Source organism: Lygodium microphyllum, chromosome 18 (genome assembly GCF_053477565.2).
Source record: "Lygodium microphyllum isolate KBCC chromosome 18, Lygodium_microphyllum_v1.1.10, whole genome shotgun sequence".
In the NCBI taxonomy this organism is placed as follows: domain Eukaryota; kingdom Viridiplantae; phylum Streptophyta; class Polypodiopsida; order Schizaeales; family Lygodiaceae; genus Lygodium; species Lygodium microphyllum.
The window spans coordinates 15,956,281-16,028,369 of NC_141152.1; positions in this window are offsets into that span (position 1 = coordinate 15,956,281).

The following is a 72,089-nucleotide window of genomic DNA, read 5'->3' on the forward strand; positions in this document are numbered from 1 at the left end:
TTTCGTTTCAATTTCTATGTCTTTGGGGCCTTCTGATCTTCCTATATTTTTGGCTTCTAAACATTAGCCATACTCTGCTCCAATCCTGAAGAATAAGGATAAAGAATTGGATCACTCCTCCTAGTCACCCTCTTCGATCCTTTAGGCTGATCATTATCTCTTTTCTGCTTCTCCTCAACAAGCACTTCAAATCCTTGAGATTTCTCCATATAAGCATAGATGAAAAAGACATCAACTCGATCATCCCATCCAGTCCCTTTCCTGATCGCATCTCCTTCAGCAATAACTGCTCCAACAACTGAAGGCCATAAGTAGCAGCTTCTCTTGCCACCTCTTGCATCACATAACAAGAGCACAAAAGAGACTCCTCCAATCATTTCTTCATACTATCCTTACTGAAATTTGGTTTAATCAAACGCTCTATATCTCCAAAACATACCATCTTGTCCTTCCAGACTACCAACTTCAGCCTTTTCGCCTCTTCAAAATCTTGAATCATAACACATGCAACGAACATGATCATTCCTAGAAGAATTTGCAGGAGTAGAAGTTGGGGCTGAAATTGGAGCTGGACTAAGTGGCTACTACTCCATTTTGGTCATCTTGATTTGTAGGTCTTTTAAGTTCTTTGAAATTTCCTTCACCATATCTTCAACAGTCGGTTTTACAGATGGTTTGGTAATCACAACAGGAATAGGCATAGGCATAGGCATAGACATAATATGATAAATAGGAGAAGTAGTGGATGCACCCAACAGGAGAAGTAAGAGAGGTTGTGGCAGGAGAAGACATGACTAATGGTGATTGCATGTTGTTCTGCAAGCGAGCCTTCCATCTGTGCCTCTTTGTCAGTGTAGAAATCGCATTGGCAATATCCTGCCAATCTGTCTTCAATCCCATAGGTTGTGTACAGTCTTCAAGAAGCTCTCCCAACTCATCTTGAAGTGCAGGATCAACCGCTTGCAAGAATAACTCCACTTTCTTTGAGTTTAGAGCTCTTTGCTCAAGTGCATCCAACTGGTTATATCGCTCTTCAAACTTTGCAACAACTCAGAAGCAACAAGAACTTTGTTGGGCTAATATACCCACTCTCTGAATGTCTTCCGCATAGCAATACCATAATCCTCTAGAAAATATTCATCTTTAAGCGCTTTCTTGAAAACATTCTAATTAGAGTCTTGCACAAACAAATTTGTCACTCTAACCCGCAAAGCAGATGTGATAAGCCATAAGAAATAATTGCTCCAATTGGATGGACTCCAAAAAAGTGCATTTGGCTTTCAACGGCCTTAATGTAGGCTAAAACATTCCGTCCATCAAATAAATTTCTCTCACTAACCATAGCCTCAATCACCTTGGTCGCACCATGTGTACTCTCTTAGAGTCTTGATGCAACATTTGTTGTTGATCCAACTATTGTTGATGTAACTACTACTCATGCTGCATAGATAACTGCATCTGTTGATTCAACATCATAATGGCTGAAGAAAGAGTTTGTAATAACGTCTTCATCTCATCAGTCAAAAGGGAAGAAGCAGTCGATGAAGAGGGTGGATTATTCAAAGAGTCTCCCATCTTGATGATCAGAAACGACACATTTACGTCGGGTTCACCAGATGTCTCATGGAATAATACGTGCGGAAGTTCATGAAGTCACTCACCGAAGGGACGCTTTGCAAGATGGGAGCAAGAATGATGAAAAGTACTTAACTCAACCAAGGAAAAAGAACCTAGAACAATACATATGTGAAAGCAAGCTCATTGATTTAAGTTATGATGCTTGTCTCTCCACTTAGTAGAAATATCAATGTAACATGAGAAGAGATGCATATACTTGGATAAAGGGAAACAAATAGCAAGAAGAAGCACTAAGGGAAGGCTTAAGGTTTCTTCAACTTAACCATAAGCTGCAGTTTTCTCCTTTTGCGTTTTGGGTAGAACTCAATTCTTGAACACCATAGTCGTGTAAGTTACTCTGATTTGGCGTGGAATTAATTGCAGCCCACTTTGGATTCTTTCAATATCACACAGAATCATGAGAATAACTAGTAATATCCACAAAAGTAGGAAACGCCTTCTTGGAGAAGTGAATGCATAGAATCACTTAGTGTAATAGTTCACTAAGCTTTAGAAGCACTTCTTCACTTCTTAGCTCAGAGCTGCCCTCGCCTACAATATATATTTGATGCCTAAAATTGGCCTAATCACTAATGTTGTGAAAGACCTTCCAGAATCTGTCGACTCCCATGTCATTCATGCCGTAGGACCAAATCACACACATTCAATAAATTAAAAAAATCTCTCTGTTCTGGGAGGATATACGTAAGTAATGCAGCAGTCCATCCTGATGAGCATGTTGGCTAAAAGCACCAATCTTCTTATTGTACATCACTTTCAATATGAGTACAATATCATGATTGCAATTCTGACGGCCGCCCAGACTTGACGTGATAAATCCACACAAGCGCAGACGTGCCGGGAGTCATTTCCGGAGAAGGTGGTATGCCAATAACCATAGCTGTATCACTACAACACGACATTGGCAAAGGTGCAAGCTCCTCGGCCACGAGTGCTCACGGGCCGGGCAACACCACAAATAAGCCAAATTAGAACTCCCCTTGTTACCTTAGTACCTTAGTCGTAGGCCTTGACTCCATCGTAAAGCATAAGCTTCAATTTCCGATGACACCTCCTCCCGACATTGCATGCAGTGAACTTCAAAAAACTGGATTGTCGCTACTTGGTGGCAGTCCAGGATGCAGGCAATCATGGCCGCCACAACAACTATACAGAATTAGACTGGCCGGTCTTCTTCTTCATCGTCGTCGTCACCATCTTCATGATTGTCGGCTAGCAGGTAGGCAGGAAGGTGTCCATTGTGTCATCCCTCCCTCCATACCTCAATCCTTTCAACTCATAGCGCCACCCTCAATTTAGCACGCGGTTGCGCGCGCCAGAAAGCCCTCGGATTTTTCCAAACATGCTTTCGTTATTTTCTCAGTTTACTGCCCTAACATCAAAGCTTCTATGTTGTTCATGATGCTGCAAATATTGATACCAATCCTAGTATGTATAGTGAAGACGTGAAATCTTGTAGAAGATCATCATTGAATTTGCAATAGTTACTCTCACAAGTGACAAAATACAGCCAGACAATTAATGGAATTTGCATTGTATGCATCATTTTCTTTACTTCTTTTCGACCTATCAAAACACCACTTGGACTTTCTGTTATGCAAGCACTTTGGAAAGTTGATTGACCACAGAAGACATTAGCTCCAAGATTCACATGAATGTAGCATATGTGAGAAGACTTTTTAACTATAGAAACACGGAGTTTGTACTAAATATTGCTCAATGACATATTTGAATGTAGCTCCTTCTAGCCATGATCTTTCAACTGTCTCAAAATATTCTTAAAGGTACATCAAAATGTTGGTCTATTTTAGTAAGTTGGTCAAATTGAGCATCATGAGTGTCTTAAAGGCTTGTGAAGAAGTGTAGTCCTTGGAAATGTCATGAGATTCAGTTTATAAATCCTTCCTAATATTGTCCTTGAATGAGTGACCACAATTTACATCTCTTTCTTTCTCCTGTAGTCCAATCTTTTCCCCGACATGAGAATAGATGATGCCCATTCTATGATTCCTTGTCATTGATACTTCCTTCAACTGTTGCCCTTCATAAGCTCCATTATGGTGCGCTAACCCTTGGAGTCTTAGAAATGAACATTCTCTTCATATGAACCTGTTCTTCCATGCAATGTGCCCTAGCAAAATTATGCTTTGGAATAGAACTTCATGCTCATCCACTTATGATTCAAGATCAAATGCAATGTCAAATCCGTGATATGCAACCAATCAAATGATGTCCACACAAAAATTATGAATGCATTGAAGAGAATGTGCCTAGCCTAACTACATGTGCTCGTATGTCATGTAGAATGCAAACTAAAAGATACACACAATGGAAAAAAAAATCCTAATGATGTTGACTAATGTGTTTAAATTCTTGGCAAAAAACTCTACTCTCAGGTTTGCAGTGGTGGATGTGCAATGTCATGACATCGAGTAGTTGCTTCGTAACGCCAAACCTTGTGGCTATTAAATGGGACATTAAAGAGACTTTGATCAATAAACTGACACTCGTGTTGTATTCGTTGGCATCGAAATCCACCTAGATAAGCTCTAGCTTCTTGATCCATGATCAATATATTTTTCACCAAAAATGCATATTTTGTGGATTTGGGGTCACTTTTGTACCAAGGCATGAAGTTCATGAGGGACAGGCCAAGCATAGGTTGACAGAGATTCGGAGCTAGTTGCTAACTAAGTGCTCCAACACAAACCTGCTAAAAGAGCTATCAAATGAGTCATTCTAAATGATGGTATGACAACTTAGGATAACTAGACTAGGAACTCCCACTAGGTGAGGACTCCTATATCCTAGTCTATAAAAAGTAATGTACTTTTTCAATTTACCACTTGTTTTTCTTCAATATAACCCCTTTTTACACACCTCTATACCTTATATATTTCAATTGTATCCATTATTTTTCTCTTTTATTTGGTAGGCCTTTCTATCTACCTCACAACTAATAAGGATTCCTAAAAATAGCTACCTAACATACTAAAAGGATAGGTTCACTAGGCCTATTCTAAAAAATACTCTTAGAGTACCTAAAAATGTCTTTACAGGAGGCAAACAATTACTCAAACCTCCCCTGAAGCACCTAACATAATCTTAGGACTTCATGCATGGAATGCTAGTCCCCGACAAAGGAAAAATACCCCATATACATATGCACATAAAGCATAAGGAGAAAGGAATCATAAAGGAAGGATATCACCTGGACTTGGCTAGAATAAGCTTTTGCATGGAAAGAGGCTCCCTTCAGGTGCTCCGTTGAGTCTATTTAGTGCATCAAATTGTCAAAGATGCTGGATCTAGAGCATGGCAAAGGCGGAAGCTATGGAGGATGGAAGATAAAGACACAACTCATGTTGACATGACAATCTAGACAACTATTACACAAGTGAATTAGGTTTTAAGATTGAGACTTGAACTCATAAACACAATCTTGTGTATGGACAACAATGACACAAACACTTGATAGAAAGAGACAAGTATTATTGCATTATCATATATGAAAGTGATAGTTCAAGTACATCATTATATAGAGTTCTTTGGTAGCACTTAACATCCACTGTGCATATGGGATTTGCCTCTCTTCCTAGAATGGACTGCATCTTCCTAGCCTAGCTGTTCCATACAAAGGGACTAAAGTAGGTGTGATTGCAAATATCTCAACACAAATAAACAAATGACCATCAGGCTTATTGAGATAAACCATTTCACTGCAAAATGAATAACCTCTTCACCTAACAAAATATAACCATGAAGCACACCATTCAGCAACCTACTGCTACTGAAAGAAAACCCTTAGTCCCCACATAAACCATACTGAAGTACAAAACTAGACCAAGGTGATGGCCGTTTAGACCCTACACTGAATGCATAAAATTATTAGCTAACCCCTACATAAATAGCAAGGGGTGTCCGACAAATATGTCATTGAATGTTTCAATGTATCCATAATAGGATAGGAACATGGTCAATTGTTACATGGCTCATAACCCATACTAACCATCAATGTCCAAAATAGGACATGTCAATAGGCAATCCCCACAATATCCCAGGAGTAACATCGGGAGGCAATTGTAAAAGCCCTTAGGACCATAGTTAAGAAAGACATCTTCAACAAAGTCATAATTAGCTAGGGAGTCTGCAAAGCAATTTTACTATCGAGGAATTAGCTAGCAAGTCATTGCCTTAAAGATCTCAAGGGTGTCCAAGGTTGCACGATGGTACATCCTTAAAATGGAATTCATTACACTATATGTTCCATTTAAATGGTTGATCACTAACTGTGAGTCACCTTTCACTAATAACCAACAAATACCACCACGTCTGGCTAGATTTAACCCTATAAGCAAGGCCTTATATTTTGCTATGTTATTCTTAAAAGCAATGCCTAAATACACTCTCATTTTTTAAACCACTTGACAATGGGGGACTTTTATGACAACCCCTACACTCACATGCTTAGCAGGCCCTGGGGAGCTCCATCAAAATATAATGTATAGACCAAGGCTTCATTGATGTAATGTGCCATGGCAATTAACCTATTCATACTTATGATAATCAAAGTCTAAATGAGAGATGGGGTGTAAGACATGTATGATTCCTCCTTCATTGAACTCGATAGGAATGTCAGTAAGAACTTGATGATAATGATGGCAATAGACTCAAATATTCCATGTAAAAGAGTCATCTTGCCACCACTGAGTGATGTGATAACCCTTACTCCACCAGATCACTTATTCTTGGTAGCAACACTGCTCTAAATATAGATGCTCAAGATAAGGAATGAAATTTTCAATCCAATAGTCTTAGTGACCTCTGTAAGTTTAAGCTGAATCTTGAAGGACCTACAAAGGTATCAAGTCCAACTAATAGAGCTTTAGTTTATTGAATTTTACTTTAGTTTTGAACTCTACCCCCCTTGCAAATCCATTAAAAGGGCTATAGAGCCATTCTTTCCTATATAGAAAATATTATGAGGACCATCCCATTTGGGTCCCAACTTGCCTAAGAAGAGCTCATAATGGGCATCATAATATTGGACCAATTGACCCTTATCAAATATATACTTCTTAGCTCAAAGATCGTAAAGCATTTTCAATCACTTCTTTCCTACTTCCCGATGTAACAAGACTTGTAGTCGAATCTCATCAAGGTGTGCAAGGAAAGTGAGCCTTTCTTGGAATTATTCCTCTTTATCCAAATAATTGTTTAGAGAAAACCTTACTATAGGAAGCTTGATCTCTAAAGGTAAAATACTCTCTTCTCCATAAACTAATTTAAAATGGATGTGGTTTGTAGTTCTTTCAAATGATGTATTATAAGCTGAGATAGCCACATACAACTTTTTATCCCAATCATGCTTACCTTTGGGATATCGTGTCTTAGATAAAATCCCCACAAGTTGTTTATTAGTACTCTCTACTTGCCCATTAGCTTGGGGGTTGTTAGGCATGGTCTTATTATGTTTAATCTTTAGAGCTTCCATCAAAGCCTCAATCACTTTATTTAAAAAATGTGTCTCAATGTCAGACATAAGCTCCTTAGGTGGACCAAAATAGCAAACAATCTGTTCCACAATAAAACTAGTCATTTCCTTGGCATTATCCTTCATCCAGCCTTCATCATAGCATGGGCTTCAGACCACTTCGTAAAATAATATACCACCACAATTATATATTGATTTCGTGTAGTTGATGGAGGACGTATAGATCTAGTGAAATCAATGCCCCACTTCTCAAATGGTAGTGTAGCCATGATAGGAGTTGGTGGATGCTTCCTATTCTCCCTATTTTCATGTTTCTTACATGTACCACATCTCTTGACATAGGTAAATGTATCCTAAAAAATGGACAGCCACCAATATCCAGCTCTTAAAGCTTTCTGTGCAGTCAACTGTCCAGCAAAGTGCCCTCCACAAGCAGAGTCATGACATTCTTTCAAGATAAATGGAATCTCATTAGGCATGACACATTGATGATAAACATCATTGATTCCTTGCTAATATAGTGCTCCTATATTCAAGGAAAATTTCAAGGCTTATATCTAATTTTCCCTTTTTAGCCTTCAATAAAGTGGCTCCAACATCTCCTATGGATTTTGAAAAGACCCTCGAGGTCATCATCTTCAACCAAGAGTCCTTTTGGCTCCTCGAAATCCACAAGAAATGATGCCCTCCAACTTTGACAACTTACTCCTAATTTCATGGTCAAACTTCTATAGAGTGATTAGTCACTTCACTAAGCAGTCAGGCGGCTGCAACTTATTCATCGATAGCCTCAACCCCTCTTCCTTCATATAAAATACTACATTTTCATACATGATATAGTGTTGGATTTCTTCATTGAAAAGACCATTCCAAGGTACAATTTCTCCATGTAGGTATAATTAATCTTGGACACTCCCAATTTGCATTACTGACAAACACAATCAAATGGTACAATTTATTCTCCCAAATCTGGGCTAAACAACAAATAATTGATACTATACATTGTAGTCACTGAAAATGCATAAAATATCTCACCTCTTTTAGGTACTTTTAGGACTAGTTCTTTTGCCAATTCTAGCTTCACATCCTTGAAGGATACAAATCACTCCAAACAAACAAATAGTTAAAGGACAATAGATTTGTCAATGGCAATGTTCTCTCAACCAATGTAATCAATCATCAATGATATCCAATTGATGACAAAAAGCTATGCATTTTTTTAGGAGTATGGACTTATAGGGATGATAATCTTTATCTTTTTAAGATCGATTGTAATACTAGCCGAACTAACCACATGGCCTAACAACAATCCATAAGGCGCTCCAAAGATGCACTTTCTTGGATTAAGAGCAATACATAAATGTCAGCATTGCTTGAAACATTTTCTCAAAATAATCAACTATCTCTCCCTTGTGGTGGTTGCCCCTAAATCATCAATGAAGACCTTCATCTCCTTTAGGAAAATATCACCGAAAGATTTATCAGCCATATGTTGCCAAGACCGAGATGCATTGCATAATCCAAAAGCCATAACATGATATGAAAATGTACTAAATACAGTTATAAATGTCAATTTTTAACTTATCTTCCTCTATGATATTCATTTGGTTATAACCAACAAAGCAGTCCATAAATGAATAGATATCCCTACTCACTAACTGATCTAGAATCTGATCAATGAATGATAGTGGTTGGATAGTAATCTTTGATTTTCTATTTATTAAGTTTCCTAAAATCTGCGCAAAGCCAAATTCGATTCTTTTTTTTTAATTTAATAACTACTGGTGAATACCACTCAATGTGTTATATAGGAAATAATAGGCTAGCCTTATGTAATTTTTGTAGTTTTTTAAATAGTTTGTCCCTTAGCCTCCCCTTAGCTTAAAAGGCATATGCCTCACAAATTTTTGTTAAATAGGACGAATACCCTCCTTTTGAGGGGGATAGTATGCACAACCAAAGAAATACCCCTCAGCTCATCATAGCTCTAGGAAAAAATATCACAAAGTTCTTGGGATCAAGGACATGTAGTCCTTCCTTTCTTCTAGACCAAGCATAGTGTTGAGTGCTGAAATGATATGTTTTTTGGGCTGATTTTTTGTTGTTTTTGTTGCTAAATGGTTGTTTTTCGTGATGGATTTTTTGAATTTGAAGATGTTTTGAAGTGTTTGGAATGGTTTGAGTATGTTTGAAGGGTTTATGATGGTTTTTGATGAGGATATGTTGTTCTATAGGGTATTGTAAATTTTCATGTTTGGTTCTGTAAGGTCTAGTTTTCTTTTGTTTTGTTTCTGTTTTGGTAGTTGAGATGGTTGAATGAATATTTTGAGAGATGGTTGAGGTTTTGTTAAAAGGTTTATGAAATATTGAATTGGTTTTGGTTTGGTTTTTCTGGTTTTTATGGTCTCTGTTGATTTTCTGTAAGGTTCTATGGTTCTGTTGTTCTGTATTTTTGTTGCTTTGTGGTCTATTTTGTTCATTTCTGTTGAGTGTTATGTTGGATATATGGATGTTTTGGGAAGTTTTTTTTAAAAGAAAGGATGAATGGAAGCTCTATTCAAGCTAATTTAAGTGAAGAAGTAGCTGATGAAGATTCACAGAAGGTTACAGAAGAATAGTGACAGAAGCCAGATCTCATAGGACATTATGATGTCTCTGGTGCCTCTTTGCATCTGACATACCTTTTGGGAGGTGTATCCACGACCAAGAGAGGAGAATTGAGTGCCATTCTTGAGTATTTTAGTGAGGCTATGATGTATTATTGAGAGAGCAAGAGTATGTGAGAGATAGAAGTGAGAGAAACTCAGTTCTATGCCTATAAACAATGTATCTACTATAAGAGATAGAGAAAGAACTAAGAAGACAATGAAGATGAATACTATGTGATTATTGTTGAGATATTGAGCTCCACTCGTGATACGCCAGGGTGACTGTTGTGTATTTATGTCACCGACTTGTCAGTTGCAGACGCGGTTGGTACATCGCCCATGAATAATAGCTACATGATAGCTATCCTTATCTACTCTAGTTCGTGGCTCAGTTAGTATGCCACCTTAGTTAGTTGAGTTTGGTTTGAGACCCATATAGAGGGTTTTTCTATTTCTTTTTACTTGAGTTCTTTTGGCTTACACAACTAAGAAGAGGAAAACTGTTTTCAGCCTCCACCCTTGTGTGTCTTCCCCCATTGTGCAAGCAAGAAAGCTTCAAGCGAGACTTCTTCCTTCTCTCCCACAATCTTGACATGGTATCAGAGCCTTGTTCGTGGTAAGGAGCTCAAGAAAGCAAGCCAAGCTCGCGGTGTTCTGGTAAGAGGAGCAGTGTTGCTTTCATTTTCTATTTTGGGAGCAGATCTCTGCAGGTAGCACAGCCGGAAATTGCAGGAGTGCATTGTCTCAGGTTGAGACGCCCTTCGCGGTGAAGCAAGAGGGCAGTATATGCTGCGGGTGTGGACTTTAGCCCTCGGCGACCTTGTTTTTTTGATTTGAGGCCATTTCGGGGCCTGTTTCGCAGACGGAAGTTTTCTGCACGCACTCAGGAAAAGGCTCAGTTTTATGCTGTGCAGCCACTGTTCTACAGGTCGGTGAAAAGTTACTGTGAAAATTGCATCGTATGCTTGTGCGCAGAGACATTGGGAGTTTCAGAATCATCCTTGGTTCTTGTTTATGCAAAATCGTCACTAGGAAGTGATTGTGTGGTCAAATACCACTTTCGCCAGTTTTGCAGATTTGCCCTTGTGAGGGTGAAGCTGTGTTTTTTTGCAGTGACAGAATTTCTTGCAGTATTCTGTAATGGCGTCTGATTCTCTTTCACAGATTGTCACTGAAAAGCTTGACAAGAACAACTTCCAGGCATGGAAGTTTAGAATGACGAATTTCCTTATGGGAAAAGGATATTGGGAATTTGTTGCAGGAAATGAAGAAGAACCAGTTCTTCCTGATGTTCCCAATCAACAGCAAATGCAGGCATTCAAAGCATAGCATGAGAGAGCCAGGAAAGTTATGTACTGGCTGTCTATCAGCATTTCAGACTCTATGATTGTGCATATTCAGGATGCAAGTACGCCAAAGGAGGCATGGGATACTCTGTCAAAGATGTATAGCACAAATATGCAAGCCAGGAAAATGCAGCTCAAGCAAGAGTTGCACGATGTGCAAAGAGAAAATATGAGCATCAATGACTACCACATGAAGGTGAAGAAGATTGCAGATGCACTTGCTTCCATTGGGTCGCCAGTGGAAGATGATGATTTAGTTTCTGTGACCTTGAATGGTCTAGGAAAGGATTATGCACAGTTTCGGACATCCATTTCAGTTCGTGAAAGATTTCCTGATTTTGAGGAGTTGATTGGTCTTCTAATTTCTGAGAATAGAGAAATGGTGGTGCATCTTCTTCAGGAGGAACTTCAAAAGAAGCTGTCTTCTACTCAAATGCTGGAAGAGGTAGAGGCAGAGGTAGAGGAGGCCGATTTGGAGGCCGTGGCAGAAATCAGAATATGCAGCAGACTCAAGAAAACCAGTCCTATGGAGGAGGATGTGGTAACTCTAGAGGCAGGGGGAGCCAAAGAGGTCGTGGTGGATGGCAAAGAGGCCAAAATGCAAACAGTAATGTTGAATGCTACTACTGTGGTAAAATGGGTCATACGGCTAAAGACTGCTATAAAAAGCAGAATGACATCATGAATGGAAAACTGCAACAAGGGAATTATGCATCTTCTAGTAGACAGGGTGATGACAGAAATGAGCACTTGTTTATGGTGCAGCACATGAACAATTCTGTGACAAGTGCAGAAGAAAGCAATGATGTATGGTATGTTGACTCAGGTGTATCAAACCACATGACAGGTCATGCAGAATGGATGGAGGATGCAAGGAAAATGGAAAAACCAGGATTTGTGGAGACTGGTGATGATACTACACATCCTATTGCGCAGATTGGAAAAATTCCCTTGTCTATGCAGGATGGGAAAAAGAAATACCTGTCCGATGTATTTCATGTCCTGAATATCACCAAGAATCTGGTTTCTGTTGGTCAAATGGTTGAACAGGGCTTGCAGGTCAGATTTAATTGTCATGGATGCTTTGTTGAGGATATGAAAAATAAAGGTCGCTTGATAGCAAAAGGAAAGAAGAAGGGCAGAATGTTTACATTGGATGCAGAAATGTCTGAATTGAGTGCAGCAATGTTTGCACATGGGACCGGTGTAGTTGCAGATATTGATATCTGGCATAAACGCATTGGTCATGTTAATGTACAGCGACTTAAATCAATGCAGGCCCAAAATATTGTTGCAGGTTTGCCAAAATTCAAGGTTGCAGAAATGCATAAGGTATGTGAAGCCTGTCAATTTGGAAAACAGGCAAGGAAACCATTTCTTAGACATGTTCAAGAGAGTAAGAAGCCATTGGAATTAATCCACTCTGATGTGTGGACAACTAAAGCTGCATCTCTTGGAGGCTGTCATTATTTTGTCAGTTTTATTGATGACTATAGCAGAAAAGTTTGGGTGTATTTTATGAAAAAGAAAAGTGAAGTTTTTGGGCATTTCAAAACTCTTAAAGCGATGGTTGAAAAAGAAACAGGCCTGCAGATAAAATGCCTAAGGTCAGATGGAGGGGGAGAGTACCTCTCAAATGAGTTTGCAAGGTTTCTGCAAGAGCATGGCATAAAGCAGCAATATTCATGCAGTCATACCCCACAACAAAATGGAATTGCAGAAAGGAAAAACAGGCATATTGGAGAGGTATCTCGTGCCATGCTCAATGAAAAAGACTTGCCAGATTTTTATTGGGCTGAAGCAGTTGCTACAGCAGTCTACATAATGAACAGGACTCCCACTGCAGCAATACATGGAATGACTCCAGAGGAGAGGTATACTGGTAGGAAACCAGATATTTCTCATTTGAAAATTTTTGGTTGCATTGCCTATGTACATGTGCCAGATGAGTTGAGATCCAAGTTGGATCCAAAAGCTGAGAAGTGCATCTTTATTGGTTACTCTCTGCAGCAAAAAGGGTATAGATGCTATAACCCTTCTACTCGTAAGTTTACAGTGAGCAGAGATGTTGTTTTTGATGAGATGAGTAACTGGTATAAACCAGTAAATGTGATTGATGATGTAGATGCACAAAATGGTAATGCTGCACAGAATTCACAGCAGCAGTCACAAAATATTAGTGGACCTGGAGCGTTCTCTAGCAGTGGTTCACATTCTTCGCCATGGACAGGCAGATTGAGATCAGGAGAATCTTCTCAAAGTAATGTAGATAGTGGTATGCATGTATCACGAAAAGGAAAAGAGAAGGTTGATCAGCCCATGTTTGATGTGAATGTAGGTCACTCTTATGTGGATGGTGAATCCAGTGGCTCAGAACAGAGCATTGATGATGAGTTGGGTATTCCTTCTATTGTTACACCTGGAGTAAGGAAGACCAGGGATGTTTTGAGAGCACCTGAGAGTGAACCTACTTTGCGCAGGTCTACGAGAGTTAGGTATCCTGTGGATAGGCTGAAATATGATGGATTTACAGCCATTCACTATGCATATATGGTCAAAGTGATACAGGAACCAGAACCCACTTCTTTTGAGGAAGCCATGGGAAAAGAAAAATGGGAGAAAGCCATGGATGAAGAAATGGATGCCTTGGAAGCTAATGCTACATGGGAATTGGTACCTTTGCCTAAAGGTAAAAATGCAATTGGCTGTAAGTGGGTTTATAAGGTGAAGCACAATGCAGATGGTTCTGTGAGCAGATACAAGGCAAGATTAGTAGTCAAGGGGTATGCACAAACATATGGTATTGACTATGAAGAAACATTCAGTCCGGTTGCAAGGATGGCAACCGTAAGAGCGGTCATTGCTATGGCTGCATCAAAGGGATGGTCTTTACATCAGATGGATGTAAAGAATGCCTTCTTGCATGGTGATTTGCAAGAAGAGGTCTATATGGAGCAGCCACCAGGTTATGTGCATGCTGTTCATCCTGAGTTTGTTTGCAGGTTGAAGAAAGCCTTGTATGGCTTGAAGCAAGCACCTAGAGCATGGTCTGACATGATAGGACAGTATCTTATCACTATTGGCTTTCAGATTTCCAAGGCAGATTTCTCACTTTATGTGAGAAAAACAGAGAAAGGTATTATGCTACTTGTCATTTATGTTGATGATTTGATTATGACAGGTGACAGTGATGAAGATATCCTTCATGAGAAAATGCTATTGAAGCAGAAGTTTGAGATGAAGGATTTGGGAGAGCTGCGTTATTTCTTGGGCATTGAGGTGATTAGATCACCAAGTGGGATACAGCTCTTGCAGAGGCAGTATGGATTGGACATGCTGTCCAAATATGGGATGACAGGTTGTAAGCCTATTTCAGTTCCTTTGGAGCAAAATGTGAAGCTGAGCACAGATGCAGGTGAGCTTCTAGAAGACCCTACTATGTACAGACGCATAGTAGGAAGTTTGATTTATATGACTATTACCAGGCCAGATTTGAGCTATGCTGTTGGATTGGTAAGTCAGTTTATGCAGGCTCCAAGGAAACCACATTTGGATGCGGCTAGACGCATACTCAGGTATGTGAAGTCCACATTGTAGTATGGACTATTTTATGAGACTGGGGTTCAGATACAGTTGCATGGATACACTGATGCTGATTGGGCTGGTAGTATTTCTGATAGACGATCTACCAGTGGATATGTGTTCTCTTTTGGGAGTGCTGCAGTCACTTGGAGCAGCAAGAAACAGCCTACAGTTGCCTTGTCGAGCACAGAGGCTGAGTACAGGGGTGCAGCAATGGCTGCATGTGAGGTAGCTTGGTTGCATAAGCTACTTTATGATATGCATCAGTCTACAGATGGGCCAGTTGTCATTTATTGTGACAACATGAGTAGTATACACTTGGCAAATAACCCAGTCTATCATGCTAGAACAAAGCACATTGAGGTGCACTATCACTATGTGCGAGAGAGGGTTTTACTAGGTCTTATTGATCTAGTTTATGTCAGCACAGAGGATCAGGTAGCTGACATATTCACGAAGGCATTGGGCGCAGAGAAGCTGCGCAAGTTCAGAGACCTGCTTGGTGTGCAGGAATTGGGATTGAGCTCGAGAGGGAGTGTTGAGATATCGAGCTCCACTCGTGATACGCCAGGGTGACCGTTGTGTATTTATGTCACCGACTTGTCAGTTGCAGATGCGGTTGGTACACCGCCCATGAATAATAGCTACATGATAGCTATCCTTATCTACTCTAGTTCGTGGCTCAGTTAGTATGCCACCTTAGTTAGTTGAGTTTGGTTTGAGACCCATATAGAGGGTTCTTCTATTTCTTTGTACTTGAGTTCTTTTGGCTTACACAACTAAGAAGAGGAAAACTGTTTTCAGCCTCCACCCTTGTGTGTCTTTCCCCATTGTGCAAGCAAGAAAGCTTCAAGCGAGACTTCTTCCTTCTCTCCCACAATCTTGACAATTATTTCCATTAAAAAATGGTGTATTCTTTTGTGTTTCTTGTTCTATTGATGGATTCTGTGAAGATGCTGAAGATTATGGTTGATTCTATCAAATCCGTGGGAGATATCTACTATGTTAATGCGTGAAGATTTGCTATTTTCTTTGTTTTGATCACATAAAGAAGATAAAACAAGCTTGTTGATGATACAAGATAGATTTTCTTGCAGTAGAATCCCCTTTTCCTTGGTGTCTCTCTTGAGGCTCCATGTTTTTGGTGTGTAGCCAGGGAAAACTTGCCATCAACGAGCATCAGAAGAGGCTGAAAATGAAAGAAATGGCATTACCAAGAAGAGGAGAATTCAATGGATGCTTGTAAAGTTCCTTCTTCCACTGAAGAGTTGGAGATTCTTATTTCCAAAGCCACTTTCAACAATAAGTTCATCCCACAATGGAGGAAACATATTACCATCATGATGCAAGCTTTGTGTAGTGGACTATTTCCTCTTTCTGTTAAAGTAACAGAGACATGCATCTTGGTGGCAAATTGTTTGGAAAGAAACTGAGGAGCAGAAATAGAGAAAATGACCATCCATGGAAGATTTGGCATTCATTGAGAAGTTTCCAAACATCATCAAGTGGGAGATCATGAAGAAGTTTCAGGAGTCGTGGTCAGTGGAGGTTCACGAAAATAAGAAGGAAAAAAGTTGGGACCTATTTGTAGATGCTCAATAGCAAGATACGTGGGATGTTTGGTGTTCTGACAATCTTCTCTTTGTTCAATTAGAAACCCATTGGAAGTTGGTAGACAAAGTGTTTTTCACAACATACACTGTTGAAACCCTCAAAAGCTGGCATTATTATGATGATGGCACAACAACGATCCTAAGAAGAATGAGTTTTGATACTTTCAGAATGGAATATCTCCTCCTCTTTAGTGGTTTGAAAGCTGAATCTAGAGATGTTGAAAAGAAGGAATTAGAAGAGATGTTGGCCAAAGAATCCTCCAGAGACTGAAGCCACTCTCTGATTCTATTCTCTTGAGTACACACTAACTGGTTGGAGCCAACCCCTGATGAATGACGCAATCAAGAGGCAAGCGCTAGAACGAGTACAGAGTTACGTGAGAAGAGAGAAGGCAAGAATCAAGGCTGAGAACGAGCTTGCAGCACAACAGAAGCCTCCTTTGACGCCCTAAAAGCACTCTTTACAGAAGTCCCCATGGCGACTCAAGGTCCCCTTCCTAGTCAGATTCATCCTGAAAATATTGATAAAAGGCTAGTAAATGTAGTCCCATTGCCAATTTTTAAGGGAGAGTACAATGAAGACTATGATCTTCATGAAGCAGAGTTTATGGTAGCATGTGTGGTTAACAATGCCAGAACCCCTAAGCATTGATTTGCGATATTCCCCTCCACTTTCAAGGGCGTGGCATTTCAATGGTATGAGAGACAGGCGGTAGGAACTTTTTGCACATGGGGACGACCTGAAGTTGGCTTTCCTCACTAAATTCAGGCGTGAAGGTTTTGACGAGTGGATGCGAGAGGAGTTCATGAACCTAAGTCAGTCCTCTGGAGAAAGAGTAGAACTTTCAGATTTTTCAATGTTTGGTCATTAACAGTGAATTTAATCATAGAGTCAACCCTTTTTGAGTTAATGACTAATCTGGGAACCTTATCTCAAAGGTTATTTTACTTGGAAGGTCATCATCAAGCTCATCAAGACTGACATCTACCATCTCTAGCAACATGAGTTATAGATGAATGCTTGTAAATACTAAGGCACAGTGCTCAATCGTTATTGCTTCTAGTACTTACAAAATCTGAATATTTTTTATTAGAAAATTAAAAAATTTGAGTACTTTACTTCATATTGTAAGGCTATGTGTATAATTATAAACACATAGACCATCATACCCTAAACTTGTATTGCATATCTTGTACCTTGATCAATGAAATAAAAGGGATGAGTGTCATTATACTCTCCTCGGAATCATCAACAACAAGCATTGAAATCATAGACCATCCTTGTCCAACACAAGGTTCATCCACTAAGCCATACCACAAGGAGGAGCTCAAAGTCCAGTCTAGGTTCACATAATTGAAACCTGAAAAGACCATTAAACCTCGAAATAAGATTGCACATAAGAAAGGACCACCCACATCATATTTTGAAATATTACATATGTATGACTTTTAGCCTTTTTCCTCATTACAACTTTGATATCAATCATTTGATTTGCTTCCGCATTCAATGGCAAGGTTGTGAGGGACTAGACACTGCCCTTGTTCTAACAAGTAGTAAGACCTTCCAAATGGCCACAACATATGTTGATGTCCATCCTCAAATTCGGAAATTTAATGGAAAAAATTTCCATCCTTGGCAAGTTTTGATCAAATAAAAAATGATGGAAAGAGGATATTGGCCCTTCATCAAAGGAACCAAAGTAATTGACCCATCTAATCTCCTTGACGTAGAAGATGATGAACGGGCTCAGGCCATCATCATGCTTCATTTAGATGAATCCGTAATTCATCACATTGACCAACTCTTAACTACAAAAGAAAAATGGGATGAGCTCGAAAGGCTCTATGATGCTATAGGGAATAACTCCGAGATATTTCTTAAGATTGAGTTTTTTAGCTTGGAATACAAACAAGGATAAGATCTAAGCAAGTTCATTTCACATGCGAAGGGGCTTATGGTGGCATAGCTTGCCTTCGTTTAGGCACCTATCCATGATGAAGATGCCATTGCCATCGTGCTAAATTCTGTGAAGAAGGTTTTTCCAATCCTTGTGACTATCCTAACTAATATCCCAAACCCAACTTTAGCAAGTACCATCCAGTCATGCCTGGATGAAGAGAAGAGAAACCATACTGAAGGGTCTTTAGCATTTACTTCCCATGAGCAAGTGTTAGTTCATACAACTTCTACTAAGTGTTCCTTCTATCAAAAAAAGGGGCATATTATGAGCAATTGTTGGAAGAAATATCTTGACAAAATGAAGTGCAATAAATGCAAAAAGACTAGGCATATCACCAGTAAGTGTCCTGGTGTTCCAGAAGTACCTAAGGAATCAGAGGCCTACTTTGCCTCCCAATCCACAGGTGACTGACTCTTTTGAGTCTTGTAACACTCTCTACCTATAACATTGTTGTGATGTTATGAGGACATAGTGTGAAAAAGTATGGAATGCATCATCATCCGACTTCTCTATTGATCTAGAGAGTCAATGTGATCTGAGCCATTAGTACTAGTGTGAGTTGCATGGATTATCCGAAAATACTAGATTTTTGGATAATTTTAGTCTATTTTTAATATTATTTATTGTAAAAATCCGAAAAAGCTTCTAGATTAGGATGGCATGCAAAAAGCTAGTTGCTTTTTCAGCCAGTTAGGAGATTTTTCATAAAAAAAGACAGATTGGCGAAATCGTGCGCGTCGCGATCACTGAAACAGATTGAACTGAAAGAAGAAGGAGTGATCTGGGAGATCCGTGAGCAAGTGTCTTGGAGTTTTACCCCCTTTTCGGAGCCAACGGAGCCATCAGATTTGGGTTTCGGGCAGGAGAGACAGAGCTGATTTTTTTTATCCACGTTTTTGGTCTATGAAGGAGCTCTAAGAGAACTAATGCCCAGAGATTGCTTCTGAGTAGTGCAAAGATTCCAGATTCTTTCAATACATATTGTTGCAATTCATTGTGATTTATTTTTGTAGTGTTTACCACTTGGATATTCTCTATCTTCTCTTCCATCTCCTATCCCTACTTCCTTCTACTTCTGATCCCCGGTGGATTTGACCTTTTGACAAAAAGCCCTCCGACATTGGTGAACCCCGACATGAAAGGTCGTCCCAGAAGAAGGAAAGATAAGATGGGAGAACCTTCAAATAAAATCTCCAATGATGTTTTGCAATTAGTGCAAAATGTGAATATGCTTATGTAGGTACAACAACAACAACAGGTGATGCAAGCTTCAGCTCAAACAGAAAGTGTTGTGATGAATGCTTTGCAATCAGTTGAGCAGAGATGAAGTTATTCAATGGTAGAAATGTATCTGCATATGAACATACCTATGCTTAGAAGATGGAATTCTTTGGAGTGGCTCAATCTACATGGAGCCGATATTGTGTATGTATTGCTGTTCATGAACTGAAAGCACGGATTACTGAATTATACTTGCAGGATGCTGACTGGGTAGCCTTTAAGAACACACTCATGGAAGAATTTTACATTGAGAACACCAGTTTGATTACGCGCAAGACTTTTCAGGACTGGGTTATACAACCCAATAAGGGTCTTGTGGTTACAGAATTGTTAAGAGAATTTGAAAGTCGATTTGAGCAGTTGGATCTTGCAGAATAGCAAGCTCTTGCAAGTCAGAAAATTGAATTGTTTCTACAAGCAACTAATCCTAAGCTTCAAGAGAAGCTTGATGATTTGCTGGAGGATCAGACTACAGAGACATGTTTGAAAACAGAGTGGAGACATGTCAAGGAGGTTGTTACTGCACTTGTGAAGAAGCATAGAAGAAGAGAAAGATTGCATGTCTCTAGCTTGCCCATTGTTACGGGCAAGATAGTTGATGTATCCAGTAAGCCACCTACTTTTGTGGCTAACCCTATGGTTGTACATGCTATTGTTCCCTTTGTTAGGGAAGATGTCTTAGATGAATTGGTCAAAGGGATGCAGGATCTTCAATTCAAGGTTGCAAAATTGGATGAAAAAGGACAAGAGGAAAGGGGACGGGCAGCAGCCCCTAAGCCTGGAAAAAGATGTATGTGGTGTGACAGTTTGCAGCATGAGAGAAAGGATTGTGCTGCCTATCAGGAGGCCTTGGCATGATAGCTCATCGGCAAGATCCATGCACAAGAAAAGGGATTCCCTCTTGCTTTGAATTTTGGAAAGGGAGGTATGCAGAAGTTGTTGGAAGTCTTGGCTATCCAAAATGCTTATGCGACAGTACATGCTTCTACTTTTGGTCTACAGTTGGATAGAATGCATGGCCAAGTGATGGTTGGTCCAAAGGCTGAAATATGGACACATGCTTTACATGCAGCTGAAAAGAGAAAGGTCACTGATAGTGAAATGTCTCATGCAAGGCAAGACATTCGTGGCATAACTAGTTGGGAATCACCGGTAGATGCATATTCAGTGTATGCATATTTAGCAAAGGTACAAAACACGGATGTACTTGTGGAAGAAAAACGAAAAAGAGATGAAGATATTGCAGGGATATCTAAAAGAATGACAAAAAGAAGTATGGATTGGCCTAAAGCTACAAATCATCCACCTCCCAAGCATGTTATGGAAGAGGTCAGTCAGAAGCAAAAACAGGATAACAAACAAGAGGGCAAAAAGAAGGGCAAGAAGCCAGGATATAAGTTGCAATCTGACATTGAGACAACCACAGATCTTAAGAAGGTTCTTGAAGAACGGATCTTAAATAATCGGGTGGAATTTACCTTGGGAGAGGTGCTTGGCATTGCCAAGCAAGAATTTCATGATGACATCATTGACATAATTAAAAGGAAGCGTCAGTTTCTTGGTGATACCACTAGTGCATTGCTGCAATTTGAAGAGGAAACTGGTTTGTTGGGTATTCGGGCTGAATATGAGCATGAAGTAAGTACTAGATTATCTATGCAGGATGCTACTAATCAGTGGACATCATGTGGAAAAGAGAAGAAAGTAGCTGAAAATGCATTGTCTTGTAGCAATATGCATGGTGGAGTAAGGAAAATGCAACAATATGGAGAAGAGACTCTAGGATTTATTCCTCGAAGTCACTACACAAGTAATCATTGGGCTAGAGCTACCACTGAAACGGTAGTGAAAATAGGGGAGCGTGAAACTCCTTGTGTTGCTTTACTTGACCATGGGTCTGAGATAAATGTCATTGAGCAGGGATTGTATGAAAATGGTGCATGGCATGTGGACACTGATCATGGTTGGCATATGAGGGCTACAAATAATTCTTCAGGGGAGCTCTATGCTACATGTCCTAATGTAAAAGTGACAATTGGTGATGTACAGGAAGAGCATCACTTCTTTGTGCAAGATAATTCCTCATATGTAGTGATTTTGGGACAGCCCTATATTACAAGACCTTATTGCAAGTGCAAGGTTACTATGAGGGTAATTGCCATGTCTAGGTACCTAAAGCCAAGGTGGCCAAAGGCACTCCTCAAAAGCAACCCTCAAACTTGACCACACGAATCATCGTGGCAAGTCCAACACTTAGGCCACAAGAGAATTAGACCGCTAAGTCCATAGAACCTCCAAAGCCTAGGTCAACAAGGCCTAAACCAATCTGTCACCCAAAACCACAGCCTGCTACTAGCAAGCTGCCCAAATCTAGTTCTGCTAGTATCCCTTAGATCTCAAAAGCACCTAGTAGTGTGACACCCATAGCTACAACCAAACCCATCAAACATGAGGCCAAGCTACAACCTTAGGAGCAAACCAAGCAGCGACCACTAGCTGCTAAACTCTCTAGTTCTGTCAAACCTCGACCACCTGCCGACCTTAGATGCTCTTATGAGTGGTGATCAATTCTAACCTTGGTCACCAACTTAGTTGAAAATATGGGGGATGACTTGTTTGCTTTTCTTAGACACTTGGATGCTACTTTCATGACACTGGCTAAAAGCTATGATTGGCTAGACTTAGGTTTGTTGTAAGAGCCTATAGCAATGGAAGTGTGTACACTCCCTTGTTCTTGGGAGGAGTTAGAATTTGTATTTGTTAAGGCTTCTCAAGCAGTTGAGGAGTTAATTGCAACTGAGATATCCAGAGAAACATGCAATCAAATAGCATCTCATTACTGCGTACAAGAAGAACATGATCATAGCCAGACTCCCTTTGAAAAGCTTCAAAAAATAGATCAATGGTGGTTATGGTTTCATCATCTAGACCGTGATACCATATGGCAACTCTTCCTTTGAGAGTCATATCAAAGAACATCAGTAGATGTCCCTCATCTTGGATGTGACAATTGAACATCAACTTTTGGAACTCATTAATGTGCAGTTCCGTATCCTCCTCCACTAACCCATTGAAGATGGGTAGGGGGAAACCTAGAGATGGCAAATTTTCCACTCCAGTAGGTATGGAAATTGGTTGTGTTACCATGGTAATAACTGGATTCACTGCTATTACACGAATTCGAATAACTAGAACTAGATGTCCACTTGAAGTGTAGAGATTGATTGGAGGGGAGGAATCACTAGAGCTTGCTCCCCCTAATGGACTATGTGCCAAGCTAGGGTTATTAAAAACCGCCCTTGCAAAGCTGTTAGGCCACTCCTTTGCAGAGAGTATCTTCGGTTTATCTCAGCTCGTTGTATAGGTCATTCAGCCCTCTCTTGCTTTTGGAGCTTTGCTTGGCGGTCTTGTGAGTCTAGCTCACTAATCTTTGGCATAGACTAGGGTATAGGTCCCAATCGACCAAGATATGGAAACCACCACTTGTAGGGACCTCCCAGAAAACACACCACTTGTCAAGACCTAAAACCGGCCCAACACTAGCTATCTGGAACTAGCCGGACCTCTAAGACACACAAGACACTCCACATGGCCTCGCGGCTAGGAGTGCCTAAGGCTCACCCTACACTAAACTCTAATATCGATCTTGCATTTGTAAAAGGACACAGTCCAATGTTTACCTTCCCCTACACCTCAAAGGGAGATCCCATACACATTGGTATAATTTACCATGCATCACATACATAGAAGGCAACCTCTCGGTTGAAACACCGTGGCCTCACTACTACAGCTCTCCTACATCTCGGGGATTGGCCCCTTGATGCGCTGCCTCAACATAAACACAAGCGTACAAGCTCTACTCTTTGATTTATCGAACAATCTAGGAGTTTATATTTCCTTGCTGAACTTACCCCAAGGAACCGCTCATTTAATCTACAGCAAGGACTTCCTCACACTTACAATGTCGCTCAATGTGCGGCATAAAAGTGCTATGCATCCAAGATTTTATACCATGTGGCCTGCAAAGTGTAAATGTAGATGCCTATTGTGCACAGATATTTTATTTTAAAACAAATCAGCAAAGTGGAGTGTCAAATCGGTCCTTTAATTATTCCCAATCTATGCGTTATTGCTACGTTGCTAGAGACTAGCACCGAACTTAATCGTGCTGCTAGCCTCTTCACCTTAAACAAAATATTGTCCTATATGACATGCACAAACAGAAGATCATACTTTACTTAATTTTTGACACTTAAACACTTCCACAACCCTTATTTTCCCCTAGCATTTATGTGTTGCATCGTTGCATAGGTGTAGGGTTTTATTTTTTGTCATTTTCGATGTATAAAGCAAAAAAAAAAAGCACTAAAACATAAAGACAAGGGTGAAATGAGGCTTAACATCATGCCTCAACCTTTCTAAACATTCATAGACATTAATCATATTTTTTCTTAATTTTTAAAGCACAAAAATCTAAAATTTTCCATTTAAACTATTTTTCACTATTTATTTATGCATAAAAATAAGTTATTTTCTAATATACAATTATTGATTGATTATGAAAGATGAGAAATGTTTTTTATCAAAATTTTATTTCATGTGCATCTCTTCCCACCTGAAACCAATAAAATCTTCATTTTTACTATAAAAATGCACTTTTCTGGATATAATCTAATTATTGCGACTATTTAACATTATGGTTCTATATTTCTTTTATGCACATCCCTCAATCATGATGAAAACAAGATTCAAACAAATTTTTGATCCATATGAATTTCATTTAGACCATCAAACATAAAAAAGAAGAAAATTTTCTTTGTAAAAATGAGGCATACTGCTTATGCGCATGTTGTGGGTTTTTTAATAATTGATATGGATTGCCAATGGACCACTTGGCAATCATTCTTCAATGTTGAACACCTTCCCTCAGTCTCCTCTTGAACTTGGAGCTATCCGATCACCGCCTGACAACCATACTTCAGGCTACCCTCTTCTTCTTAATTTCTCCCACATGAACTGCCATTTGGAAGAGAGAGAGAGAGAGAGGAGAGTGAAATACTAGATTCTGATTAGACCATTTAGGTAGCCATTTCCAAAGCTGAGAGTGGTGATAGAGAGTGAAGATCTTTGTTATCCGACTGCTATGATTACTTCAAGGGGTTACATTGAGGTGAAAGATGGCTTATAGCCCCCCCCCCCTCCCCCCGTTTTTGTCACATGCTGTCGCCATGGCATTTTTCCTTGTTTTTTAGTGAAAAATTGCCCTCCCCCCTCCCCGTCACATGAAAATTGGGCGTGGAGGACCCAAAGGTCACACCCCCTCTATCTTGCAAGTTCATTTCACACTTGGCTTCTTTTGGTCTTGGCCTCGGGCACTTCCATTTCCAAATTCAGCCTCCAATTTGACTCCCCGAAATTATTGCATGTCCATCTCAAAGTCCCCCATTGTCAAGAATTTCCTAAAGTCCTATCTGAAATCCCAAAAATTTATGAAAATTCCGCAACCATCGCTTGGTGGGTCTTTTAAGTGGTTTTGAAACTTGTTTGTTGCTTGGTGCTTAAAATCGACCCAATTTCTCCTACCACCTTTGATGGAATTTAAATTTTCCTTGAAATTCATATTTTTTGGAAAATTTTAAGCGCTTTTTCGGGACAAAAATTCACCGCTCACATTCACAAGTGCATGTGCACACATGCTATACACACAATTAATTTGTAGTTGATAATGAACCCCCAAAAGTCACACATGCATGTGCTTTGCACCATAGATCATATAACTTTTTAATAAATGAATTACATTTCTAGAGACCCCTAGTCTTATAGTCAAGTCAGTTTAAGTAGGGGTTGAGCTACACAAACGACTCACCATGCATTAACGAGTTAACTTAATAATGAATTGTGATTGATCGATCATCTAATAAAAATGATTTGTGTAGTTTTCACTCACCCACTTCACCACATCATAGATATACGCCTTACGCTTATTACGGGGATTAGGATTTTTCTTGGTCGAAAGATAAAGGTCTCGTTTGTCTATATTTATTGATGGTTGGAGTCTATGGTTTTGTCCTAATTTCTAGATTATGTCTAGGATACGGTATACATGAAAATTTATTTTCTTTTGAGTATTTGATTACGGGGTATGTGTGTGCTTGTATATGTATGTATCGCATGAAACTTTTGGTCACATATGTGCGTAGGTCATCTCAAAATTTTCGTAGAATGTGGAATGCTTGGGGAGGTTCGGTTTAGTCTAATCAATGTGTTGTTGTTGCTATTTTTATTTTCCCTATTATTTATCTCAGTGGTGGTATGTGTGGGTTTTGCATGAATCCTTCCTCTTTTCCTGGTTGTGTGTGTGTGTGGATACTCTAGTTTAGTTTAACTTCTTCCACTCCCCCACTTGTGATCCAACATGTACCATTACTGGTTCGTGATGGTTCTCTTCTCTTGGATAGTGACTGTAGTCGAAAGGCTGGCCTTCATCTTTTTATGGCCTTGAAGTTCCCTCTAGTGGATGCAAAGCTCTGTTATTCTTTCCTAGAGACTTACAAAAAGCTCTCATGCTTAGTTGATGGTGATCAATTTTGTTTATCCCCTATTACTGTGAATGAGGCCTCGTTCTTGCCTTTTTGCACATTTTCCTATGCCTAGTGGCAATCAATTATTATCCACTATAGAGATCCTAACCTTGTTGCAGAAGGAGACCTCTACTCCTTTGGTAGCACATAAGGTTATCACTAGTTCAAGAGTATTAGTGGTAGATATTTCCTATCCTTTATGGAAGCAATTATGCAAAATCCTCTAGGAGTGCTTTATGTCAAGCAAGCCTACTTCAAAGTGTTAGTCTAGAGAACTCTTCACGGCCTCTATCAGGATCCTAAAAGGGGTTAAGCTTAATTGGACAACCTTCTTCTTATCTAAAATGGATCAACATTTTTAGTGAGTCACAAAAGGTCAACTCTAAATAATGTGTCCTATGGGGTTTTTCTATATAAAATCATTCAGTTGGCACCTCGCCTAGGTTGGCATTCCTATGTCTAGTCTTGTACCACTTCCGCAGTAGTCTTCTCCACATGTTCCTTCTCCTCCTATGGAAGTCAATTCAGATCTAGTAGATGTATCCCCTACTAGAGTCATTTGAAAGAAGCGCCGCACATAGGGTCCTTCTGATCCTCTACCTATTCCAACCCCTATGGTATAGATTCTAATCCCTGAGGTGTCTAATAGTTCCCTTCCCTCGTTCTTGTCTTGTACTAATGTCTTTGCAAAGTAATGGGGAGGCCAACTGGATCCATCGATTCCTCCTTCCATGCAAACAATACTTTTTGGATCTATGCTTTCATAGCTAGTTTTTGGCGTTCTATGAATGCTTTGGAGACTTTCATGACTTCATGTCTTCAAACAATCTATATGAGAGTATATACTTCATTACAAGACAAGGTGGATTCTTTGACTAGTCAACTTAGCAAAGCTCTTGTGGATTTAGCTTCTGAAAATACTATTTTGAGTGATACCCATACACAAATGACTGCACCTACGGCTTTGATGGATTCACAACAAGCCATGATTAAGGAATTAGAAGCTAAGGTTACTACTCTATGTTGATAATAGCAAATGATGCTTGGCCATAGAGGCCAGATGAATGCCCATAGAGGCTGAATCTATGCCCTGAAGAGGCTAGGAGATATGACAAAGATGTATGCTCTAGAAGTTCTAAGAAGAGATGTCCAAAATCCCTTATGCATAGTGAGTGCAATGGTACTATCCCCAAAAGCTATATAAGCATGTACTTGACACTCATTTCAACAATGGAACTATCAGTTTGAGTTACTCAAGACTAACTTTATGAGTCCAAGCTAATCTATCTTGGAACCTAATTCACTTGAGTTACAATCTCTCAATCTGATAATGTATCGTGTGTTTGATTTGTGTCCACCATAGCTAACTAGCTCTAGATCTGTGTTTATCTTAAAAGAAGGGAATGTGTCCTTAACCAAAGAGAAGAATGTTGCCCTTGAGGAAATGATTGAATCAACTTGCAAGCTTGGTATTTGTGAGGGCCAACTATAGCAGTCTCAAGAAACTAAAGAGCCCCAAAACAAGTTTATTGATGAGCTTAATCAGAAAGTTGCCACTCTTTCTGTTCCTCCTCCAACCCCATGATGTATTCTTTGTTGTCTAAGGAAGAACTAGATCATTTTTTGCAAAAGGTTAAACTGTGTGATGGATTTTTTGTCAAGGTAGAGCATCTTTAGCAGCACATGAATTGTGTTCAAGAGGATTTTTTCCATTATACTGAATTGGTATCACCTCCATCATCCTTTTGTATTTAGTATCACCAATACTGCTTTGTGTTGTATATCTCCTTGAGTAATGTGTATTTAGAAACTCCAGAGGATGGGTGGCAGAATATGTGGTCAATAGATTTTCTCGAATAAATATTTGACACATTTGTTGATGACTTGATCTCTCATGAAGCTCAACTATTATCTTTTATGTATCTCTAAGGAGATCTACACATCCCTGATGAGGAAGATATGAACCTTTATGTAGGAGATGCGATTTTGTAGGAAGTGATGTATGTCCATTCTGTTGAAATGACTTTGGTTGATGGCCTAAAGAATTATCATCAGCAAACATTGTGGTGTAAAGGCTATGCTTGGCATCCTCCTTTGGAAGATGATGTTTTGGAGCCTCTCCATCACAATGGAGTGTATTTTACAAGTACAATATTCATCCCTTGAAATCCCAACCGTTAAACCATATTGCTAACAATCCTTTATTCACTAAGGATTTCTTTTCAACTTTTGATTTCCAATGTTTCATCTATCCTTATGATCCTCATGATATCCTATCATATTCCTTAATCTCCTATCGATTATCATTGTATATTTCCATCCTCCAATCCAATCCAGATAGTATTCTTATTTTATCTTTTACCCCTTCAGTTTCACCTCACATTCCAATTTTTAATACATACCCATTTATTTTCTATCCTATCTCCTCACCTACTCCCATTGAATCTACTTCTATCGTTCAACCTATTTCTTCAATTTTTCCAGTAGAATCCCTTCAGAAATTTCTACTTTGTTTTCCTTCTTTTCCACCCTCATTATCCCTTCAAATATCTTCATTCCATTATTTATCATATCCCCCTCTTCACTGTTCTCCTATTATCCCCCTACCATCTCCATCTGATTATATTAGTCTTTCTCCATAATCAGTGGTGCATTATCTGTAATGAACGGGGATCACGGGAATATGGCATGGGAACATACCAGTTGCACTGACGGTATATAAGGTGTAAGAGGGTATTTTGAGGCATCACAGAAATTATCAAGAAACTCTCTTTTCACCTTCTCAAGCTTCCATGGCTTCCTCTTCTTCTTCCTCTCTCCCTCTTCTCTCTCTTCTTCTTGCCTTTCTCTCTCCTCTCCCTCCTCTTCTGCAGTCCTCTCTCTCTTCCCCCTTAGTTAGGACAGTTAGGTCTCCTTCATTACAAGTGGTATCGGAGCTTTGTCCTTGATCCTTCTCTTTCCCCATAGATTTAGGGCTCTCACAGTTTCCCACAGTTAGAAAGCTCCAATTACATCTCTTTCACAGGTACACACGAGTACTTAGGCAGGCTGTCAGCCCTCTTGAAGACTGTGGCAGCCTTTCTTGGAGCTTTCCCAAGAACCATGGAAAAATCTGGAGGCGGGCAGACAAATTTGACAGGTCGTCACTAATTTTCATGCAAATTTTTTAGGGTTTTTGGCAAAAAGGAGGGCAGCACAGTTAGAGAAGGCCAAAAACTCAGTTACTTTTCAAGAAGACATTCTCTCTCCTCTTTTCCCAAGCTGCCATGGAAGCTCCAGCCCAAGAAACTCAGAAATCTTGCCTCCCCTCCTCTTCCCCAGCAAGATTGGCTTGTCCCATGGTCTTCCCCTCACTTGGAGCAGCACTTTGAGCAGCAACACACCTGAGTTTCCCTGCTTGTAGCCCTCCCAGGAGCAGCCCGAAATTTGTGGCGCAAAAAGGGGGCTACTTTCTGGCCTGTAGGGCAGCCCCCCAGCCCTCCCCTCCTTCCTGGCTTCAGTCCTGGCCCTTGGCAACCTTCTTGGGCAGCATCTGAGACATCTTCCTTAGCCCTTGGACTCCCCTTTTGCACTCAAAAAACCCTGGTCTGGTGCAGTCCATGGCAGCTATGGAACCTTGGCATCAAGCTTAGAAATCCTGAAGATTTTGGTCTCTCCTTGGTCCTCGGGAGTCCCTCTTCAACATTGCTCAAGATTTCAGCCATCAAGAAGAACGGGAAGAAGATTACAAGCAAGATTTGAAGGCATGCACTTGTGGGCAGCCATGGCTATGGAGTAGGACTTCAATTTCAGCAAGAACTCTCATGGGGAGGTCTTAAACCATCCTGCCCCAAGCTTGATTTCACCCTTTCTTGAGGAAGCATACCCATTTTGGAGCCATGGAGCATTCAGGATCAAATGGAGCTCTCATGGAGGACTGAGGTGGCATCAGTGGCTGCCTTCTTCTCCAAAAGACTCAAGGTAACTGATTCTTGGTTCTCACTCTCTCCATTTAAGCCTCTTGTTGAATCCCATCCATTTGTTTGGGAGAATGTATGAGTCCAAGTAGATAATAGGAGACCCAGACCTTGAATGCATGCTGATTAATTGTCCCAGTCATTTCTCTTTTATCTTATAGTGCTGAAATGGATTTTACTCATGCTGAAGCTTCATTGTGATTATATTTTGCTTACCCATAACCCGTTTGGCTTCTTGTGAATTGGCTGAGCCAAGAAGTGATAAAAAAATCCATTTTATAAGGGTGAGTAGGCAGTGAGTCACTGCCGGTAAGCTCCCTATCCCTATTTCCCATTCCAATTCCATGCACTTCATGAAGCCCAAAATTTTGATTTCAGAAATGCATCTCATACTGGTTGTTTAATTAATAAATGTCTGCCATGTATATTCCAGGTGAGGAAAAGCCCGATGCCAGGCAAGGTGGCAAGACAAAAGAGGGGTGACCCCCCCTTGCCATCAAAGACCCTGAAGGGGTGCACAACCTAGCCCGGGGGGAACTTTGCCCACCTCCCAGTGATCCGGAGCCCAAATAATTATTGCAGGTGCAGGTACATTTGATGGAATAGCCCGAACCCTGATCACTTGAGCCTACAAACCCCTACATGCATTGGTAATGTCATAAACCGCTTGGTAATGTATGGTGGATGCAATGCAAGAAGGGCAGGGAATGCAGTGTGGAACTGGTCTCAGCAATGAGCTATGAATGCAAAGAATGTATGGTTTTATGGGACATTGAGAGCCACCATTGAGGCCCTGGATGTCCAGGATAAGACCCTCACCATTGGGATAAAGAATGCTTCTTGAGGGAGCTGTTGTAGGATATTGCAGATAGCCAGTCCTACACAGTCAGCCCACAAGAATTGATTACAGCAAAGCCTCTTTGTGTGACTGAGCGCAAGTTCTATAGCTTGACTCGAAGAGGGCATTTTCCCCTTCGATTTGAGCTAAAAACCTCCCCATTTCGCCCTACGGTTTGGGAGATACTTAGTAGACCATATTCACCATCCCCGAAAAATATAAGCAACAAAGAAGTGGAATTGAAAGGTGGATTTAACCTAATGCTAGGATCATCAGGATACAAGGAACAATACACCCAAATATTAATATTTTTTATTTTCTCTAAAAGGTATGGAGAAGTAGTTGTTGCATCTAACCCACGCCTACTATAAGGGGACTTTGAAATAGCATACTTTTCATCTACATGAACATCTAAATCCACCTTTCTCTTATAATTCTTATGTCTCTAAGTGATTCTATTAGAGCAAGAGAGAAAATGAAGTAGATTAAGCTTTCATGGGATAATACTAATTTTTAATGGCTAGAGGAAAAAGAGAGAATGAAATTTGTTTTGATGCATTTATAATATGGTTAAGTTTTGTGCCCAAAGGTACTGTGGGACAGGCAGTAGTCCTACACAGTCAGCCCGCAAAAGCTGATTACAGCAAAGCCTTCTCGTGTGATTGAGCATGAGATCTATAGCTTGATTCGAAGAGAGCATTTTCCCCTTCGATCTGAGCTAAAAACCTCCCCATTCCGTCCTATGGTTTGGGAGATACACTCAATTTTGTGCCCAGAGGTACTGTGGGACAGGCAGCAGTCCTACACAGTCAGCCCACAAAAAGTGATTACAGCAAAGCCCTGATCATTTACTGTCGGAGATATTTTTACATACCCTTGTAGAGGGGATCTAGGGATTTCATTTGAATCAGAAATTTTGGCAATCGGAGTTCCCTAGCTCAAGTTATCATCATTTCTATAACAGGGGGTCTAGTAGACTGCACTTGTGATGGCAGGCCACAAGGGTAAAGCAAAGGCCCAGGAGGAATTTCAGCGTGAAATAAGGGACTCCCGTGCCTCAATGAACGATCCTAGCTCAGCCCAAGAGGATTGTGAAGACTTGTTCGAAGAAGGTGCCCCCGAGATAGATCGCTTATCTCTGCTCAACCAAACCCTATGCCAACATGAGACCTGTCATGCTGATTGACATCGAGAGATGGAGCAACACCACAGGGAGATGGAAACCCGCCAAGATCAGCGTCATTCAGAGATGATGGACAAGATGGACTTACTCATAGAGCGCATGGGCACCCTCATTCCCGCCATTGCCCCCCCCCCCCTTCGGATCGACCCAAGGAGTATATCCCTCCTCGTGAGGCTAATCGCCCTTCCCCCTTGGAGACCGGGCGTAGCCCACAAGGTCTTGGTGGTACCCATGGCATCCCCCATAGCACTTATGAGATGGGTGAGTCCTCCGCTCGGCATGATGAGCCCCTCCTTTCCTCCCCCATTACGAATCCCTCCAGCCCATCATTGGCACCCCAACTCCCCCATAATGGAAGCTACTTGCACACTGAAGGGAATGGCCCCAATGCAAACCTTGGGCAGCATGGATTGCATGAAGTGCATGGGCAGCATGCACATGGCAATGGGTAGCATGCATATGGCAATGGGCATCATGCATATGGCAATGGGCAGCATGTATATGGTAATGGGCAGCATGTATATGGTAATGGGCAGCATGGACATTTTGGATAGCAAGTTCCTAATGGGCAATTTGGTCCCCATGTAATGCACGAGCAACATGGCCCCCATGGGAATTTTGGACAGCAAGGCATGTATGGGCAACATGTAGCACATGGCATTCACGGGCAACCAGGCCCAAATGAGCTGCGTGACAAGATTGTGTTTACAAAATTCAATGGGCAATCCTCATCCCCAGTTGAACTAGAGGAATGGACCTCTAAATTGGAAGCCTATTTTCTCATATACCCCCGTACCGATGAAGCAAAGATCATTTTTGCCTCCCTTCACTTAGAACGTTTTGCCCACAATGGGGAAGATTTGTTCAATGAGAAAACCGGCAGTTTCGTGATTGGGAAGAGTTCAAGATGCATATGATCCAAGTTTTTGTCTCCCCGGTGGAAAAAGAACACTTGGCTAGGCAATGGTATCAGTTTGATAAGTGAAATCTCACCATGAGGGAGTACACCAACCAGTTTATGAACTTATCCATGTATGTTGAGGCAGTTAGTGATGAGGCCAAATTGCACAAATACATTTATGGGCTGGATGCGCATCTCTCAGCTGATGTAATGGCTCAAAAGCCAGCCACCCTGTTTGCAGCCATAGAATTGGCCGAACGCTATGGTCGAAAGTACCGCCGTAATGAGAGCACGCAGTCCATTGCTGGACAGTAAAGATACCCTAGTAGGCAACCCCCATATGCTACTAATTATTGCAGCAATAATGCAGGGAATGGCAGCCCCAAAATTTCTACTTACCTACTTTTAATGCTGAAAGGAAATATGGCAGTTTTGGGATAGCACCACCTTCAAAAGTGACCCAAAGTATGCTGAAAATAAGGCCAGGAATGGCTTCGGTCCCAACGGTCAAAAATTCATTTCTCCTGAAGTTGTCAAGGATACAAAAGCCAAAGGCTTGTTTTTCAAATGCGGGGATAAGTACACGACTGATCATGCATCCAAATGCCCCTTTAAGAACGCCACAGTCAAGTTTAATAGCATGTATGTGCTGGAAGATAGTGACAAGCTGGAAGAGGACATGCATGACAGCTCTCAAATAATGACACTTGCTGAAAATGCTGAATATGAGGAGGATATTGATCCCGATCAGTTTTATGACTCACCGGACGGGTTCCCTTTTGACCCCGGTGGCTGCCCCGTTGATAACATGCTTGGGAATGACCCTTGGCACCCCTCATTCATCGCTTTATCAGCCTGCTCAATCTCCATGGATGCATGGACCGGTTCTAGGAGTCCGAATACCTTACGGATGCATGGTAACATTGATGGCAAGAGTGTATACATCCTCATAGATAGTGGCAGCACACATAGCTTTGTAAATAAATCAACTCTTAGCCGTTTGGCATGTGTTCCCACTGAATTACAGCAACCCCTTCGGGTTCAAGTGGCCAATGGAAATGAGGAAGTGAGCTCCCATGTATGCACACAAGTGTCTCTCATGCTGGTTGAAAATTACATAGCAAAGGTGGACTTGATTACCCTTGATATGGGTCCTGTGGATGTTGTATTGGGATGTGATTGGCTTCAGCAGTTGGGAAAAATCTCTATGGACTTCTCTCAGCTGTACATGGAGTTTGTAATGCATGGGCAACTTGTACACTTGGAGGGAATCAAAGAAAATGCAGATTTTCAGCTTATAACAGCAAGACAACTCAAAAAGGAATTCAAGAAATGCTCCCAAATCTTTGTCTTGCATTTGCATAAGGATAATGATGACCAACACACCTTGGGGAAGCAAAATGCAGCACTAAAAGCACTTTTGGCTGAGTATGAGGACCTATTTCAGCCTCCCACTACCCTTCCCCCTAAAAGATTGGTGGATCACCTGATCGACTTGGAGCCCCATGCCAAGCCCATCAATAAACCCCCATACAGACTCTCTAAATGTGAGAGAGAGGAAGTAGCAAAGAAAGTCAAGGAGCTCACTGAGATGGGATTCATAGAGCCTAGCTCTTCCCCTTATGCCTCCATGGTCCTATTGGTTAAGAAAAAGGACGGATCTTTCCGGTTGTGCATTGACTACCGTGATCTCAATAAGATCACCATAAAAAATAGATACCCCATCCCTCGAATTGATGACTTGCTTGATGAACTCAAGGGTGCACGCTACTTCACTAAGATTGATTTGCGATCCGATTACCACCAAATCAGAATGCGGGTGGGTGATGAAGTCAAAACAGCCTTTCGGACTGACCGTGGCTTGTATCATTTCCTTGTCATGCCATTTGGGCTCACAAATGCCCCCGCCACATTTCAGAGCTTAATGAACAAGATATTGCAGCCATGGCTTTTCAAGTTTGTGTTGGTATTCTTTGATGATATGCTCATTTATAGCAAGTCAATGCATGAGCACTTGAAGCATGTTAGACAGATTTTTGATGTACTGAGAGAGCACCGTCTCTTTGCCAAAGAAAGCAAGTGTGTCTTTATGCAAACGGAGGTTGAGTACTTAGGACACATCGTTAGTGAAAAAGGCATCCAAGCTGATCCTAGAAAAGTGCAATGTGTCCGGGAGTGGTCCACCCCCACCCCCACTACCTCCTTGCGTGGTTTTCTTGGTCTCTCCTCCTTTTATAGGAGATTTATTCGCCATTATGCCATAATTGCAGCCCCATTAACCGACCAGCTGAAAAAAGAGGCTTTCATATGGGATGAATTGGCTGCCTGTAGTTTTCAGCAGCTGAAAGACTTGCTTACTTCAGCCCCCATCCTCGTATGCCCCAATTTTTCAAAGGATTTTACTATCTAGTGTGATGCTAGTGGACGGGGTATTGGTGCAGTTTTGCTACAGGAACATGGGGTAATAGCATTTGAGAGCCGAAAATTGGATGATAAAGAGAGAGAGTTGCATGTCTATGATCAGGAGAAGTTGGCAGTCATTCATGCTATCAAAAAGTGGCATCACTACTTGTATGGCAGCAGATCACCGTGTGCTCAAATATTTCTTGACTCAGCCCAACCTCACTCCCAAACAATGTAAATGGGTGGTGACACTACAAAACTATAACTTTGAGATTACCCACACCCGTGGAAAGGACAATGTAGTGGCCGATGCACTCTCTCGCATGTGGGCATGCAAGGTCTCATCCATCACTGAACTCCACCCTGATTGGATTGAAGAGCTCCAAGAGGCATACTTGCTTGATGCTGAATTCAACCCTCTTTTCCAGAAATAATAGTAAGGTATCTTGGATGAGAATTCCTAATATCAGCTCCATAATGGCCTCATTTGGATCCATGGCCGTATTGTGATTCCCCATGCCTCTCCCTTCACCCAAAGGATCCTTGAAGAGATGCATTCTTCCCCGATTGCTAGCCACTTAGGGGTCTTCAAAACATATGATCGAGTTTCAAAAAGCTTCCATTGGAAAGGCCTATGGCGGGATGTAAAAGACTTTGTGTCTAGATGTGTGCCTTGCCAACAAAATAAATATAGCTCTCTTAAACCGGGTGGTTTGTTGCAGCCTTTACCTATCCCCGAAGGAAAATGGACCCACATTACCATGGATTTCATCACTGGTTTACCTACAACCAAGAAGGTTTGGGATAGCATTTACGTGGTAGTTGACCGACTCACTAAAGCAGCCCATTTCATCCCTACAAAATCCCAGTTTACAGCATCCCAAGTTGCCACTCAGTTTATGGAGCATGTTTTTAAGTTGCATGGCTTGCCCCAAGTCATAATACATGACCGGGACACCAAATTTATGAGTTAGTTTTGGCAGACCATTTTCAACTCCATCGGGACCAAATTGGCTCCGTCTACAGCCTATCATCCCCAAACGGATGGGCAGACCGAAAGAGTCAATAAGTGGCTTGAAACTTATTTGCGACATTTTTGTCATGATGTGCAGAATTCTTGGGATGTATGGCTGCACTTGGCTGAATTTTCTTACAACAACTCCACTCATTCAAGCATTGGAGTCTCTCCCTTCGAAGCATTGTATGGTTATCAGGTGCCCCTTCCTACCGTGATCTTCAATGAAAAGCTCAACCCCTTGGGAAAAGAAGAGCTGGACCGCATGCAAGCTCTACTTCAACAATTCAAGGTAAACCTCAAAAGAGCTCAAGAGCACATGAAGCTCCATGCTGATGCAAAAAGAAGACCCCTTGACTTTCAAGAGGGTGAAATGGTACTCCTCAAGGTCCCCAAATCCCGTTATTCCACACTAAAGGACGACTCTTGCAACAAGTTGGCACACCGTTACTATGGACCCTACAAGATCATTAAGAAGGTCTGGGACTTGGCTTACCGCCTCCAACTCCCTTCCACCGCTAAGATCCATGACGTCTTCCACGTGAGCTAATTGAAACCTTTCATTGGCACTCCCAAAGATCATGTAGAGGAGCTCCCACCCATAGATTAGGAGGGCCTTATTCAGTACATTCCGGAAGTGGTCATTGGGCAACGTGAAAAGCAACTCTGCACCCATTCCATACATGAATACTTGATCAAATGGCAAGGCCTACCAATAAAGGAAGCCTCTTGGTGCCCAACATCTATATTGGATGAATTTCCACACCTCAAGGAGGCTATGTTGGCTGGCACCTCACCATGACCCCTATTTTGGCCTGCAGTCTGCATCTGGACAGCCACATGTTTTGTACTAGATTTGGTCCTGGTCCACTCTCAGCCCCATCGTCCATACGTGGCCAGAAAGTATACCTCGAGGGCTCCGTTTTGACACCTTACTTGCCCCGATCGGAGTTCCCTAGTGAAAGTTATGGCTGTTTTTCTCCAGCCATACCATCTGGGACTGCACACTAGAAATTCCTGGACATCCCTTTATTTTGTACCAGTTTTGGTTATGACCTGATTGCAGCCCCGCCCCAACCACATGGGCTGAAAGTACATCTCATGGGCTCCGTAACGACACCTCGATTCTCCCATTCGGAGTTGCCCACACAAAGTTATAGCCGATTTCCTATAGCACACTCTTACAGTCCATGACTACATCCCTTGTTTTTGAGGACAAAAACTTTATGAGACGGGATGGTTTGTAATGAACGGGGATCATTTTTTCGAAAAATCTAGATTTCAAGGGAAAAATAAACTCCGTCGAAGGCGGCATAGGCAATTGAGTCGATTTTAAGTAGCAAGCAGCTGACGGATGTTTGACAGATCTTGACCCACGGTGAGTGGACAGGCAACCCAAGCCGTAGGATAGAAGGGTGCTTTCTTTGGGGAAAGTTGTGTAAGGAAAATCAGAATCTCCTAGAATGCTACATTACAAAAGAGTGGAGTTTGTGCGTCATGTTTTATATGTTAGGCAGCGCATCTTGGGGTCAATCCCCTTGATGTAGGAGAGCTGCAATGGAGCCATGATAGTGAGCCAAGAGGTGCTTCCCTATGTATGTGATACATGGTATATTATACCGATGTGTATGGGATCTCCCTTTGAGGAGTAGGGGAAGGTAAACATTGTATTGTGTCCTATTACGAACACAAGATTGATATTAGGGTTTAGTGTAGTGTTAGCCTTAATAGCCGCTCCTATCCGCGAGGCCATGTGGGGTGTCTTGTGTGTATTTGAGGTCCGGCTAGTGCTAGAGAGCCAGTCTTGGGCCCATTTTAGGTCCCGACAATAAGTTTTAGTAGGGATACCAAAAGAAATGCATTGACTGTTGGACTACGAATTTGATATGCTCTGCAATGTGTTATACTCATTGGAGGTTGTCTACAAGCATGCAAATTTTTTAAATAATACTTTGGCTATGAGTAGGGGCAACCATTCATTAGGACGACTCGCCAACCATAATGGACAACAAGTTATAGTTTTATTTGATAATGTCTCTATTCACAATTTCCTTTCCTATTGGTTGGTGTAGAAATTGGCCTATTCCATCAAGACCATAAGATAAGTAAAATGATTTTTAGATTGAACTAGATTTTTTGAAATTTCATAAAGATTGTGCTCATATTATTGAACCCTTGACACATTTTCTTAAGGATATCCAAACCAAAAAAAAGTTATTTAGTTGAGGAGTTGTTTGGACTAGTGGGCTTGATAAATATTTTCAAACATTGAAACAACAAGTTATCACTAGACTGATATTTTAGATTATCAATCCAAGTAAACTTTTGAGGTTCGTGCACATATGAGTAATTATGCTATAGGTATTATTTTTTAGCAATAAATCCAACCTATTGAATTTGGGAGCTATAACAAACACATTATACAATCCAAGAGAAGAAAATAATGGCACCCATCAATGTGCTTAAAATATAACATCACTATTTGTATGTCTCTTGGTTTATTATTTAAACTCACCACTATTTGTTAAAACACCTTTCTGATCAGTCTAATGTCCATGGCCATAAGGTGAGATGGGTGGAGCTTATGCAGGAATTTGACTTCAAAATTTGTTATCAAAAGAGCACAAGTAATATGGTTTCTAATACCCTTAGTCAAATATATGAAGTGAATGCCTTATCCTTATCCAAAATTTTGATTAATCTCTATCTTTCTCTCCAAGGATGTTAGTAAAATTATCTTCACTTTGGTAAAATCTAGAAACTAGTACAAGAGGGATCTAATAGCCTAGGAAGCAATGGTGATACAAATGTCCAAAAACTAGCTATTGAGGGAAAGATGGTAGAGAAGTATTTTATTTGTGAGGGAGCACTTTTTAAACAAGGGAAGGTGTGTATGCCCAATGATCAAGATATCTAAAAGAAATTTTGTATAAGTGTCATGATGTATCAAGCATTACAAACTCTAGTATATAGTAGACTTTGACCTTGGTTACTCATTAGATTTACTCGTATATTATGACTATGGTTGACTTTTATGTGCATGAGTGCTTGCAGTGTTGGCTTAATAAAGTTGAACAACATAGATAGGAAAGGAGGTTGCACCCTTTATAAATTCTCAATAGAAAGTGTAATAGCCTTTTTATGGATTTTGCAGTAAGATTCCCCCATACAAATCAAGGTCATGATGCAATCTAGGTTGTGTCAATTGATTGATAAAAATGGCTTGATTCACTCCTACAAAGACAAACATGAAAAGTAACAAGTTGGTTGGTCTCTTTCTTGAAATCTTTATATATATTTATGGATTTTCTAAAGAAATAATTAGTAATACAAATCCTAAGTTCATTGGTCATTCGTAGATAGATTTCCAAAAACTACAAACTTGATTGTCCATGTCATCATTAAAGCATCCTGAAACCAATGGATAGACTCAGAGGAAAAATCAAGCCATGTATTTTTTGGGAAAAATATCACAAATTTGGCTATAAAAGAGGTCAAAACCCCAAGATTTGGCTATAATTTATTTAAAAAAATGGCCACTTACCACCTAATATGGCTATAAGCTAAGTTTTTAAAGTTACTTTATTGCAAAATGTCACCCACATTTTCCTACAAAGAGGGATAGAAAATAAAAAACTTCTTAACTTTCATATATCTTTTCTTATGAAGCACACATTTTATATGTTATTATTTAACATAAGATAAGCATGGATTACATGAGTGTCTGTGTATACATACCTTGGATATATACATACATATGCATTATGTGTATGTGCCTTGTAAGTTAGGTATGCTATACATGTGTATATCCTACCTAGCGTGACAAGTTTAGATAATAAATGAGCTTTGATAACCAAATCTTTGAGCATAATTTTTAGTAAGGGCACCAAAAAAACATTGCTCTTATAGGCAATCTCATTGAAAGTATTATTTTTTTGAAATTGAGTTTGTTTATAACAATGCTAATAAGCACTTTTGGGAAATGGCTATAGCCCATTTATGCTCATGTATGGTTATGACAAAAAAACATTTTTTTTACCATTGAGATCAACAAGGTGAAAATGTAGTCCATTTTTTACCTTCTACACGATATGCACAAGATTTTGATGATTGCAAGGAAAAGCATTAAAATAACATGGGATCCTACCATCTTTTATGGTAATGAACATCATACTTCTTGAAAGCTCCAAGATGTTGGAAAAGATAGTTGAGCAAGAAAGAGAATAGTGAACAATGGGGGAAAGAAGAAGAAGAAGAATAAGACCATGATTGCATGAAGGATACTTGATTGATTTAAATCCAACAAACTTGTTTCTTATCTCTAACTTTTAGACATATCCTACAAACAATCTTTGCAGATACCTTGCTATAGGTTGCAGAAACTATAGGATTTGGTAAATTTTCTTTAGTCTTTGCTCTTGCTCTCTTACTCATACAAAGTGGCCTCCATTGCATTAAGCTTTCTATCATGTACATTCCTTAGTGTAGCCACAACTTGTTCATAGCCTTTGTTAGGTTTGTCCATACTATTTGTAGCACAACAATTGCTTCATGTTCTTTGATTTTTTAAGTCAATAGAAGTCAGTTGCACCTTCATAGTTTTAAATTTATTTATTAATGAAATCAAGGAGTCACAGTTGTTTAGATCTAGCCTTAAAAATTCAATTAGAAGTTTTATCTTTGAGTTCTTTGTTTGGGAGTCAAAGGTTTTATAAAATTCATCACATGATTCTTTTGCTTTTGAAATCCTTCATATGTGAAAAAATATCATGTGATACATTCCATGCTATTATCTCAAGTGATTTATTATTATTTCTTTCCAAGTTTGATCATCAAGGTCCTTGAGTCCCTCAACTAACTCCCAAAGGACTTTTCACATTAGATGATACATGGTTTTCATTTTCCAAGTGTGAAAATTGTTACTATTTAATTTTTCCACTACTTCAATTTTAGTGATTTTGAGTTTGAAGAATGGTAGTGTCTATCTACTTACAAAAACAGGTGCAATTTGTTTTCAGCAGAATTCAAAGAGTTTTGTCAATTTTAGAGATCCCACAAAGGAATAGCCTTTTATGTTTTGATAGTTTGATTCAGACTTAGTAGATTGTGGATAGCCTTTTATACATAGATTTGTTCAATATACTTTCAATGTGAATACAATTTTATGATTATCTAATTGAGTTCAACAATAACTAGTGTGAACTAGGACTCAAACAAACTAGTTTGGAAAGTGAGTGTGAACAAGACCTTATGTTGTTAAAGTATTTTAGAGAGAGTAGGTGTGAATATGGTTCTTAGGATTAATTTTTAACCCTAAAGAAGAAGATTAGAGAAGTATGAGATAATAAAATTAGTGGAGCATTAGCCACCATTGTTTTAGGACAGCGTCGAATCCATGATGCCTATTAAGTGGCACGAACTTCTTGATTTTGTGAAATACATCCTCTCAAAACAAATGGACCAATCATGGAGCCCCAAGGATTCAAAAAACCAATATATCTCTCTCTTGTCTCTTTGTGTTTAGAATAGGCCCCTTGCTTTCTAAGTAAGGAGCCCATATGCTTTAGATTGAAGTAAGCCTTGAGCTCGAGTCAAGTTGCTCCCTTGGTTTAGGGACTTAGCATAGCTTTTAAGTAGGCCCTTTTCTTGGCAATTACAATTAATAAGACCCAATAAGTTTACATTGAGTAGCCTTCTTATGGCTCAAAAGTATGATAATGACTAAATAACGGTGACTTTGCTTATGCCTTGGTTGGGCAAACCTCTTCCACACCTCCAATGTACTTGCTATACTTGAGAGTCTTCAATCTCAAGCTTTGAGCTATTTGATAGTAGCACCTCTAATATTTGATCTCACAAACTTTGAGTAGTAGCTATGGAAGATTCCACAACCACGCAACCTCTCATAAAGAGGCAATGAGACCATGTTGGAAAACATGGTTGAGCAAGAAGAGAATAGGGAACTAAGGGGGAAAGAAGAAGAGCAAGAATGAGAACATGATTGCATGAAGGAGAATTGATTGATTTGATGCTTGCAAGTACATTGTTTTATAGCTTTTCAACTTGGATACACACCTCCCTCTTTGCTTATGGGATACAATGCTTTGTCATGTACTTGTAGCACAACCTCTAGCGCAATACACTTTAACACAAGAGGGCATGTGAGTTTACTTTAAAGTCCCAAAGGACCCTAATACCATAACTACCGGTAAGTCCTATAAATTTTCTTTCAGGTATTGTGGTCTTTTCTAGATTACCAAGAAGATAAGTAGCATGTCCTATGAGTTGGATTTACCTTTGCAAATTTGAGTTCAACCTATGTTCTATGTTAGTTGTTTGAAATGACCGTTAGGGCGAGGTGAATTGATTGTTCTAATTGAGGAGTTTGCATGGCTTAGGAACACAACTTGATATATTCCATTGGAAGTTGAATTGTTTCTTGATCCTAGAACCAAAAAATCCCATCTCACCATTTATCATGCGTATTTGGTCAAGTGGAAAAACCACCCAAATGTAGAGGCTACTAGGGAGGTGGTACATTTTTTAAAAACTAAAATTTCCCACTTTTTCATGAGGAAGTTGTTGAGGATAGCAATCATTTATAAGAAGGGACTGTTATGTCATTGGAATTTTGTAGAGCTGAGCTCATGCTCAACCGCCAAGACCCATGGACCACTTATTTATTCAAGCATTTCAAGCGAGCACCTATGGCTATCTCTCACCTAGTCGATATGCCTTCGATTTTATCAGTGTGTAGTGAGCTTATCTTGATGCCTTAATGAGTTTCTTCCTCCCTCAAGCACACTAGTAGCTCCACGATTCTTGATGCAAGCTCAAGCATCCTCAAGCCTCCACCTCCAAGCATCCTCCATAGCCATATGTGAGACAAGAGAAGAGAAGAGAAGAGAAGAAGAAGAGAGGAGATGGTGGAGAGCTTCACCTCCTTGATCCCTCATCCTCACACACCCACTCCCTCACACTCTCACACTCCCTCTCTCAATACACAACCAAGAAAGAGAAGAGAAGAAGAGAAGAAGAAGAGTCTCTTGTTGCCACATACCAAAGAATGAGCTCTCATTCACTTTTTGAACTTTATATACATGCCTTGAAATCCCATGGGCACCCATCCCCGTTTTTACATGACCGGCCATTGTGGTAAGGTCCTTTTTCACATTCCCTTCTACTTGGCGTATTTATTTAGTTTATGCCCATCTACCCTTTTAAATTTGCACGGCAGGGAGCTTGGCGCTCTTTTACAAAAATTTTGGGGCACCTTTCACTTAAAAATGCACTTTTTCCTTTAGCTTGATTTTAGAGGCCATCCTTGCGACTTTGCTTGTTCTCTGTCTTACTTCTTCCATTGCCTTCATATTTTATTTCTTTTTCTTTCGTCGTCTCGAGCTGGGGTTCACATTACCCCCCTCCTAGTCTAGTGCCAGTCCCATGGCACTGATGTGAAGTGCTAGGAAGGAGGGATGTGTGTAGTCGAGGTGGCTTTTTTTTATAAATGTGTATACAAGCCCTTGTGGGGGTTGGTGTTGGGTGGATTGGCCCTTGAAATTGGAGATGAATTTGGGGTGGGTCCCTATTTTCTATTGGCCATGAGAGGATTTGTCCTTTGAAATTGAATATTGCATTGGATGGATCCGTACATGGAGAGAGGCTGATGGGTGGATCTATCATTAAGTTGAATATGGTGTTGGAGGGACCCATTGTTTGGCCCTCTGTAGTTGCCTTCTCCTACATTCCAAATGTAGGATCTATCATTAAAATTGAATATGGTGTTGGAGGGATCTGTTGTTTGGCCCTCTATAGTTGTCTTCTCCTACATTTTTCCAAATGAGCTTCTTCATTCACTTTTCAATTAAGGCTACCTCGGTCTACTTCTACATTTTTTCACCTGCATGATGACATTGTCTCATGAGATGACCCCATTTCTAAACGGGTACTGGTTCTAAGACACTTGCGATTTTGAGCTGGTGAAGGTTCGATTAGAAAGGGAAGATGTGTGAGTCGATGTTGATGGGAGTCTTAGGGATATTGGGCTTGGGAAGAAACAAATCACCCGGTTAAGATGGTGGAAGCTAGGAGCTCATTGCATGGATGATGGGGCCTCTGAAACTAGTTGTTGGGGGCCTTTATTAATATGTGATAAGAAAAGAAGGTGCATTTCCTAGGGTGTGCTTGGTTTGGCATGTGGTGCATTGTGCTCATGCTAGTGGGACTCAGAGTTGGGCCACACCACATGCCTGGGCGTTGTTCCTCTTTTGAGGACCCAGTTTTTGCCTAAGGGAGGTGTGGTGCATGTAGCTTAGGGTGATAGGTCTACCAGTGTTACCTCCCTAGGTATGTCCTACCCTTGATGTGCCCTTAGCGTGAAATGGGATATCAAAATGAAACTAGGGGGTTAAGGATAGAGCAGGCCAAACAAAGCCAGCAGACGCACCTAACTTGAGAACCCCTAGATGTAGTGAATGTGGCCTATGTGGGGTAGACTGTTGTTTGTTGTGATTTCTTCACTTTTCATCTTTCTTACATGTAGGTAGATTGCACACACGTAGCCATACATAGCCAACCTGCTCTCAGTGGTATTCAGACAAAGTATTGCATGACTTCGAACTTGATCACACACTTTATTGATCGAGACAAGTGCATGGAGTGGACAGGCAAGAGAGATGAGGTTATGCAAGCTGTGTGGATTATAGAGTGTAGAATCAAAGGAGCACATGATTATGACATGCCCAGCATATGCACACATACGGGCTGACTTTGATATCCCTTTACAGGGGCCACTTCACCAGTTTCTGACTACTACTCCTATATCGAAGTCAGGGGCTCTCATTATCCGCATGTTACACTTTCGGGAGAACCACACTGCATAGATTGCTCTTTCAACGTAGCCACCCTTTCCTACCATGGGAGAGGAGAATCATTGTATATCTGAAAAGGTCCCATGGGTCATAATTTGGCCTTCTGTGGATGATAATAAACTACTCTACTCTACTCTCTCTCTTTGGATTACATAGGCAAGATGAGGGCTAAGCTTTGTCCTCCAGGTGAGGTGGAGAAGGGGACCTAAGAGACTTATTTAGGAATTACTGACTCTACAAGTACCCCTTGAGGTTCAAGTAGACTTGCAGAGTGGTGGTAAAGAGAAATTGACGATTGCAACACATAAAGCAGCTATCATTCATATATTCTAGAAGGGATAAACAAAACAAGGGGAGAAAAGTGATGCGCATTATTAGTCGAGCCATGGTGAAATTGTCTATGGCATTGGGATCAAAGAAAAGGGGTGGAAGGTTTCATTCTTGTGGGGTGGGATTTTGCCTAAGGTAGGATCCTAAGTAGCCTAAGCTAATTACAGGTAGTGATGATTGTAGGGTCAGGGCATAAGGATAATTCATATACAAAATGGACTATAGAGTCACCCATATTTTATGGCGTGAACAATTTGCGTTGCAGATCACAAGGAAGTCATACCAGTCGTGGACATTGGGGTCAAAATCCACTCCCATTCTTTGGGGGTATGGCATGAATATTGGGTTGTTGTGCTCAAATGGGACGGTGTTGCAGAGCGCCACCCAAGTGTCCATATTTATGTCACAGAGGTGCCTTCTCCATGTAGGCTGGCACTCGTAGCCTGACACTGATCTTGGGACCTCAAAATTTTTTTCTTGCCAAAATTTTGCATCCTATGTGCCCCAGAGGGTGGGATTCTGCTCTCTCTCTATTCTCTATCAGCCATTTTTCCAGATCCTGCTTCCGATGTCGATTACCTCTTCCACCACCTTGATTGGTAAGACCCTATACAAGTTAGCAAGGAATAGGAAGTTCAGGTTGAAGGGATTTCTAGAGGTCTCCTATTGTTCCCAAATCATCGAATCAACATGGAAACTTGTTGGGACAATATCATGGCTCAATAGGATAGGTGCGGGTGGCATTTTTCTCGGTGTGGAATTCATCCTTCTCCTTGCTTCCTCCATCATCTATTTTATTTTTTCCTTGATGCAGCTCTTCTTTCTTTGGAGGTGTCGACCTATTGTTGGTCTTTTGGGCATGGTGGGGAGGGAGGCTATGGGACTAATTCCTCTTCATGATGTCCCATCTTGAAGTTCAATCTAGCCTCTTCCTCTTGTGGCTTCTTACTGCGCCTCTTCGGTGAACCCCAATGCATCTACCTCTTGTGGGTTTAGGCCTACTTGCAACATATATTTTCTTTGTTCTTTCGAGATTAGGTGGACTCCCCCTGGTTGTGTCGGCATCTACAGGCCTTCCTTCAGGGTCCTACATGTAACCCCAAGCTTCTTCTTAATTGTCTCAATGGCCTCCCTTTCCTCTGTCTGAGTGACATCAAGTAGTGTATTGAGGAAGGCGCGTTGTTGGGCCTTGAAACTCATGTGGATGGCCACTGCTCTACTTTCAGCCAATATTTTGTCTTTCTCCACCTGAGCTAAGCGATGCACCAAGGTTTTAACTCTTCTTTTGTTCTGATGGCCTGTTCTTATGCTCTCCTCTTCATGTCCTCAAGGCTTTTCCCCTACCTCTGAGCTAGCATTGTCAGCCTCCATTCTTGATCTTCCATTTCTCCTCTTGGATTTTGGTGCTCTTCTTGTGTTAAGAGTGCTTCTTCTGTCCATTTTCCCACCTCTTTTTCCTACATGCGTGCTCTTTCCTCCCAGTGCATCCAATTTTTCTGTGGCTTTAGTGATCTTTTCCATTTCAACTTGCAAATCTTCATAGAGACCCACAATCTCTTCGTTGTGTCTTTGTAGGTGCCGTATGGCCTTGCCTTTTCATCCAATCTTTCCTGCCATTCTGCTTCTGTCTCTTCTTTAGCTTGTAGCTACTCCTTCAGCCTTTAACTTCCCTTTTGGGCTATGGCTATTTGGCATATTGTTCTCCTCCTTGGCTTTCTCTAGTTGAGAGAGAATCTTCTCGACGTATTCATCATACTTTGTAGGTGACCTCTCTGTTGCGGGGATGGAGGTTGTGGAGGCTACCACCTTTTGCCTCTTTAGGTCTTTCCTAGACTCGGCGTCTGCTGCTACCGGTCTTTTGGTTCCTACCAGAGGGGTCCCTTTTCTTGCTCATTGGCTTATTTATTTATTCATGAAGTATTGGACCTAAGCCATAAGGTTGTTGTCATCCACCTGGGTCATATAACTAGGTGTGGATATGGCGGTGCTAGTGGTGGGCTCTAGGAGAGTAGGAATGGAGGTGATTGGGGCCTTGCCCTTTCCTTCTTACACTGCAAGTGGCATGAGTTCTGGAATGTGGGCACTTGATCTCAGCTCTTCATATCTAAGTGGTCTCGTGGGCTCCGGCTCATCCTTCATGGACTGCTGTGCTCAATGGATTTGCACATTGCAAGGGCTATGTCTTCCTCCTCCTTTCTTCTCAACTCCTCCTCCTCCTCTTCCTACTTTCTCTTTTTTTCCTCCTCTCCTCTTATTGCTTTTCCTGTGCAATTTTCTTCTTCATTTTCTTAGCCTCTCCTTGGCTAGACTACTCTTCCTGGTCCCTGTTTTCTCACTAAGCGTCCTTTTGGTGGACTGTGCCTCTTTTTCTTGGTGAGTTGGGACCTACTTGGTGTCTCATCCACTCCTTCTCCTTCTTGCCCTTGCCCTAAGTAAGGACCCCATTGGTGTGGACCTTCACCTTGTCCATTCCTAGCAAGGTGTATACATCTCTCTTTGGCTTCCTCTCTCTACTTTGTTTGCCAAGACCAATTCTTTTTCTACTAGTTGCAGGGTCAATTCAATTTGCAATCGATGAGTTTCCTCTCCCTCTCAAATGGTCATGGTGCCGCGGTTCCTATGAAAAGTCTGCAAGAACTCTACACAATGGATGTAGTCTACCCCTTGGATTATTTCTTCCATGTATTTTGCAAGTTGCATTGCTCAATGATCTACCTCATAGCCCATTCTTTGATGACCATGTCTTAGAGGTTGAAGACATGTTGGAACTTAAACTTATTAAAGGTCCATGTTTCCACTAAAAGGCTATATTTTGCATGCTCTTCTTTTGAAAAAGGAAAACAACTAGCCTTTTCTTGGCGTGCCATTATGGGTGCTTGTCATGAATCCATATTCACCATTAATGTTTTTTAGAATAATTACAAGCAAAAGAAAATGACTACATACTTGCTGAACTAAAATGCCTGAGTGTAGAAGTAGACTTTTTCTCCAAGCAGTCTATTGATTTCAAATTTTATTGACATTTTCCTCAATCACAGGTTTCATCCTACCGTTGAGGTTTCCAATGTGTGCTTTTCCTTTATTTTTTTCCTTATGTGTTTGGTTTGATTCACCTTACCCCCTCTCCCTTCTAAAATAAGAAGAATCCTTCCTAGGATTAAAAGGTTAGAGGATGAAGGGTCTTCAGCACATAATCTTAGTGTTTTACTTTTGCATGAGCCAAGCATATAAATTCATATTAAATTCTAAATTACCATAGCTATCGATGTCGAAAGGGCAAATGCCTACATGCGTAATGTAAATGAGGACATCAAGCAAGAAGTCACCAGAGTCCACTCTGCTAGCAATGTGCAGCTCCTCCTTAGTGAGGAGGTGATCTAAATAGGGATGTTCCCTAATGTATTCTTCTAGGGGTCCATTATGGATGGTAGTCAACACCCTATAGAATCTAGGCATGTTTACTTTCAAAAAGACAAAATCGCATTGCCTTTTAATTGGCGGCTATTCGGGATCCGTTTGAGATTGGCAGTCCCCGGTTCTCTGATCGATTGTCCTGCAATGATGCTTACAGCTTCTCCCAACTCGACTAAGTCGTGGTGGGCACCATTGTATAGCCATTCATCAATGGAAGCTACTGCAACTCACCTGCATGAAGCTGAAATCGCTTCCCTTCGCGTTTCCCAAGTAACTACATGTGCTGTGACTCTAATTGACATTCCAACGAGCTTTTCGTCCTAACAGTGACTCTGTGCCTACATCTTTAGTGTTGGGCAACACATAGAACATCATCGGTAGGCTTTTAGACTCGATAGAAACTACAGCCTTGCACTTTTCCAAGAGTGTGTATGATCGGTCCCCATACTATGAGCTGAGCTTAATATTAGTGGACTGTAACTATGTTTTGCCAAATTGGGTCCAGTGATCATGAGTTAAGACATTAAAGTCGGCTCCCTCATTGATCAATGATTTGATGGTGCATGTGTGCTTGGCAGTGACCATTATGCTTAGGTAAGGTGGTTCTACAGCTCCCTCATCCTCATCATCCATCTCAGTGATAGTGGCTACTCGTTCTTTGATAGGGGATGCTAGCATTGGAGGCTCATGCACTGGGTGCATGGGAGGGAAGTACTTCTTTATGTGATTGCCATTGAAGAAGCCTATGCTCTCACCTTCTAGGGTTTTGAGTTCTACATTGCCGGTTCAATTGATGGTTCAAACTATGAAAGGACCTAGCCCTCGAAACTTCATTTTCTGTTTATGTGCTTTGATTGAGTACACTAGTACTAAGTCAACTAGTTCAAAGTATCTCTACTTGACATGCTTTTCAAACCAACTTTTGCATCTTGCCTTCTCGCATATTAGCGCATGGGTGGCTAGAAGCCAAGTTTCCAATAAGCGTTTAAGCTCAATTAGGCATTATGTCCATGCCTCCTTCCCATCCCATCTCTCTTGAAGGGCTATTCTCAGGCTAGGAAGGAAGAAATCTAAGGGTAGAATTGCCTTAGTTCCATAGGTCAACCTAAAGGGAGTGACCCACAACTGTTTTATAAGTCATGCGACAGGTCCACAAGGCTGCCATCAACTTGTTATCCTAGTCATCACTGCGCGAACTAGAGACTACCTTGGTTAGGACGTTCACCAAGATTTTATTTATGGATTCAGCTTGGACATTTTCCTAAGGTAATAAGGTGAAGATTTTTTATGGATGATTAGGAAGGTGGATAGGAGATGAGCTATCACTTCATTGATGAAGTGTATGCCTTGAGCACTAACAAGTTCAATGGGGCAGCCAAATCGTGAGATCACTTGCTCCCATAAGAACTTGGCAGTAGTCCTTGCGTCATTTTTTCTTGTAGCTCGTGCTTCTGCCCATTTTGTTAAATAGTCGGTGGAGACAATGATGTATTTAGCTTGTGAATACTGTGTTGCGGGACTAATGGGTCCAATGAAGTCAATCCCCCATTTCTCAAAGGGTTGTCGTGCAATGATTGGGGTTAGCTCCATTAGATCCTTACGAATAGGGACTTATTCCATTGGCACTAATCACAATGCTTTACAAATCATGCTTCATCTCGCAAAAGAGTAGGTCACCACAATTGGGAGTGCAGCACATTGTGGACTGTTGTGTCTTCGCTGAAGTGTCCTCCTACGATTCCGTTGTGTGCCTCTATGATTATGTCATACATCTCATACTCACACATGCATTTGTGCAGCAACCCACTTGCCTTAACCTATAAAGTTGGCATTCTATCAACTAATAGGGTTGGATCTTCAAGATGAGTTGCGTAAGTTAGGCCTTTTCTATTGGTTGTTTAGGTAGTCTGTGCTCAAGCACTTGGACTATGTCATCTGCCCAATACGGTGTCATGTCAGAGCTCTAAACAAATATCTTTCACTAGATAAGTGGAATAGATGAACGTCTAGCAATTCATATACAATGCCTTGTTGAGAGCAACTTCTCCTATGGGGATGCGAGACATATGGTCAACCATGTAGTGTTGCTTCCCTTTACGTACCACCATGGAGAAGTTAAATTCTAAAAGTAGAAGTAGCCATTGAGCAATGTATCTTGTAGCACAAGGTCTATTAACAAGATATATCTAGTCTCACTCATCCTCAAGACAAGGGATATCCTTGGTTGAGGCTCCATAAGATTTCCTAATCTGGCCATCACTCTTCAGCATGGTGAAGATAGCATCTAGGTTAATCAGCATAGTCTTCCAAGTGTCCATCTCTACCCTCAGAGCCTCCATTCAATTGCCTAGGAAGAGGAGACCATTGCCCCATTCTTCTATGACTCTTGCATTGCACATCTAGGGTCAGTCTAGAAGGATGTCGTAGTCCACTCCCTTCATGACTATAAAGTCAACTGAGAAATGAACTTGTGCTATCTTCACTGGCCAATTATTTTATACGCCAAACGGTTTTATCTTCATTTTTTAAGTTAATGTGACATTGAACCTAGTAGTCTTGATTGGTGAGTTTTGTCCCAAGTTTGGAGCACCGCATGGCTTAGGATACTAACTCCTGCTCCTATGTCTACGATTCCCTTTCTTGTGACATCTCTAAGAGCTAAGATTGGCAGGACTGCATGCATCTCTATGCCTTTCCAAAAAGCATTGACTTGCAAGGATTTAGGCATGGAGTGTAGCATCAGACTCAGTTTTTTTTTTTTGTGTCGTGCTTGTGCAAGTCTGTGGAAACTTTCTCATTTGTTTCTTTGACCCACTATTTCAGCTCCCTTGCCATAGCATTGGTTGCTGCCTAAGTAGGTCGCATAAGCTTAGAGTCACAAGGGTGGTCACCAATGTATTCAGGAGGTTGCTAGCTGCTTTCCTCTCTCCTAACCCCGTCATTCCTGGACAATGGCCTTGACTAATTTGCTAGCCCATAGCATTTAGACATTGTATAAGTGACAGTGCTTGTGGTGCAGCCACATCCCTTGATTTTAGTTGTGGGGATGGGAGTGGCGTGCTTATGATTGAGATATCATCGATCTCATCTTCTAGTATAGGCTCAACATGTTTGAGGTGCTCTTGGGCTTCTTTCACCCACTCCTTCACCTTCTCAATGGCTTCGAGTTGGCAATTTGGACTGAGGTACTCCTTGACCCTAGCACTTCCCATCGCAGCCGTCTTTGGAGTTGACATTTCTACCTTTGCATCAATGACCTTTTGTCCAATAGGCAGTGTTGTGGCACTTTTGGTTTTGAGTGTGACCTTAGCATCTAGTCTCTTCTTCCTCCGTCTCTAAATTTTATGTCCAATTGAGGTTGCATCAAGATTGCTAGGCCCTGGCGACAATATGCCGACCTACTTTGTTTGTGTGCAGAACATGACATGTAACAGGATGGGTATGGCCTCCCTGTCAAGTATCTCGACACCGAATAACCCCAATGGGACTGATGACTTGTTTGCCAAACTAGAGGATTGTTTCTTTCTAGGGAAATCGACAAAGAGATGAGTGATTCCACACTCAATGCATCTTTAGGTTAGCCTTGTCTCTATTAGCTTGCTCCCTCTTAGGGCAGTGTGAAGAAATGTGTCCTACGTGACCGCAAGTCCAATACACAATTGGCTCTTGTGTCTACCCTCCTAGGCCTGTGCCTCTCCCTCTACCTAATGCCATCACTAGTACTAGTCAATAGTCCATAAGGACTGCATTGCCTTCTTCAACGTACAATACATAAGGGTTTACATAAGGCTCATCGTCGTTCCGCTCCTCCATGTAGGGGATTGGAGTATCACTCGATGGATGGGTTATGCAAGGTCCAAGTGGTGTAGGGATACTTGTAGGGCTTATTTCCATCCTAGGGATGGCCGTATTAGTGTCATTAGGTGTTGGGAGGGCCAATGGGGCTCCCCTTTTGAAAAATTTTGGTGGCCTATTCGCAAGGTAGGGTTGACCGTAAGGCTATGAGTATGGGAGTCTCCGGGGTAGTCGATAATGCATGGTGTCATGGCTAAACCTTTTGCAATTAGTGCAAGGTCATGACCTAGGGTCCTGACACTCGACTGACAGCTGGTTTTTGCCACAATGCATACATTGTATATGTGGGCACGTTGGTCATCTCATCATCTCCTACAATTTGGCTATTTCCATCTTCATCTCTGCTAGCTCTTGTCCTGAATCAGTGTCATTCTCTTTATCCTAAGCACTCAAGCCTAATTTCTTGGTTGGTGTTGAAGCTCTCTTGGAATTCCTAGTGCTTGACTCTTCTCAATTAGAGCTCCTTGAGCTTCTCTCCTTAAGCTGGACATCCACTCTAATAGCTTCCTGAAAGACCCTTGCTAGCATGTCTTACTACAAGCTCGAGTTGCTGGCCAAGGCTTTCTAGAGCTCTTCACTTTGTATTCCATTCATGAATACCATGGACACCGCTCTTTCGGTTGGTCTCTCGCCCATAGGGATTCTCTTTAAGATGATCCTCACATGGGTTGCATAATCTCGGATGTCCTCTTTCTCTCTTTGCTTGACATTCATAAGTTACATTAGTAGGTTAGTGGAGTATCCAGGTTCGAAAAATTTCTTAATGAAGAGATTTTTTAGGCCATTGAAATTGGCTCACTCTGTAGCATCCAGACTCATCTACCAAGTTCAACCCTTGTCACCTAAGCATAGACCAAAATCTTGTGAGCGTTGAGTGGGATCAGTGAGGTCATTGGCCTTGTTGACCTACTTGAACTGCTCCATAAAGATGTATGAGTCATTGTTTGCTTGGTATTTGTCTAGTTTCTTTACTACCATAGGAATTTTTGATTGGCTCTTATATAGCCTTGACTGACTCCTAACCCTGCTAGTATAGCAATGTTGCTAATGTTGCAACACTCTACTCTAATGCCATGTTATCTAGCAATCACTTTGTTAGAAGCTCACTTAGCGTGAGGTCTCCTTCTAGTGCTCTCTCACTCTCTGTCCGATTTTTGCCTACTAGGGCTAGCACTCTCTAGATCTCTTGCATTTCCTTGCTTTGGCGTAAGCTACTAGTTTGCTGATCCTGGTTATATGCAACTATGCCTTGTAAAGCCTTGCATGCTAGCTTCCTCTCCTCCTTAAGATCTGCTATGATGTCCTCTACATGTCTGCCATGGTGTTCCAACTAGGTTTGAGTGTCATATTTTCTCACTATTTATTGGATCACCTCACGAAAGTCTCCTAGGTCAAGTTCTTTATTGCTTCTATGGCCTAAGCTGCCGTGTTCCATGTCTAAGATTTCTTGTCTTGCCAAGTTGTTGATTAGGTCGGGTAGATCCAGTTCCCTGATAGTTTTAGTCCTTGTTGCATCCAGCTTTTCAATTGTGTTCTCTGCTTGGTCCTAATTTTGGGGGTTTGATCACCCATCTATGTCTTGGGATCTTGTCTTACTAGTGGGTTCCTTCAAGTTTTTATATCTGAGTGAGTTCCTTGTTAATGAAAAATAGTCCTCAAATTACCCCACTCTACCTATATAGGTGTACTCTTTTCTATGCATTGTGCGTAGTTAGGCTTTTGGCTCTTTCCAGGTGCAAGTGTTGGAAAACAGTACGAGTGTGAAGATAATATGACTATTTGGCTTCAGCACTCTCGCTTGTGCTCGTGGCCTAATGGGACGTTAAGCTTGATTCCTAGCCTTCCTTGCTACTCATTAGGGTCTATGCTATGTCATTCAGCTTATTCAGGGTCAATTTGGGGTCTTACAATCAGCCTACAACAGTAAGCACGTCAAGGTTGTGAAAACGTGATGTTGCACAATTCCTAGCTATTCAGCCACAATTTCTAGGCATGTAATTTATGTAAGGTGTTCCATGAGTTCTTTTGGTGCGGGTCATGCTATTCGTTGGTTAGGGTTTATCAAATTTCTAGATTTTCTCTCTTAGGCTGTGTCCAATTTACTAGAGTCCGATTTTGAAAATTAGACATCGGATTTACCAGTGTTCGATTCTAGGAATTGGGCATGGTCAGGTCTGATTGTCATGATTGGACAAGGTGTGTCCGATCAGACAACAACATGGGGTGGTCCGATTTGAATAAGTCCGATTCTCGAAATTGGATAGGGGCATTTGGTCCAATTCTGTGGTCCGATTGTTGTGATCAAACAAGGTGTGTCTGATTGGATGAGGTGGTGTGTTTGATTTTCTCTTGTCTGATTCTCAGAATTGGATAGGGGTGGGTTGTCTAAGCCGTGATGTGGCAGGTTTGATCCTAAGTCTCTGATTTTTTGAATCGGACAAGGTCTTTGGTCTGAGTGTTTGATTCCACGGAATCGAATGTCCGATTCTGGGAATCAGACATTGGAAAGCCCGTTCGATTCCATCCGTTGAAGCACATGTCAACTACAATTTGACAAAAATCTCCACACTCAAGCTACGATCACCTATAAGACCTTCTAGAGTTCAATTAAGGGTGTAGGCCAAGGGTCTCATATACCTGAATCTCGTGGAAAAATCCAGCACTCTGTGATTGGTCCAATGTAAGCTCATGGCCTGCAAGCATGTTTTATAGTAGCAAACCCTAAGCTTTACACTCCGATTTCTCGATCCTATCCTACTCTAAATGCAACAAAAATCAAAAGAAAAGTACTAAAACAACTTCTCCTACTCAACTAATATCAAAAACCAGAAATACTTACTTGTTTAAAAACCCAAAACCTCCTATCTATCTCAAGCTCTAGTTTCGGGATGAAACCCTTACTTCGATGCTTGATTTGAAGCATGCAAGTGCTCAAGCTTGAATCCGTTTGTCTTGGAAATGGAACTAAAATGTAGAAGTGAGCTCACGCTCAACTACCAAGATCCATGGATGACTTACTCATTCAAGTGTTTCAAGCAAGCACCTATGTCTATCTCTCGCCTAGCCAACATGCCTTCAATCCTACCCTGGTGCAGTGTGCTTACCTCGATGATCGAATGAGTTGCATGCTCCCTCAAGCACACTGGTAGCTCCACGATTTCTTGATGCAAGCTCAATCATCCTTAAGCCTCCACCTCCAAACTCCATTCTCCATATCCATGCGTGAGACAAGAGAAGAGAAGAGAAGAAGAAGAAGAAGATGGTGGACAGCTTCACATCCTTGATCCCTCACCCTCACACACTTACTCCTTCACACTCTCACACTCCCTATCTCAAGCACACACAAGCAAGTAAGAGAAGAGAAGAAGAGGAGAAGAGGAGAAGAAGAGTCTCTTGATGACACACACCAAAGAATGATCTCTCATTCACTTTTTGAACTTTATATACGTGCCCTAAAATCCCATGGGCACCCATCCCCTTTTTTACATGACCGGTCATTGTGGAAAGGTCCTTTTTTCCATTCCCTTCTACTTGGCCTATTTCTTTAGTTTATGCCTATCTACCCTTTTACAATTTGCATAGGAGGGAGCTTGGTGCTTTTTTAATAAAAATATTGGGGTTCCTTTCACTTAAAAATACATGTTTGCCTTTAGCTTGATTTTAGAGGCCATCCTTGCGCTATCATGATGTTATGAGGACACAGTGTGATAAAGTATGGAATGCGTCATCGTCCGACTTCATATTGATCTAGAGAGTTAATGTGATTTGAGCCATTAGTACTAGTGTGAGTTGCATGGATTATAAAAAAATACTAGATTTTTGGATAATTTTAGCCTTTTTTTAATCTTATTTATTGTTAAAATCTAAAAAATTTAGAAAAAGCTTCTAGATTAGGATGGCATGCAAAAAACTAGTTACTTTTTCAGCCAATTATGGGATTTTCACAAGAGGGACAGATTGACGAAATCGTGTGCATCGTGATCGCTGTAAACAAGCTGAAAACTGCAGATTGAATTGAAAGAAGAAGGAGTGATCTGGGAGATCCGCGATCAGGAGTCTTGGGGTTTTACCCCCCTTTTGGAGCCAACGAAGCCATTAGATTTGGGTTCCGAGAAACAGAGAATGAGTTGTAATTTTGATGCATGTTTTGTTCTACGAAGAAGCTCCAGGAGATCTAATGCCTAGAGATTGCGTTTGAGTAGTGCGAAGATTCCAAGTTATTTCAATACATATTGATTCAATTCACTGTGCTTTTTCTTTGTAGTATTTACCACTTGGGTATTCTCTATCTTTTCTTCCATCTCCTATCTCTATTTTCTTCTTCTTCTGATCCCTGGTGGATTTGACCTTTCGACAAAAACCCCTCCAACATTGGTACCTCCAAGATAGCCGCAAGACTCCAAGGGGTTCATGGCTATTACTTCAAGAGGCTTAGATTGGCTCCATAGCGGTGAAAAGGTCTATCCGTAGGGAAATTCTCAAGCAGTAGGAAATGTGGATGCTAAGGGGGGGCTTTGGCTGTAAATTTTGCATCATTCTTAGAATTTGACGAGCCCCTTCGTGACCTAGGGTGGGATCATGGAGCCCTAATACTAGTTACCAGGGAGGAATCTTGGTGGTTAGAACATCCTCATGGAATTCTATATATCTTCCACATGATAAAAAAGATGAAAATTGTAATAGACTTTTAATATAATAAAGATTTTTTTTAACTCAATGTTTTTTTGAATTGTATGCGTGTTCGTGAGATAAATTACGTGAAGGAACTTGTGATTTAATGGATTAATTAAGGAAGCTCATTGTATATATTTTAATAAATGTGATGTAGGTAATTAAAAAACTAAAGATGATACCATCATCAAAGGAAAGGGGGTGGCCATGAACCCCAATGGATCCATCCAATGGTAGGGTGGTCCTAGTTAGCTATGAGCTTTTCTTAATTGGTGATAAAAATAGAAAGATGATAGATTGACCAACTAGTCATGAGGTAGAAACGACTTGCATTGTTTTAGGGGGCTAAAATGGGATTTTGCCTTATGTACAGGAGGGTTGACATATGGCACTCCCCTTCCTCTCCCATTCTCTTTGAACCAAGTGCAATGGAAAGTTCACTTCAATTTGAGTAATCCTGTAGAAGTGGGAACTCAAAAATACTAATGCTAGTTGGATATTAGGAAACTCTCTGATTTTAGGAATCCGAAAATTCAAGTCAATCCTAGTGGTTTCAGCTAGAACTCTTCCGTTGTGATGTAGACTCAGTAGCGCTTAAGTGACAAACCCCATGATACTCCAAGGGAGTGTAACGTGTCCACCTGTTTGCTTGCAGGACACGTCTTAGTAGCCCATCGCAAGGAAGAGATTCTAGAAAGCGTTGCCCGGCACTCCCATGGAATGTCACGGGGTTTGCGATCTAGGTCCTCCCGAGTATGCCACGAGACGAAAGCATTCCGGCCGTTCCCACTTAGGACGGACCTGAATCAGGGTTCTCCTAGTGGTCAAATTCCTAGAATGGTAGCTAGCATCGAACCCGAGGCGAACTACTTTATGCAAAAACATCAGGGTTGAAGCAGATTCATGCTGCACTTGGTTCAAGGAGAATGGGAAATGAGAGGGATACAAAGCTCAACCTCTCTTCCCATAAGGCATATTCCCATTTCGTTCTCCTAAAACAACATATATCGGGATTCTAGTATCCTAGACTCTAGGTCAACGTTCCTTGCTGTTCATTTCCTTCGAGAAAAGTTCACAGCCAACCAGGACCACTCATCTGTAGGACGGACCCATTGCCACATCCATCGCACTTTTGTTAGGGTTTCTTTAGTTTTCTAATTACCTACCACATTTAGTTTGACACTTAAAAACCAGCATCCTTAATTAGTCAATTAGTCACCGGTTCCTTCATGTAATCTTAGCACTGACATAGAAAAACAATGTCAAACAAGTTCCTTTACAACAATTAATCTTATTTATCTTTGGAACACATCATATAATCCAACCCAAAGGCTAATCCATAATCCACCCGAAGGCAATCCATAATCCGCCTGAAGGCAATCCACAACAATCTTCAGGGATTACTAATGCAAGTTTTCCCCCGTAGATTAGTATGCGGGCCTCGAGATCCAATCTCGACTCACGTCGGCCTCTTGTGCAGGACTCGGAAAGCAAAGGATTTACGGCCAGAGCCCCCTCTAGCACCCAAGCATCCTCCTGCTCCAAGTAGCGCCCAACGGAGAGACATCTCGCAACGGGTTCGGTCCACGTTCCTGGCGCGGCTAACAACCCCCTTGGTTAGGGTCACACAGACACTTGGGGGTAACTGATGCTGCCTCTCCCTCTAGGCATTTAACCTGAAGAATTAATTATTTTTCCATCTTTAGTTCTTTGAGCAAAGTAATACAAAAAATGCTCCTAAACTATACAAACACAATCCAGTGGTCATTTTATTTGGCCAAGTGCTAAGGTGTGAATCCTTTTCTCTGAATGCATCTAGCATTCAATCCGAGATCAATTGCAACTTGGCAAGATCCCCAAGGGTTTGTTTGTTTACCCTTTTATCCTTGGGTTAGGGCTTATACCCTATTAACCCAAATTAGCAACACCTTAGGTTCCTTAAGTTAAAACAATAAATCTTGGTGACCATGTCGCTCTAACTTGATTGATCCTTTGCTTACTAGGCAATACATAACTTCCTTATCTTGGAAAATCAGCCCAAGGAAGGGTGATGTAGCAGGATGTCTACTCATCCTCTTGCAAGTTAGACTTGCACTAGAACCTACCAACCTTGTTCCAAGGAGTGGCAAATATATCTTGAGATATCAACACGAAGCCATGCGACATTGCAACTTGTGCCAAATGTCGCACTTACCTTGTGGGATCATTTCTCCCATCAACGGCGTTTCTTGGTAAAGAAATATGTTTAGCCAAGATGTAAGGTTTGGGGTTTCTTCTTACCCAACCCAACCCTAACCTTTCTAGGCCAAGAACATTTGGCCCTACGGTTTCTAGACTCAATCGGAAGTCTAGTATTGGGTCATTCGATCCTTAGGGTAAAACCTTAGATTGTTGTTGTATGGGCGTCCACTTAACCCAACCATTCCGTGAATGTGGGTAGGATACTTTAGGATTGGAAAGACTTGACTTGGCGTCCCAAGTGCGATACTAGGTAGAATTTTCAACGTGCTAAACCCTACCTAGCACTTTGAAGTGTTCATCGTACCATCTAGTTAAGATTTTACGAATCCCTTGAGGGTTATAACATTACAAATGATCTACCTAAAACAATCTAATTGTCTTGCGACAAGAATGATCTTTGCTCAAAAGAGATGCAAATAATTTTCCTAAGAGATGCAAATAAATAGATTCAGGATGCAATGTTCCATGTAAGTATGCAAATATAGACTTTTCCTTCAATGCAATTATAGGGTTTGCAATTGACCATTTTCTTTCCTTGCTAGAATCATAATGATTGACAATTTTGGGGGTAACCTGCATAAAACCTACTTAGATTTACACTAAGAACTTTGCCTACAACCTTTCGTTTAATGCAATTGAATTTCAGGCTTTCATATGACATGCAACCTTTTCTAGATACAACTTCGATAGATGAAGTTCATGCATGACGAATGTCATAAGATTATTGTTGACTTAATCCATCCTATGGCACTTAATCCGTCTTAAAATACAAGCATCTTCGGATGCAACATGCAAGTCCATGGTTTCATTTCCATGCAATGCAACTACTTGGACAACATCGACAACGATTATGTCATACAAATCTACAAGTAGAAATTTACTATCTAAATGACTTATGCGCTTTTCTTTTCCACGGTCAATCAAAGATGCATTTAAAAAATTTCATCTTTTAACCCTAAGCAATATGCGCTTGGGATTTGCAACTTAGAAATGCAAGTAACCCAATTTCATGACGTGCACTAACTCTTGTAAATCATTCAAGGAGACAATTTCCCAAATGTATTTTAACTAGGCTACGTGAATTAGAAACATACGTAAATGCATTCTTCCCATGAAATTTAAAGTGCCTAATGCATCGCTTAAATGTGAAATCATTCTTTTAGGAACCTGGGCTTGAGGGCTCGTAGGGATGTCCACGCGTATACTTGGGGAAGAACCTCCCGCATGTGCGCCTCTTGCCATTTTCTTGGGAGCCATGGAATTTTGGTCCAACAACTCTTCTTTGACTCTTTTGCATATCGAATCCCCTTCTACCCTGGACTTTCGATTCTGCGCAGGATACGGCTCTTACAGAATGTGATTTTTGACTAAACCCGCAATGGTGAGGATGAACAAGGCTTATGGAAGCTTGTCTTTAGAAGCTTATAAGGAAGCTTTTTCTCTCAACAGAACGACATGGAGGGGTGGTGGGGGGGTAATGATTGGAAGAGGAGTTTGATGACGAAGATGCTGATGATGGCGATGGAGTGGCGGCAGCAGCGCAGCTACAAGCGGCAGTCCAACAGAATTCACAACGTGGAGGCGATCCTCTGACAGCACGGCCTCCTCTTCTCTCTCTTCATGCCTCCCCCCAAGCTCCAAGGGGGAGGTTTTATAGTGTGTAAGGGGGGGCAGTGATCCACACACGTGGAGGGATTTCATGCCTTGTCTCCCTCATGCATCCCCACACCACACTCCTCCCTCTCTCCACTTAGCTCCACTCCCTCTCCCCTGCCATGCATCGGCTGAGGGGAGGGGGTAAGTAATAAAAAAATTTGCACTACTTTATCCATTTACCTTTTCGTAAGGGGTGTTCTTGTGTGGCCTTGCGGGTTTTAACCTCGGACTTATTTGCACAACGTGGATGCGGATTATTATCGCGCGTGTGGGGTAGGCGTTTAACTGCCAACATTTTTTGATGTGGGAGATCACTTTGGGGTGCCTTATTGCATGGGGTTTTGAGGTAGATTTAATATTTTGAGTGGAAATATTACATTCTCTCCCCCTTAGAGGAATTGAGATGTCCTCATCTTTGAGAAGAACTGGGGGTATTGTTGGCTGAGAGCACTTTCATCCATCCAAGTGGCATCCTCTTTGGGATAATCCTTCCACTAGACGAGGTATTCTCTCAAGGTTCTGGATCTCAAATGTCTCTCCCTAACATCTAAGATCCTGTCAGGCCGTAGCTCAAGGACTCCTTGGCTAGGCATTACAACTTGTTGATCATCAAGCACATGACTAGGGTTAGGTACGTACTTCTTCAGTAGGCTGATATGGAATACATTATGAACCTTTAGGTTCTCAGGGAGTTGAAGTCTATAGGAATTAGGCCCTAAGCACTTGAGAATCTTGTAGGGTCCACAATACCTTGGACTTAGCTTCTTGCATTCACCTAAGGATATGAAACTCTTCTTTGGGCGTACATGAATGAAGACCATATCTCCTTCAATGAAAGATCTATCTTGACGTTTCAAATCTGCGTATGCCTTCTGTCTATCCTTGGCGGCTTGGATGTCCTGCCGTATTGACTTCATTTGGTCATCCATATCTTCTAGCATTTGCTTTGAAGCTTCAACCCTCAAGGTTGGATCCGAAAAGTTTAAAGGACTATGACAGTCATGCCCATACAATGCTTGAAAAGGGATCATCTGAATGCTTTATTGATAAGAAGCATTGTAGGCAAACTCAACCAGTGGCAAATATTGAATCCACTTCTTGGGTCGCAGCAGCAATGTGCCCTTAGCATATCCTCAATAACTTGGTTGACTCGCTCCGTTTGACCATCCGTTTGGGGATGGTAAGCTGTACTAAAACAGAGTTGAGTCCCAATGGCTTCGAAGATAGCTCTCCAGAAGTGTGATGTGAAGAGAGAGTCACGATCACTACTGATTCTTCTAGGAAACCTATGCAGTTGAATATCTCCTTGATAAATAACCTTGCAATGTCTGAGGTTTTATGGTTTGTCTTAACATGAATAAGATGTGCAACCTTGGTGAGCATATCCACCACAACCATAATGGAGTTGTATCCTCCCTGAACTTGGGGTAGGCCAAAAACAAAGTCCATAATGATGAATTCCCATTTCATTTGGGGAATGTCAAGTGGTTGCAACTTTCCTGGAATTTTGACATGTTCAGCCGCCTTAATGCGTTGACAAGACAAACATTCAGTGACATATTTGAGAACGTCACCTTTAAGCCTTTCCCAATAATAGCTTTTTCTAACCGCATTGAGGGTCTTGGCATAGCCAGGATGTCCTAAGAAAGGGGATTCATGAGCTTCCCAAAGTATCTTTTGTTTGAGTGACTGGCTTGCTGGTATACATAATCTTGTTCTATAGTAGACAAATCCACTATTGATAGAGAATTCTAGATACTTTTCCTGTAGCTTCGGGTCTTGATCCTTGATAGGGATCTCCCTTAACATCTTTTGATAGGTTGGATCATGACATGCCTCTTCTCTAGCTAGCTCAAGTATTGGGTTGTTTGGCATGGATACCTTTGTGGCTAGAGATCTAGCTGTTAATGGATCTTACAAGATTAGAGAATTTAGAAATGCCTTGCGACTAAGTGCATCGGCAACTACATTATCCTTTCTAGGCCGGTATTTGATTTCAAAGTCATATTCCTCCAACACTTCAATCCATCGACGTTGCCTCATGTCGAGCTCATTCTGGGTAAAGATCCACTTGAGACTTTTATGATCCATCACCAGGGTAAACTTGTTACCCAACATGTAGTGTCTCCAAAGCTTGAGAGCATGGATGACAGCTAATAGCTCCAGATTGTGGGTAGCATAATTCCTCTCATGGCTCTTCAGTTTCCTTGAAGAGTATGCTACAGGAGGATGACTCTCTTGCATAAGTACACATCCTAAGGTAAGTGTGCTAGAATCAATTATTACTTCGAACTTACTGAGGTCCAGAAGTTTTAGGATAGGTGTTGATACCAAGCTTTGCTTTAGTTTATCAAAGCTGGATTGTTCAACAGTTGACCATACAACCGATGTTTGCTTCTTCAGTAGATCCGTCAGTGGCGCTGCAATCAAAGCATAGTCTTTGATAAAGACCCTATACCATCCTGTCAATCCAAGAAAACTGTGTATTTCTTTGACAGTTGTCGGTGTTGGCCATTCTAGAACATCTTTGACTTTGGTCGGGTCTACTGAAATTCCTTTAGCTGAAACAATGAATCCCAGATACTCAATCTATTGTTTGAAGAATGCACACTTCTTCTTCTTGGCATAAAGCTTGTGTGCCCTCATTGTCTCAAGGACAATGCGAAGCTGGGGTTCATGATCTTCTTCCTGTTTGGAGTAGACTAAGGTATTGTAAAAAAAACGAGTACGAAGTCATCAAGATATGGCCTAAAGATATCCTGCATTAACCTGCCTGCATTAACCTGTTGAAGGTGGCAGGTGCATTCGTCAGTCCGAATGACATGACCAGGAACTCAAAATGCCCATATCTTGTGCTCAATGCCATCTTTGGGATATCTTCTTCCTTGATCCTTATCTGATAGTATCCAGACCTGAGATCAATCTTGGAGAAGATATTCGCACCTTGAAGACAGTCAAGAAGTTCATCTATTCTTGGAATAGGATACTTTTTCTTAATGGTTAATTGATTCAACCCTCTGTAATCAATACATAACCGAAGCGTTCCATCCTTTTTCTTCTGGAACAGCATTGGAGCTCCTCATGGTGAACTGCTAGGATGAATATAGCCCTGATCTAATAGTTGCTTGAGTTGCTCTTTCAGCTCAATTGCTTCAGGGATGGACTCTATATGGCCTCTTTGCAATTGGCATAGCTCCTAGCACTAGCTTGATTTCATGGTCAACTTCCCTTTGAGGAGGATACGTTTTCGTAGTCATTTAGCCATGAAGGTTCTTCACTAGACTCTCGATTTTGATCTAGCTTGTTAAGCTTAATCAAATAGACGTATTTGGGAAATACGTTTGCGTACTCCTTTAGCCATGAAGGCTCTTCACTAGACTCCTGATTTTGATCTAGCTTATTATGCTTAATCAAATAGATAGGTAGTCCCTTTCTAACTCCCTTTATTACACGAGATGCTTTGGCCAATTGATTTTTTGGCTTTCCAGCCTCTCCTTGAGTTGTAACTAATTTCCCTTCAGAGTTTTGAAAGGAAACTTGGCCCTTTCCACAATGAATGTGGGGATCATTAGGTTTAAGCCAATCCATTCCGAGCAAACACTCATGGATACCTAGGTTCATAACCTTGAATCTGACCAAAGTTGACTTTCCTCCCATCAGGAATTCCACCTTAGCAGTTTGCCTGGTACAAGTGACCTCATGACCATTTGCTAATTCCACAAGCAAGGTAGGTGCATCTTTTGTGGCTATTCCTAATCTTTTTACACAAACTGGTGAAATAAAGGAATGTGTACTGCCACAATCAATCAAGGTTTTGAAGCCTTTACCTTGATAATCTGATGGTGTCTGAATCACCAAAAACTGGCGATTCGTGCCTTTCTTGTGAAGGGCAGCATGGACTATTGCCCTCTCAAAGTCTGCTTCCATGGTCGGGTCCTCTTCATCGCACATCTCCCTGTTGGCAACACAGGCGGTTCTTCCTCTGCCCCTGGTGGTGGCTCCTTCGCCACGGGCGCTTTCTTGGAATGGTCCTTGACATTGTCCTTGGCCAAGTTTGGGACATTGCCTTTTGAAATGACCGGGCTCGTTGCAATGGAAGCAACGGAGGTTGTGGACATTACCTTGGGTAGGCACAAAATTACTGACATTGTTAGTCCTAGCTTTCTTCCTTTGTCCCTGATTTTGACCTTGAACTCTCTTCGCCTGGGACCTATATACTCCTTTGTTCTAATCCTTATAAGACCAAGTCTTGTTATTTCTTGGCCTGGTCTGCACTTCCTGAATTATGGGTGTGGCTCGAATGAGTGCATCTTGAAGGTCTGTTGGGTGCATTGACTCGAGGCGGGTGTTTATGAGTGGGTTTAATCTGGCACAAAACTTTGACACTTGTTGTGTCATATCCATTTGTGGCGCATACGTCAAAAGAGAGAAGAACTTTGAGTAGTATGCGTCAAGAGATAGACCAAGCTGTTTCAGCTCATAGAACTCATTCATCTTCTACGTGCAGTATGCAAGTGGTAAGTATCTTCCTTGCACAACTCTTTTCAGCTTCTCCCAAGTAACGGACCCTTCTGAGATCCCTTGGTCTATGCACCATTGCTTCCACCAAAGTCTGGCTTCGTCTGCAAGCTTCAGCTTGGCGAGCATTGCTTGGTTAGCAGGTGTAGTACCTGCCGCTTCGAATTAATCCTCCATGGATTCGATCCAAATCTCGGCATTAGTTTGGACGATCCTTCCTTTGCTATCAAATTCTAGTGGCTTGATCTGCTTAAGAAGAAACATCTTCTCCTGAATCACGGCCGTACTTGGTGTAGGGGTCGGACTAGGAATCTGCACTTGAGGTTGTGCCTGGGCATTGAGATTCTTAACGTTAACACTCGCTAAACATTTCTCACTACATTTCATGCCCAATCCAGCTTTCAACCAAGAGACCTAATCACTTAACATTTTTATCAATACTCACAGTCAAGACAATCATTGATAAAAAGAGTCTTATTTCATTCATATGGGGATAGCCCTTTTGGAGTACAATTATTCTTGGGGAGACGGAACAAGCTGATACATTAATTCGGGGATAATAAGGTTGTGTTGCATTTAGCTATCGGAACTGAGTAATAGTATGGATTGGGGTCATGGATTTTCAGGAATCGATAGGTCATTGGAAGATTAGGGTATCCTTTCCTTTGGTACCCGTTCTTCTCGTAATGTCCCAACACCTTGATCCTGTCGGTTGGGATTATTCGGGTCACTTCCTGTACACATACATATTCTGCTTGATTTTCTGGCCTCTGACATGTAGGGTTGCGTTTGCATCAGCCTCAACAAAGATGAACAACTTCATGATCTTCAGGTTCTCCAACCACTTGATTCACTTTAGGTTGGTTCGAAGGTAGACAAATCGGTGGGCAACTATGTAATAAATTCCTGAATCACCCATCCATCTTCGTTCCACATACAGAGGTGAAGGATTGTAGATGCGGTCTAGGATATTCATCATATCAATCCTCCCTCAATAATCCGAGGCACGCATCGTGGTCATAAACATGACATGGAACACCAAGAATCTGTTCCATGCTTCAAAACTCTGCAAGACAGCATCGATAAGTAAGAAAATGTTCTTAACAGCAACATTTGCTCTACTTCTCCTCATTAAGTTTCCTTGTAAATATTAAATCCTCATTGGTTTGCTTTGATACCAACTGTAACGTGTCCACCTGTTCACTTGCAGAACACGTCTTAGCAGCCCATCGGGAGGAAGAGATTCTAGAAAGCGCTGCCCGGCACTCCCACGGAATGTCACGGGGTTTGCAATCTAGGTCCTCCCGAGTCTGCCACGAGGCAAAAGCATTCCAGCCGTTCCCACTTAGGACCGACTTGAATCAGGGTTCTCCTAGTGGTCAAATTCCTAGAACGGTAGCTAGCGTCGAACCCGAGGCGAACTACTTTACGTAAAAACGTCAGGGTTGAAGCGGATTCATGCTGCACTTGGTTCAAGGAGAATGGGAAATGAGAGGGATACAAAGCTCAACCTCTCTTCCCATAAGGCATATTCCCATTCCGTTCTCCTAAAACAACATAAATTGAGATTCTAGTATCCTAGACTCTAGGTCAACGTTCCTTACTGTTCATTTCCTTCGAGAAAAGTTCACAGCCAACCAGGACCACCCATCTGTAGGATGGATCCATTGCCACATCCATCGCACTTTCCTCAGGGTTTCTTTAGTTTTCTAATTACCTACCACATTTAGTTTGACACTTAAAAACCAGCTTCCTTAATTAGTCAATTAGTCACCGGTTCCTTCACGTAATCTTAGCACTCACATAGAAAAACAATGTCAAACAAGTTCCTTTACAAAAATTGATCTTATTTATCTTTGGAATACATCATATAATCCAGCCCAATGGCTAATCCATAATCCACCCAAAGGCAATCCATAATCTGCCTGAAGGCAATCCACAGCAATCTTCAGGGATTACTAATGCAAGTTTTCCCCCGTAGACTAGTATGCGGGCCTCGAGATCCAATCTCGACTCACGTCGGCCTCTTGTGCAGGACTCGGAAGGCAAAGGATTTACGGCCAGAGCCCCCTCTAGCACCCAAGCATCCTCCTGCTCCAAGTAGCGCCCAATGGAGAGACCTCTCGCAGCAGGTTCGGTCCACGTTCCTGGCGCGGCTAACAACCCCCTTGGTTAGGGTCAAGCAGACACTTGGGGGTAACTGATGCTACCTCTCCCTCCAGGCATTTAACCTGAAGCATTAATTATTTTTCCATCTTTAGTTCTTTGAGCAAAGTAATACAAACAATGCTCCTAAACTATACAAACACAATCAATCCAATGGTCGTTTTATTTGGCCAACTGCTAAGGTGTGAATCCTTTTCTGTGAATGCATTCAGCATTCAATCCGAGATCAATTGCAACTTGGCAAGATCCCCAAGGGTTTGTTTGTTTACCCTTTTATCCTTGGGTTAGGGCTTATACCCTATTAACCCAAATTAGCAACACCTTAGGTTCCTTAAGTTAAAACAATAATCCTGGCGAGCATGTCGCTCTAACTTGATTGATCCTTTGCTTACTAGGCAATACATAACTTCCTTATCTTGGAAAATCAGCCCAAGGAAGGGTGATGTAGCAGGATGTCTACTCATCCTCTTGCAAGTTAGACTTGCACTAGAACCTACCAACCTTGTTCCAAGGAGTGGCAAATATATCTTAAGATATCAACACGAAGCCATGCGACGTTGCAACTTGTGCCAAATATCGCACTTACCTTGTGGGATCATTTCTCCCATCAACGGCATTTCTTGGTCAAGAAATATGTTTAGCCAAGATTTAAGGTTTGGGGTTTCTTCTTACCCAACCCAACCCTAATCTTTCTAGGCCAATAACATTTGGCCCTAGGGTTTCTAGACTCAATCGGAAGTCTAGTATTGGGTCATTCGATCCTTAGGGTAAAACCTTAGATTGTTGTTGTATGGGCGTCCACTTAACCCAACCATTCCGTGAATGTGGGTAGGATACTTTAGGATTGGAAAGTCTTGACTTGGCATCCCAAGTGCGATACTAGGTAGAATTTTCAACGTGCTAAACCCTATCTAGCACTTTGAAGTGTTCATCGTACCATCTAGTTAAGCTTTTACGAATCCCTTCAGGGTTATAACATTACAAATGATCTACCTAAAACGATTTAATTGTCTTGCGACAAGAATGATCTTTGCTCAAAAGAGATGCAAATACTTTTCCTAAGAGATGCAAATAAATAGATTCAGGATGCAACGTTCCATGTAAGTATGTAAATCATAGACTTTTCCTTCAATGCAACTATAGGGTTTGCAATTGACCATTTTCTTTCCTTGCTAGAATTATAATGATTGACAATTTTGGGGGTAACCTGTATAAAACCTACTTAGATTTACAATAAGAACTTTGCCTACAACCTTTCGTTTAATGCAATTGAATTTCAGGCTTTCATATGACATGCAACCTTTTCTAGATACAACTTCGATAGATGAAGTTCATGCATGACGAATGTCATAAGATTATTGTTGACTTAATCCATCCTATGGCACTTAATCCGTCTTAAAATACAAGCATCTTCGGATGCAACATGCAAGTCCATGGTTTCATTTCCATGCAATGCAACTACTTGGACAACATCGACAACGATTATGTCATACGAATCTACAAGTAGAAATTTACTATCTAAATGCCTTATGCGCTTTTCTTTTCCATGGTCAATCAAAGATGCATTTAAATAATTTCATCTTTTAACCCTAAGCAATATGCGCTTGGGATTTGCAACTTAGAAATGCAAGCAGCCCAATTTCACGACGTGCACTAACTCTTGTAAATCGTTCAAGGAGACAATTTCCCAAACGTATTTTAACTAGGCTACGTGAATTAGAAACATGTGTAAATGCATTCTTCCCATGAAATTTAATGTGCCTCATGCATCGCTTAAATGTGGAATCATTCTTTTAAGAACTTTGGCTTGAGGGCTCGTAGGGATGTCCACGGGTATACTTGGGGAACAACCTCCACCGTGTGCGCCTCTTGCCATTTTCTTGGGAGCCATGGAGTTTTGGTCCAGCAACTCTTCTTTGACTCTTTCGTGTATCGAATCCCCTTCTGCCCTGGACTTTCTATTTTGCGTAGGACACGGCCCCTTACAGAATGTGATTTTTGGCTAAACCTATAGTGGTGAGGATGAACAAGGCTTATAGTAGCTTGTCTTTAGAAGCTTCTAAGAAAGCTTCCAAGAAGCTTTTGCTCTCAACAGAATGACATGGAGGGGGGGGGGTAATGATTGGAAGAGGAGATTGACGACGAAGATGCTGATGATGGCGATGGAGTGGCGACAGGAGCACGGATGCAGGCGGCAGTCCAGGGGAATTCACGGCATGGAGGCGATCCTCTGACAACACGGCCTCCTCTTCTTTCTCTTCGTGCCTCCCCCCCAAGCTCCAAGGGGGAGGTTTTATAGTATGTAAGGGGGGGGGGGAGGGTGATCCACACACATGGAGGGATTTCATGCCTTGCCTCCCTCATGCATCCCCACACCACACTCCTCCCTCTCTCCACTTAGCCCCACTCCCTCTCCCCTGCCATGCATCGGCTAAGGAGAGGGGGTAATTAATAAAAAAATTTGCACTACTTTATCCATTTACCTTTCCATAAGGGGTGTTCTTGTGCGGCCTTGAGGGTTTTAACCTCGGTCTTATTTGCACAATGCGGATGGGGACTATTATCGCGTGTGCAGGGTAGGCGTTTAATTGCCAACATTTTTCGATGTGGGAGATCACTTTGGGGTGCCTTATTGCACGGGGTTTTGAGGTTGATTTAATATTTCGAGTGGAAAGATTACAGGGAGCACTAGGTGGTGTCATTTCGAAAACCTATAGATGGACTACAAAAAGATGCACCTTGGATTGAGCTTGCCAGATAGCTCACAGTATGGGACACCAACCCTGGGATGAGATCATGATCAGAATCGTTGCTAGCTTCTCGGATCGGGGGTGAGCCGATTGGTTCTATGGTTGGGACTTTAGAATCTAATGTCTAGTCCCTTTCATTTGCAGATATGGATTGCATTCTATATTCTACATAGGTTGGAACCTAGGGGGATATCTCAATGGGGATATAAATTGTCATCCTACACAATAAACTTTAAATTGGTAAATTCTATGCCTTGAGGATGAGGAAGATTAGATGCACATATTGGCCAAGTTAGATATTTCCTTTAAGAAGGATAATATTAAGCTCACAACCAACAGTCAAAAATGAACACAATAAACTACTATGCACTTCCTTAAACACCATCAAGAAACATTCTTAGTGCCAACACTAATGATAGATCTTGGCTCAATTCCACCATCTAAATCACAAGGCTATCTCACTCACATATATTCCCTAGAGCTTCATAAATCTTGACACAATGGCATCCTTATTTTTAAAGAAAGTATGAAGCTAATCTACTCATTTTTAGGAGTCTCTTATAAGCTCAATTTGGCAGTAGATAAAGTTACAGTAACTTCTATTTGATTAGCACAACCACTTCTTCAAGTAGAGGTTATTAAGAGTACAACACTCTGAATTGGGAGAAGTAGTGATTTGGAAAATTTTTGACCAGGTGTCCTAGTATGATACCCCTCCCTTTTGGAGCCAACATAAGCAGCAGTTTGGTAGTCTGAGTAGCATAGAAGAAGGTATTGCTTGATGAAATTTTTGATCTATAAGAAATTTATCTTCTCGGGATGCAAAAATAATTTGACAGGCTTCACCTCTATGAGTATTCTTCTATATCTTCTATTTCTTCAAACCCCTTCTCTTTCATGAGTTGCTCTCCCTAAATCTCCATTCACCCTACTATCTCTTACTCTCGTGGTAGACTTTTCATCACAAATTCTCCAATAGTAGTGAACCCGATATGAAAGTTGTTACCACATGTGTAAAGATGGGGGATTCTGCAAGTTCAAGTGGTGGTTATGCTTTACAACAAATGATTTCTTTATTGCAGCAACAACAATGGTAGTTTTTGTTACAACAGTAGATGCAAACTTGGTAGGAACCAACAATAATTGATTCCTTATCTGTGAATGCATTGTAGGTAATG